Source organism: Triticum aestivum, chromosome 5B (assembly GCF_018294505.1).
Source record: "Triticum aestivum cultivar Chinese Spring chromosome 5B, IWGSC CS RefSeq v2.1, whole genome shotgun sequence".
Lineage (NCBI taxonomy): Eukaryota > Viridiplantae > Streptophyta > Magnoliopsida > Poales > Poaceae > Triticum > Triticum aestivum.
This window is the reverse complement of record NC_057807.1, coordinates 134,874,714-134,946,504: the sequence shown is the minus strand read 5'-3', so window position 1 is coordinate 134,946,504 and position 71,791 is coordinate 134,874,714. Positions and strand designations below refer to the sequence as shown.

Sequence of the window (71,791 nt, the reverse complement as noted above, 5' to 3'; positions counted from 1 at the left end):
ACATCACCGCCCTCATCGTCGTCGTCTCGCTCTTTCGCATACATTACCACATGGCCCGCACCGTCCTCGAAATCTCCCACTCATTGTCAAACCAACTAAGGATCTCCTTTAACCTGGCTAACTTTGCCTGGTCGCCGCCAGCGATCTGCCTGATTCGCTGCTGCATCCTCTCCATAGATGTCGTTCTGAGTGGTCCGGTGCTAGCTTTGGAAGATGGGAGGAGATACGGTGGTCTTGCAATAGAGAAGAGGGAGAGGAGAGGAGGTGGTTTTGGAATGGAGATGATGGAGAGGAGAGGAGGTGGTTTTGCAATGGAGAGAAGATCAGAAGAGGGAGAGGCGAGACGGTGGTTTTGGAATGGAGATGATGGAGAGGAGAGGAGGTGGTTTTGGAATGGAGATGATGGAGAGGAGAGGAGGTGGTTTTGCAATGGAGAAGATCAGAAGAGGGAGAGGCGAGACGGTGGTTTTGGAATGGAGATGATGGAGAGGAGAGGAGGTGGTTTTGCAATGGAGAAGAGGGAAAGGAGCGTGCGACAGCGATTTAGGATTGGGCGAGAGGGCCGGCACGCTGTGACTGGATCAAAATCAAAATCAATTTACCCTTCAATTAAGAAAGCAACCCCACATTAACTAGTCTCCCTTTTATTCTGGGTCATAATTGACCATGATTTTCGCACATAAAATATATGTTATACGTTGCAAAAATAATCTAATTTGAAAGTACATTCAGATACGAACCAAACGATACAATTTTTGGTGACATGCATTCACATTTTGCTTGTCACATACAGTACATGGTCAAACTTTGACCCAAAATACGCAAAACAACAAAAAAATACTTCCAAAACCAGTGCCGCTCTTCCGCTCTTCTCGTCTTAAACCACCGCCGCTCCTCTACTGTTCCAATCTAAATCCAGCGCCGCTTCTCTCCTCTTCCATTTCAAAACCACTGCCCCTCCTCTCCCGTTCCAGTCCAAAATCAGCGTCGCTCCTCTCCCGTTCTAATCCAAAACCAGTGCCGCTCCTCTCCTCTTCCATTCAAAAACCATCACCGGCGAGTGAAGGTGCTGTGGAGAAGTAGATCAATGGAGGAGTACAACCGATACATGAGGATCGCAGACGGTGACCCTGTGAAGCTAGCTAGGATGTTGGAGATACAGTCTTTGTTTATAAACAAGGACCAACTAGCGGCGACGGTGACATCCATGGCCAAATATCTGCAACAGAGCGAAAAGGCGGTGATACTCCCAGAGGGAGTCGCGCCGGAGTACATAGAGCTGCTCCTCTGGGCCATGGAGCAAATAGATTCATCGAATCGGATCGTGAGGGAGCGGTGGTGGGAGTACCGATCCCAGATGGAGCATCCACCAGAGATTGAAGGATCGAGCATCTACAGGGTGCCGTTTGTGAGGGTGTCCTACCAGAGCGAGCCGGTGGAGTCTTCGTCAACCGAACCCAACTGCAAGAGGATAAAAGCAGTTGGCCCGACGACGCTTCCCCGCCATCGTTTTCCTCGCCGTTCACATCGTCTCACGGAGCGGCTGTCTGCCGCCGAGGAATAGGAGGGGACTGCCCCCCAGCCCAATAGTCGGGCAGGTTGTGAATTGTCAGGAGGAGCTTAGGGTTGTCAGTATTTGCAGATTGTGAATTGTGTTTTGTGTTGTGTATTTTGAGAGTACTTTCAGATATGAATGTCTTTTGAATTTGAGCATATGAAGAATTTTATGAATTCTAGAGATCTATTTTTAGCACTTAAAAAAATGTAGTTTCATAAGAGTATAAAAGTGCAGACGAGAAGAAAATGCAAGTTTCAGTTTCAGATAAGAAACTGCAAGTTCAGTCTCAGATAAGAAACTGCAACTTTCAGAGGTAGAGTATTTATATTAACACAGCCTTTTCAAACAGGGTTAACATCATGTTGGAAGTTTTATTCGTGGTCGAAAATGGAACTACCAGCCAGTTAACATCATGCTGATCAACATTCATGCATAGCACATCTTCATATGATGCAGAGTCAAAATGCCCACACAATGTTGAGTGTGCGAAACACAGAGAAAATGAGGGACGAAGTTTTGGCAGGTGTTGGACGTGGTTTTGGGCTGCCCTATCTAGGCATTCATTTTTAACATGCGCAGCCCACGACCTTGGATGGGAGGGCCTGTTTGTATTTTCTTAGGGCCGTCATGTATCGACCGGCCTATGGACCTCCCATCCGAGGTTTTATTTTTGGCAGCCCAATTTATGTATTTTTTTGAAGAAAACGCAGAGGTCTGTTCTATTTTTTTATATAAGAATAGAAACGCCAGGTACAACTTATGTTTCCCTTCTAACTATATTATATATATTTAAATTATTTAATATGTTATTATATATTATTTTTATTGTCATCATATATTTAATAGATGCTTACATATGTAAGAAAACAATATCCCACATCTTATTAACTTATAAAAATAATTTCTTAACAAATAAAATCCTGAATTGTTTTGGCACGAAAATCCTAGTGATTGTGTACAAAAGCTTGGTAAGATTTAAGGACGGATGTAATAATATCACTTATTATTTAAATATATTTATAACAAAATGCTCAGCCCTTTTTTATTTTTTGATAACATTGCTGGTCCAACCCAACATTATAATTAGAATCAGCCCAGCAAAATCGTGTATCTAGATAAAGTGCAAATGGCCTGTAATTTTTTAGGAAATAAAATAAATGGGCCGCATGAAAGCTACATTAATTGTTCACCCAGCCCGGCTAATGGCTGTAATTCAAAAAAAAGATCAAATTGACTGTAAATTCTACCGGCAAAAAAAAGACTATAAATTTTGAAAAAATGGGTTGAATACGTGCCACATTTTTGGAGGCTGAAATGTGGGCCAATAGGTCGAAGCCAACGCAAGTCGTTGTCAATTTAGTTAATAAATGATTCTGACATGTTAGCCGTTGGATTTATATCCAACGGCCGGCATCCATCTTCAATCTCTCGTCTTCTTCCTCCAGCATCGCCGGGACCACCTCCCGCCTCCTGCTGCTAGCAGCTCTGCTTAGCACGCTTCGCTATGAAGCGCTACTCCACCGTTGGCCAGGCCATCCCTCCACCCCTCCACACCTCCTGTTCTTCTCCACCGACTACCGAACCACACCGCACTGGAACCAGTTAACCCTCGTACACCTCTCCGTGTGCGACTCTACTCCCGCGTCTTCCCATCTCCGGCTCGTTGCTGTCCGGGGCCTCGCCATCGTCCACCACCTTGGATGCGCTCGGCGCGCCGTGGTCAACATGATCAACGAACGACACCATCGAAAGTAGGTTGTGCGTGGAGAGGCTGACAGCTGGGTCCAAGGCCTCACACAAGGAAATGCCTCCTTATTACGTGAAAAATAATGATTCCTCCACCTGACATCTGGGACCCACCGGAAGGGCCTCTATATTTCACGAAAAAAATGTGCCCCCCGCTGACTTGTCGGACCCACCAGCTATCTTCGCACGCAAGGAAGTGCCTCCTTATTACGCACAAAAAAATGAATACTCCCCCTGCCAGCTGGAACCCAGCATACTGGGAGGCTGACTTGTGGGCATACCAAGTTGACGGGGACGGAGGGCTTTGTCAACTTAGTCAATATGAACGATTCTAGCTCCTGTTACCGTACGATGTTCATCCAACGGTTGTAGTGCTTCTTCAACCTCTGATCTTCTTGCTCCAGCCGCCCAAACCAACGCCGGTCGTGCCGTGTGCTCCTGCCTCCCGTGGCCGGCTATGATGCCGTGGAGGCCTCACCGCCCCCTACTACTCCCACCGCTGGCCAGGCCATCCCTCTACTCACCCACACCCCCTGTTAATCTACGGCGACAGCAGCTTCACACCGCAGCCGAACCAGTGAACCCTCGTACTCCTCTTCACGTGGGCATCCACTGCTGCGTCTTCCCCGGCTCCGAGTCGTCCCCTTCATAGGCCTCACCGTCGTCCACCGCCGTGGTGCTCTCGGCGCGGCGTGGTCAACATGGTCAAGGAACGACTTCCATCGCATGTGGACTGTACGTGGAGAGGCTGACAGCTGGGTCCATGGCCACAGCAAGGAAGTGCCTCCTTATTACGCAGAAAATAATGATTCCTCCACCTGACAGCGGGGACCCACCAGACGGGCCACCGTATTTTGCAAAAAAAAGTTTCCCCCTGACTGCTGGGACCCACCAACTACATCTTCGCATGCAAGGAAGTGCGTCCGAGCAAAAAAAAAACGATTCGCCCCTTGGCTGCTGGGACCCACCAGCTACATCTTTGCACGCAAGGAAGTGCATCCGGGCCAAAAAACGATTCGCCCCCTGACTGCTAGGACTCACCAGCTACATCTTCGCACGCAAAGGAAGTGCGTCCAGGCAAAAAGAACGATTCGCCCCTCTGACTGCTGGGACCCACCAGCTACATTTTCGCACACAAGGAACTGCTTGACAGTCGGGACCCACCTGGTCGAAGCGTACGTAGCGTTGTCATTCTGGTCGCGAATGTGTATGTACATATATACTGGTCGATTTAGAGGCACGCACATGTCGTAGTAGAGGTGCGTACGTGTCGTAGTAGAGGCACGCACGTAGCATGTACACGTACGTACAGCGGCCAGGGTGCAAGAAAGAAAATACGGCCACGTATGTGTACATAAGGGCAGGGTCTCAAACGCCTAGTCGCGCATACGTACGGCGAGGGCTCGTGTTCATGGGGAGGCAACAGAATGCGTCGTGTTCATGGGGAGGCAATGGAATGCGTCGTGTTCATGGGGAGGCAACGGAATGTGTCGTGTTCATGGGGAGGCAACGGAATGCGTCGTGTTCATCGGGAGGCAACGGAACGCGTGGGAGCCAACCGGCTTGGACGGAACAGGCGATGGAAACGAGGCCTGGCGTAGCGCAAAACGAAGGAAACGGACCTCCTAGGGTCGAAACGAGGGTCATGTTGATCGGGAGGGGTGTGGCGTACTGCAAAACGGAGGAAATGGACCTCCTACGGTCGAAACGGGGGTCCTGTTGATCGAGAGGGGTGTGGCGTACCGCAAAACGGACGAAACGGACCTCCTATGGTCGAAACGGGGGTCCTGTTGATCGGGAGGGGTGTGGCGTACCGCAAAACGGAGGAAACGGACCTCCTACGGTCGAAACAGGGGTCCTGTTCATCGGGAGGGGTGTGGTGTACCGCAAAACAGGACTCCACGGGATACTGTTTATCTCCACCTTCGACCTCCTCCAGCCTCCACGGGCTACCATCGACCTCCTCCAGCCTCCACGGGCTCCTGTTCATCCAGCCTCCACCACCGGAGACGTGGCCCTGGTTTCACTTTCCCGCCGGAGCTCACCCAGCTGATCCAGCAGCAGAATGCCTTGATGCAGATGCTCATCCAGAATCAAGGCAATAACAACAACAACAACAACAACAACAATAACAACAACAACAACAACAACAACAACAACAACAACAACAACAACAACAACAACAACAACAACAACAACAACAATCCACCGCCACCACCCCCTGTCAATAACCTGACCCGCTTCCTAAGGCTGAATCCACTAGTGTTCTCTAGTATCACCGAGCCGATTGTAGCTGATGATTGGGTCCGCAAGATTAGAAGGGAGCTAGCAATAGTCGGATGCACAGATGTTAAGAAGGTGAGTTTTGCTGCACATCAACTGGATGGACCCGTAGTATCGTGGTGGGAAAACTACACCACCACCTACCCTATGGCCACAGTTACATGGGGTCAGTTTCAGCAGGCCTTCCACACCTCTCATTTCTCAGCTGGAGCCATGAGTCTGTAGAAGTGTGAGTTTTGCAACTTATGCCAGGGGAATTGTATTGTGGGACAGTACGTGGACGAGTTTAGCAAGTTAGCTCGCTATGCCCCAGATGATGTGGCCACAGATGTCGCAAAGCAGGAGAAGTTTCTCGAGGGACTCAATGATGAACTGAGAATGCAGCTGATGGTGTCTACCTTTAACAACTATCGGGAGATGGTAGACAAGGCCACCATACTTGAAGGCAAGCAGCAGCAGATTGATAGCCGCAAGTGGAAGTATGGCTTGGGGAAGTACAACTCCGGAGGTCAGCAAAAGCCCCGCTATGCCCCATACTTGGGAGGTCACACCCATCACACCCATGGAGGACATAATCATGGAGGACTCAACCATGAAGGAAATGGGAATAATCGTCAGAACAACAACAACTTCAAGTCTGACAATGGCGGAATTGGCAACCAGCACCGTCCCGCTCCGGGTCAGAAGGATCTGAGTCATAACACCTGTTTCAAGTGCCAGAAGACGGGGCACTATGCCATCGGCTGCCAGGAGGCCAAGTAGGGAAATGGAAACGACAACGACAATGGAAGTTCAGCAAAGAAGCCCAACCCTTTTCCTAGTGCTGAGGTGAACCACATTGACATGGAGGACGTCTATGATCAGCCAAAGACTGTGGTTGGTAAGTTTTTATTAAATTCACTTCCAGTATTGGTACTCTTTGATTCTGGTGCAACGCATTCATTCATATCAAGGGTAGTTGTGGAAAAATATGGGTTGCCCACTAGAACCCTTAGAAGCCCTCTTCAGGTCACTTCCCCAGGAGGAGAGATGACGGCAGGCTTAGGCTGTCATTCGACCCTCAGCATTGGAAACCATGATTTTCCCGTAGAGCTCATAGTATTGGAATGCCAGGGATTGGAAGTGATCCTACGCATGGACTGGTTGATGAAGTTTGAAGGAAACATTGATTGTGCTCGCAAGATGATTTTGCTCACCACCCCGGAGCAAAAGAGGATCAAGTATGTATCCAGATGCACACCAATGAAGAATCAGGTGAATTCCCTCACGAGAGTTGTTCAGGAGGAAATGCTAGTAGTGCAAGAATTTCCTAATGTATTTCCGGAGGAATTACCAGGAATGCCACCGGACAGAGACATTGAATTTTTGATTGAGTTATTGCCTGACACAGCCCCAATATCCAAGAGACCTTATCGGATGCCCCCAAATGATTTGGAGGAGATCAAGGAGCAAATTAATGAGCTATTAGAGAAGGGATATATTCGGCCAAGCTCGTCACCTTGGGGATCCCTAGTTCTTTTGGTACAGAACAAGGATGGAACCGTGAGAATGGTTGTGGATTATCGTTTGTTGAATGATGTGACCATCAAGAACAAGTACCCTCTACCGATGATTAATGATTTATTTGATTAGCTAGTTGGAACCAAAGTATTCTCCAAGATCGATCTTCGATCAGGGTATCATCAGTTGAAGATTCGTGAACAGGATATACCCAAAACAGCCTTCACCACAATGTATGGTTTATATGAGTATACAGTCATGTCATTAGGATTGACAATGCCCCTGCATATTTTATGAGCATGATGAACAAGGTATTTATGGAATATCTGGACAAGTTTGTTGTGGTGTTCATCGATGACATATTGGTTTTCTCCAAGAGCGAGGAAGAGCACAAGGAACATTTGCGTCCTGTTCTGGAGATACTCCAAGAACATCAGTTATACGCCAAGTTCAGCAAATGTGAATTTTGGTTGAAGGAAGTTGGATTCCTCAGACATGTCATTTTGGGAGAAGGAATAGCAATCGACCCCACAAAGGTTGAATCAGTCACCAAATGGAAGTCACCCACCTCGGTCAAGGAGATCCGCAGTTTTCTTGGACTTGCAGGATATTATCGGAGATTTATTGAGAATTTCTCCAAGATTGCTAAGCCCATGACTGAGCTATAGAAGAAGGAATTCCACCTAACCGATGATTGTGAAGCCAGTTTTTAGGAGCTGAAGAAACGTTTGGTTACAGCCCCAGTGCTAATTCTGCCAGACATACACAAGGATTACCAGGTGTATTGTGATGCATATCGTCAAGGACTCGGAGGAGTACTCATGCAGGAAGGAAAGGTTGTAGCTTATACCTCCAGATAGCTATGACCTCATGAGATGAACTATGCTACACATGATTTGGAGTTAGCAGCCGTAGATGCACACACACAATACCTGGAGACATTTCCTTGTCGGAAACAGTTGTGATGTTTACACAGATCATATAAGAGCTTGAAATACATTTCCACGCAGAAGGAGTTGAACCTCAGGCAGAGGAGATGGCTAGAGTTGATCAAGTACTATGACATGAGATTGCATTATCACCCAGGGAAGGCAAACGTTGTAGCAGATGCCCACTACTAGGAAAAAGGCTACTAGTACGCGGGTAAAATCGCTCGCGCTATAGCTAAAAGGTAGTAGTAGCGCGGGTGGAACCCACGCTACTACTAACTTTGTTAGTAGTAGCGTGTGTGTTACCTGCGCTACTGCTATTACAGACCCATGCTACTACTAACAAAATAGTAGTAGCGTGTCTATAGTGCCAACGCTACTACTGTCCCAAATACTAGTAGCGTGCCATTTTTTCCCACGCAACTACTAGATTATTATGAATTAAAAAAATCAGCCAATTCCATTCTGTCACACATTTGCCGTATCTACTCACAGCTTCTCATTGTAGCGGCAACTCATGTATAATTCCTATCAAGCAGTGTTGTGCGTAGCAACTTGGTAAGCAGCTACCTACTTAAGTTGTTATGATCCGATCCGAAAATTGGATCGCTCGTCAACATGCAGCACCTACCCGGCCTGATCTCGCGGCCTACAGCTGCGGCGAAACACACGGGGTAGCCTCGATGAGCCACATCTGATCGACGGCAACCGCCGCCACGTCTCCAGCAGACCCCGGTCGATGTCGTCCTCGTGCCTCACCACCAGCGGATGGAGGAAGCCATCGTACAAGTGCCCCGCACCTTGAAACCCGAACATCATTAAGATTCAGATTCAGATTCAGATTTGGCCACACACCAAATCAAGTGTATCTGAATGTTGATCATCTCTCATGTTCGGGGTGTCTGGTCGACTCCTTACCCGTGTGCTGGGGTGCCAGAGGTAGAGGATGTGCAGCAGCTTTGCTTCTCCGTGCACCGGCTGCCACGACACCGTGGACGATACCGCGACACGGTTGAGTCCACAAACCTTTTGACAATCGTCTGCGTCACCAACAGAACCCTGCAATATTACCAGCAGAGGTTTAGAAACTTCATATTCTTCAGAAGAATGACACGAAAAAACAATGCGGTACATGTCGATGCCGTAATGCACAACTGAAGCTATAAGCTATTTCCTAGTAGGACAAAAGTGCAGAGAATAGTTATATAAGAATGCATATAGATTTGACAAGTGCATAGAAAAACATAAGGTCCAAAAGAAACACATAATCAGGCAACCACATAATCGGTTAACTTCTATTTACTCACCAATCAAATAACATCAAAATCAACACATTAGCGTTCGACCTCGACACAACACACAAGGGGTGCAAAAGAGGCTGACTGAGTTCATAAAGAAATATATAAGAAGGACCAAGACACTCATATTTCAGTCCAGACATATACGAGGGCATATCATAACACAGATACAAAGTAGTAAGAAACTGATAATATAGTTTCTAGAATCATCTGCATAGAGAACAACATTGGTACGATGAAGAATTTACAATCTTTAGTCTTAGCCAACACAACATACAACCTTTACAACTTTAAAATATAATAATTTAAGCTTTGAACAAAGTTTTATACAGAAGTAGGTAGTCCAAAAAGCTGCAGGCTATTTTCTGTAACACCATTAATTTCTGGCTGCAAATGCAAAGCTGGAGAAGAAGAACACTAAAACTTGAGCCAACGGATCTGCTGCTTCATTTCGAAATTCAGATAGCAGGTATGGTCTCATTTCTATTTATTTAATAGCATTTAAGCCTTGCCCAAAATTGCATGTTGATTATTAGTATATTTTGTACAATCTAGATTATAAGAGTTAGGCATAGACCTTTTAAAAATTCAGTGGGAACCACTGTTCAAATTATAAGAATTGGACCAGCGTTAGCTCATTAGTGCTGAGGCACACACAAGGAGGTCACCGTAGCCCCACAAACACAGGAGCATGGAACGCTGATGGCGAGGCTACCAGGACGACGGACAATCAATTCGTACTAAAGTCCGACTGTTTGACAACCAACATCAATTTTAAGTTTATATCATTCAGACTGCATATAAAATAGATAAGACATGCTGGATCGGTTTTCCTCAATTAAATATAGTAACTGTTATGGAAGCAGTCATAGTGTACATTGTACACTAAAGCAATCGTTTCTTTCAGCTTGAAATAGAGACACCAAAAAAAGGAAGGAGGAAGTATCAAGCACACATTTACCTTGTAAAAAAATCAGATATTCGGCATTGAAACGAGTGCAAGCAATCTAAACAATTTCCTTATCAATGCCAAGTTCCGGCCCACCAAACTGGTTGCAAGGGAAAGCAAAGATCTCAAAACCTGTAGTCAGATAAAATTGTTAGCATAACATATCATAACTCAAAATCAAGGGCTAATCATATGCAGATAGATCATACCCTGGTCCTCGTACTTCTTGTAAGTTCCGTGTAGTTGGAATTGGTCAAGCCACTTCAGTAGTTACATGCAACAATTATCTTTGTTATTATAACAAAATGTCCATCCTTTCAGTACTTGACTTACATCTCTCGACATGTGCAAAATTAGATGAAACTGGAACACTAACCAATGTCACGAAACTTATATGCACAACAATTCTGGTTGTCCAACTTGCCAACGGTGGCCTGATACGTCCATTTTGCATCATGCTTTTATATCAATATTTATTGCATTATGGGTTGTTATTACACATTATATCTCAATACTTATGGCTATTCTCTCTTATTTTACAAGGTTTACCATGAAGAGGGGGAATGCCGACAGCTGGAATTCTGGCTGGAGAAGGAGCAAACATTGGAAACCTATTCTGCACTGCTCCAAAAATCCTGAAACTCCACGAAACCTATTTTTGGAATTAATAAGAATTATTGAGCGGAACAAATACATAAGGGGGCCCACACCCTGTCCAGGAGGGTGGGGGCGCCCCCTACTAGGCGCGCCCCCTGTCTCCTGGGCCCCCTAGTGGCCCCCCGGTGTCCATCTTCTGCTATATGATGGCTTTTACCCTGGAAAAAATCGTGGGCAAGCTTACGGGACGAAACTCTGCCGCCACGAGGCGGAACCTTGGCGGAACCAATCTAGGGCTCTGGCGGAGCTGTTCTGCCGGGGACACTTCCCTCCGGGAGGGTGAAATCATCACCAACGTAATCACCAACGATCCTCTCGTCGGGAGGGGGTCAATCTCCATCAACATCTTCACCAGCACCATCTCCTCTCAAAACCCTAGTTCATCTCGTGTATCCAATCTTGTATCAAAACCACAAATTGGTACATGTGTGTTGCTAGTAGTGTTGATTACTCCTTGTAGTTGATGCTAATTGGTTTACTTGGTGGAAGATCATATGTTCAGATCCTTAATGCATATTATTACTCCTCTGATTTTGAACATGAATATGCTTTGTGAGTAGTTACGTTTGTTCCTCAGGACATGGGTGAAGTCTTGCTATTAGTAGTCATGTGAATTTGGTATTCGTTCGATATTTTGATGAGATGTATGTTGTCTTTTCCTCTAGTGGTGTTATGTGAACGTCGACTACATGACACTTCACCATTATTTGGGCCTAGAGGAAGGCATTGGGGAGTAATAAGTAGATGATGGGTTGCTAGAGTGACAGAAGCTTAAACCCTAGTTTATGCGTTGCTTCGTTAGGGGCTGATTTGGATCCATATGTTTAATGTTGTGGTTAGGTTTACCTTAATACTTCTTTTGTAGTTGCGGACGCTTGCAATAGGGGTTAATCATAAGTGGGATGCTTGTCCAAGTAAGGGCAGTACCCAAGCACCGGTCCACCCACATATCAAATTATCAAAGTACCGAACGCGAATCATATGAACGTGATGAAAACTAGCTTGACGATAATTCCCATGTGTCCTCGGGAGCTCCTTTCTCATTATTAGAAATTGTCCAGGCTTATCCTTTGCTACATAAAGGATTGGGCCACCTTGCTGCACTTTATTTACTTTATTTACTTGTTACTCGTTACAATTTATCTTATCACAAAACTATCTATTACCTACAATTTCAGTGCTTGCAGAGAAAACCTTACTGAAAACCGCTTATCATTTCCTTCTGCTCCTCGTTGGGTTCGACACTCTTACTTATCGAAAGGACTACGATAGATCCCCTACACTTGTGGGTCATCAAGACTCTTTTCTGGCGCCGTTGCCGGGGAGTGTAGCGCTTTTGGTGAGTGGAACTTGGTAAGGAAACATTTATATAGTGTGCTGAAATTTTCTGTTACTTGTCACTATGGAAACTAATCCTTTGAGGGGCTTGTTCGGGGTATCTTCACCCCGACCAGAAGAGCAAAGAGTTGCTCCTCAACCTACTGAACTTTATGAAAATATTTACTTTGAGATTCCTTCGGGTATGATAGAGAAACTGCTAGCTAATCCATTTGCAGGAGATGGAACATTGCATCCCGATTTACACCTTATCTTTGTGGATGAAGTTTGTGGATTATTTAAGCTTGCAGGTATTCCCGATGATGTTGTCAAAAGGAAGGTCTTCCCTTTATCTTTGAAGGGAGATGCATTGACATGGTATAGGCTATGTGATGATACGAGATCTTGGAATTATAAGCGATTGAAGTTGGAATTTCACCAGAAGTTCTATCCTATGCATCTTGTTCATCGTGATCGTAATTACATATATAATTTCTGGCCTCGCGAAGGAGAAAGCATCGCTCAAGCTTGGGGGAGGCTTAAGTCAATGTTATATTCATGCCCCAATCATGAGCTCTCCCGGGAAATGATTATTCAAAAATTTTATGCTCGGCTTTCTCTTAATGATCGCAACCTGCTCGATACTTCCTGTGCTGGTTCTTATATGCTGAAGACTATTGATTTCAAATGGGACTTATTGGAAAGAATTAAACGCAACTCTGAAGATTGGGGTTCCGACGATGGTAAGGAGTCAGGTATGACACCTAAGTTCGATTGTGTTAAATCTTTTATGGATACCGATGCTTTTCGTGGATTTAGCGCTAAGTATGGACTTGACTCTGAGATAGTAGCTTCTTTCTGTGAATCTTTTGCTACTCACGTTGATCTCCCTAAAGAGAAGTGGTTTAAATATAATCCTCCTGTTGAAGTGAAAGTAGTTGCACCTATTACAGTTGAAGAAAAGACTATCACCTATAGTGATCCTATTGTTCTTACTACTTATGTTGAGAAACCCCCATTTCCTATTAGGATAAAGGATCATGCTAAAACTTCGATTGTTGTTCGTAAGAGTAATACTAGGACTTATACACCTCCTGAGCAAATCAATGTTGAACCTAGTATTGCTATGGTTAAAGATCTCTTGGATGATGATTTAGATGGGCATGTTATTTATTTCTGTGATGAAACTGCTAATATTGCTAGACCAGATACTAAGATACATAGACTTGTCGTAGGCATGTCTGTTATTTCTGTTAAAATAGGAGATCATTGTTATCATGGTTTATGTGATATGGGTGCTAGTGCTAGCGCAATACCGTATGACTTATATAAAGAAATTATGCATGACATTGCACCCGTTGAATTAGAAGACATTGATGTTACTATTAAGCTTGCTAATAGGGATACCATTAAACCAGTTGGGATTGTTAGAGATGTTGAAGTTTTGTGTGGGAAGGTTAAATACCCTGCTGATTTTCTTGTTCTTGGCTTCCCCACAAGATGATTTTTGTCCCATTATTTTTGGTAGACCCTTCTTAAATACAGCTAGTGCTAGAATTGATTGTGAAAAAGACACTGTCACCATTGGCTTAGATGGTATGTCTCATGAGTTTAATTTTGCTAAGTTTCATAGACAACCTCGTGATAGGGAACCACCTAGTAAGGATGAGATTATTGGTCTTGCTTCCATTGTTGTGCCTCCTACTGATCCGTTAGAACAATATTTGCTAGACCATGAAAATGATATGTTTATGAAGGAAAGAAGGGAAATAGATGAAGTGTTCCTTAAACAGGAACCTGTGCTGAAACATAATCTTCCCGTTGAAATTCTTGGGGATCCCCCTCCACCCAAGGGTGATCCCGTGTTTGAACTCAAACCATTACCTAATAATCTTAAGTATGCTTATCTTGATGGAAAGAATATATCCTGTTATTATTAGTGCTAACCTTTCAGAGCAAGAAGAAGAAAGATTATTGAAAACTCTGAAGAAGCACCGAGCTGCTATTGGATATACTCTGGATGATCTTAAGGGCATTAGTCCCACGTTATGCCAACACAAAATTAATTGGAGAAGATGCCAAACCAGTTAGAGATCCTCAACGACGACTAAATCCCAAGATGAAAGAAGTGGTAAGAAAGGAGATACTAAAGCTCCTTGAGGCAGGTATAATTTATCCCGTTGCTGATAGTGATTGGGTAAGCCCTGTCCATTGTGTTCCTAAAAAGGGAGGTATTACCGTTGTTCCTAATGATAAAGATGAATTGATCCCACAAAGAATTATTACAGGTTATAGGATGGTAATTGATTTCCGTAAATTAAATAAGGCTACTAAGAAAGATCATTACCCTTTACCTTTTATTGATCAAATGCTAGAACGACTATCCAAACACACACATTTTTGCTTTCTATATGGTTATTCTGGTTTCTCTCAAATACCTGTGTCAGCGGGGGATCAATCAAAAACTACTTTTACTTGCCCTTTTGGTACTTTTGCTTATAGACGTATGCCTTTTGGTTTATGTAATGCACCTGCTACCTTTCAAAGATGCATGATGGCTATATTCTCTGATTTTTGTGAAAAGATTTGTGAGGTATTCATGGATGATTTCTCCGTTTATGGATCCTCTTTTGATGATTGTTTGAGCAACCTTGATCGAGTTTTGCAGAGATGCGAAGACACTAGTCTTGTCCTGAATTGGGAAAAGTGCCACTTTATGGTTAATGAAGGCATTGTCCTGGGGCATAAGATTTCCGAGAGAGGTATTGAAGTTGACAAAGCCAAAGTTGATGCTATTGAAAAGATGCCATGTCCTAAGGACATAAAAGGTATAAGAAGTTTCCTTGGTCATGCCGGTTTTTATAGGAGGTTCATTAAGGACTTTTCTAAAATCTCTAGGCCTCTGACTAATTTATTGCAAAAAGATACTCCTTTTGTCTTTGATGATGATTGTGTAGAAGCATTTGAAATACTTAAGAAAGCTTTGATCACTGCACCTATTGTTCAGCCACCTGATTGGAATTTACCTTTTGAAATTATGTGTGATGCTAGTGATTATGCTGTAGGTGTTGTTCTAGGGCAAAGAGTTGATAAGAAATTGAATGTTATCCAGTATGCTAGTAAGACTCTTGATACTGCCCAGAGAAATTATGCTACTACTGAAAAAGAATTCTTAGCAGTTGTGTTTGCATGTGATAAGTTTAGACCTTATATTGTTGATTCCAAAGTTACTATTCACACTGATCATGCTGCTATTAAATATCTTATGGAAAAGAAAGATGCTAAGCCTAGGCTCATTAGATGGGTTCTCCTGCTCCAAGAATTTGATTTACATATTATTGATAGAAAGGGAGCTGAGAACCCCGTTGCAGACAACTTGTCTAGGTTAGAGAATGTTCTTGATGACCCACTGCCTATTGATGATAGCTTTCCTGATGAACAATTAGCGGTCATTAATGCTTCTCGTACTGCTCCTTGGTATGCTGATTATGCTAATTACATTGTTGCTAAATTTATACCTCCTAGTTTCACATACCAGCAAAAGAAAAAGTTCTTTTATGATTTAAGACATTACTTTTGGGATGACCCACACCTTTATAAAGAAGGAGTAGATGGTGTTATTAGACGTTGTGTGCCTGAGCATGAACAGGAACAGATCCTACGCAAGTGTCACTCTGAATCCTATGGAGGACACCACGCTGGAGATAGAACTGCACACAAGGTACTACAATCTGGTTTTTATTGGCCTACTCTCTTCAAAGATGCTCGTAAGTTTGTCTTATCTTGTGATGAATGTCAAAGAATAGGTAACATTAGTAGACGTCAAGAAATGCCTATGAATTACTCTCTTGTTATTGAACCGTTTGATGTTTGGGGCTTTGATTATATGGGACCTTTTCCTGCCTCTAATGGTTACACACATATTTTAGTTGCTGTTGATTACGTTACTAAGTGGGTAGAAGCTATTCCAACTAGTAGTGCTGATCATAACACTTCTATTAAAATGCTTAAAGAAGTTATTTTTCCGAGGTTTGGAGTCCCTAGATATCTTATGACTGATGGTGGTTCACATTTTATTCATGGTGCTTTCCGTAAGATGCTTGCTAAGTATGATGTTAATCATAGAATCGCATCTCCTTATCATCCGCAGTCTAGTGGTCAAGTAGAGTTGAGCAATAGAGAGCTCAAATTAATTTTGCAAAAGACTGTGAATAGATCTAGAAAGAATTGGTCCAAAAAACTTGATGATGCATTATGGGCCTATAGAACTGCATACAAAAATCCTATGGGTATGTCTCCATATAAGATGGTTTATGGAAAAGCATGTCATTTACCTCTTGAACTTGAACATAAAGCATATTGGGCTATTAAAGAGCTCAACTATGACTTCAAACTTGCTGGTGAGAAGAGGTTGTTTGATATTAGCTCACTTGATGAATGGAGAACCCAAGCCTATGAGAATGCCATGCTATTCAAAGAAAAAGTCAAACGCTGGCATGACAAAAGGATACAAAAGCGTGAGTTTAACGTAGGAGATTATGTGTTATTATTCAACTCTCGTTTAAGATTTTTTGCAGGAAAACTTCTCTCTAAATGGGAAGGTCCTTACGTTATTGAGGAGGTCTATCGTTCTGGTGCCATAAAAATCAACAACTTCGAAGGCACAAGTCCGAGGGAGGTAAACGGTCAAAGAATTAAGCATTATATTTCAGGTAATCCTATCAATGTTGAAACTAATATTATTGAAACCGTAACCCCGGAGGAATACATAAGGGACACTTTCCAGAACGTTCCAGACTCCGAAAAGGAATAGGTATGTGGTACGGTAAGTCAACCGACTCCAAAACAACTCCAATGGCATTTTTTATTAGTTTTGGAATATTTAAGAATTTTAGGAAGAAAGAAGTAGTCCGAAAGGGACACGAGGCCCCCACGAGAGTGGAGGGCATGCCCACCCTTACTGGGCGCGCCCCCTGTCTCGTGGGCACCTCGTGTGCCTCCTGGACTCCATTTTCTTGCACGTTACGTATTTTGGTCGGTAAAAATTCATTATATATACTCCCGAAGGTTTTGACCACCGTATCACGCAAATATCCTTTGTTTTCCTTTCGAGCTGTTTTGTTACAGATTTAGAGCTATATGTCGTCTCGGGATTCGGAAGGGGAAAGTTATGTGGCTGATAACCTCGCAGAACCTAAGGTCTACGGGGACTTGGAGCATGATGGCTGGACCTCTGAGGAAGAGGAACACTATGAGCCTAAAGTAAAGGAGGAGACGAGTTCAGACGAAGATGAAGCCCCATTACCTCAGCCTGGGGATATGCATGTGGAGTTTAAAAAGTTAAGCCTCCCTGATAGAGCAAAGAAGCCAAAGATCAAGTTTATCCCTTTTCATCTCTTGCAGGAAAATAAACAGGAATTATGCAAAAGAGTATTAAGCCTTGAGCAGGAGATCGAGGACCTAAAGGAGCAAAATATTATACTCAAGCGTAAATTGAGGAACAACCCACATCATCAACAACTCCTACTTCACCACCTCCGAGGACATAATTACATGGGTATGGGCACTCCCCTTGGCAACTGCCAAGCTTGGGGGAGGTGCCCCGGTATCGTATCACCATCACACTCCTATCTTTACCATTTTATTTAGTTCGATCCTTTTAGTAGTATCTTGATCTAGTAGATTGAAGTTTTGATATCAAGTAGTTTTGAGTTTTGCTTTGTGATCTCTTTTTGTAATCGAGTCCGTGAGCTATCTATAATAAAGATTAGTGTTGAGTCAAGGGCTTTGCTATGTTGCTATGATCTTGAGAAAGTAGAAAGAATAAAAGAGTTCATATTGATCTTATGGTTAGTGATGACTTCACACATAGAAAGTATGAGGCATAAAAATTGTTGAGAGTTGATAAACGTAGTTTTGGTCATCGTTGCAATTAATAGGAAGTGATAAGGAAAGAGAGGTTCACATATAAATATATTATCTTGGACACCTTTTATGATTGGGAGCACTCATTAAGTATGACATGCTAAAAGAGTTGACGTTGGACAAGGAAGACAACGTAATGGTTTATGTTTTCTCACATCTTAGTAATATATTGTCATTGACCTTCCAAACATGTTGAGCTTGCCTTTCCCCCTCATGCTAGCCAATTTCCTTGCACCAAGTAGAGATACTACTTGTGCTTCCAAATATCCTTAAACACAGTTTTGCCATGAGAGTCCACCATACCTACCTATGGATTGAGTAAGATCCTTCAAGTAAGTTGTCATGTTGCAGGCAATAAAAATTGCTATCTAAATAAGTATGACTTATTAGTGCAGAGAAAATAAGCTTTGTACGATCTTGTTGTGGAAGTAATAAAAGCGACGGACTGCATAATAAAGGTCCACATACAAGGGGCAATATAAAGTGACGTTCTTTTGCATTAAGATTTTGTGCATCCGACCCTAAACGCACATGACAACCTCTGCTTCCTTCTGCGAAGGGCCTATCTTTTACTTTATGTTTTTACTTTATGCTTGAGTCAAGGTGATCCTCGCCTTTCCCTTTTTCATTTTATCTTTTGGCAAGCTCCTCGTGTTTGAAAGATCATGATATATATATCCAATTGGATGTAAGTTAGCATGGGCTATTATTGTTGACATCACCTAAAGGTGAATACGTTGGGAGGCAACACAATAAGCCCCTATCTTTCTCAGTGTCCGGCTGAAACTCCATAACCACAAGTATTGCGTGAGTGTTAGCAACTATAGAAGACTACAAGATAGTTGAGTATGTGAATTTGCTGAAAAGCTCTATTGTTGACTCTTTCTGATGTTATGATAAATTGCAATTGCTTCAATGACTGAGATTATAGTTTGTTAGTTCTCAATGAAGTTTTTGAACCATACTTGACATTGTGAATTGATTGTTACTTGAGCATAAGAAATCATATGATAAAATCTATATATGTTGCTGTTATAAGAATGATCATGATGCCCTCATGTCCGTATTTTATTTTTATCGACACCTCTATCTCTAAACATGTGGACATATTTTTCGTTATCGGCTTCCGCTTGAGGACAAGGGAGGTCTAAGCTTGGGGGAGTTGATACGTCCATTTTGCATCATGCTTTTATATCAATATTTATTGCATTATGGTCTATTATTACACATTATATCTCAATACTTATGGCTATTCTCTCTTACTTTACAAAGTTTACCATGAAGAGGGGGAATGCCGGCAGCTGGAATTCTGGCTGGAAAAGGAGCAAACATTGGAAACCTATTCTGCACTCCTCCAAAAATCCTGAAACTCCACGAAACCTATTTTTGGAATTAATAAAAAATATTGAGCGGAATAAATACATCAGGGGGCCCACACCCTGTCCAGGAGGGTGGGGGCGCCCCCTATCTCCTGGGCCCCCAGGTGGGCCCCGGGTGTCCATCTTCTGCTATATGAGGGCTTCTACCCTGGAAAAAATCATGGGCAAGCTTACGGGACGAAACTCCGCCGCCACAAGGCGGAACCTTGGCAGAACCAATCTAGGCCTCTGGCGGAGCTGTTCTGCCGGGGACACTTCCCTCCGGGAGGGGGAAATCATCACCAACGTCATCACCAACGATCCTCTCATCGGGAGGGGGTCAATCTCCATCAACATCTTCACCAGCACCATCTCCTCTCAAAACCTTAGTTCATCTCTTGTATCCAATCTTGTATCAAAACCACAAATTGGTACCTGTGGGTTGCTAGTAGTGTTGATTACTCCTTGTAGTTGATGCTAATTGGTTTACTTGGTGGAAGATCATATGTTCAGATCCTTAATGCATATTATTACTCCTCTGATTATGAACATGAATATGCTTTGTGAGTAGTTACGTTTGTTCCTGAGGACATGGGTGAAGTCTTGCTATTAGTAGTCATGTGAATTTGGTATTCGTTCGATATTTTGATGAGATGTATGTTGTCTTTTCCTCTAGTGGTGTTATGTGAACGTCGACTACATGACACTTCACCATTATTTGGGCCTAGAGGAAGGCATTGGGAAGTAATAAGTAGATGATGGGTTGCTAGAGTGACAGAAGCTTAAACCCTAGTTTATGCGTTGCTTCGTTAGGGGCTGATTTGGATCCATATGTTTAATGTTGTGGTTAGGTTTACCTTAATACTTCTTTTGTAGTTGCGAACGCTTGCAATAGGGGTTAAACATAAGTGGGATGCGTGTCCAAGTAAGGGCAGTACCCAAGCACCGGTCCACCCACATATCAAATTATGAAAGTACCGAATGCGAATCATATGAACGTGATGAAAACTAGCTTGACGATAATTCCCATGTGTCCTCGGGAGCTCCTTTCTTGTTATTAGAAATTGTCCAGGCTTATCCTTTGCTACATAAAGGATTGGGCCACCTTGCTGCACTTTATTTACTTTATCTACTTGTTACTCATTACAATTTATCTTATCACAAAACTATCTATTACCTATAATTTCAGTGCTTACAGAGAAAACCTTACTGAAAACTGCTTATCATTTCCTTCTGCTCCTCGTTGGGTTCGACACTCTTACTTATCGAAAGGACTACGATAGATACCCTACACTTGTGGGTCATCACGGCCTGGCCGAATCTGTCCGTGCCCTGCACGTGGACAACCTGGTGCTCCTCGAGGTTGGTGAAGTCATCACTGAGGTCTGGAATGCAGTCGTGCCACTCCTCACGGTCGGCAGGGGAGACGAGGAGCGCCACGCCAGTGTCCACCGCGAAGTCGGACCCTATCACCATCACGAAGAAGTCGTTCCCGCCGCCGTTGCTGGAGACTGATGCGAGCGCCATGGCCGCCCCTCCTACTCCAAAGTCCCTAATAGAGGGGAGGCGCAGAAGCATGAGAAGGTATTGGATGGCGACGGAGGCTACCGGGATTGATTAGAAATCGGACGCCTGAGATCCCTGCCTGAGTCAGGCTGCTTTTTGTGGAAGAAAACTAAGCCTGCCCTACTCACAATGTACAATTTTGGTAGCCATAACCGAGGTTTTTATGAAGTGTTGCATAAAACGAAAACATCACACGAACTACCAAGTATCTGCTATCATCCTATTGATTATTTCTTCTTAGGTACCTAGGCAAAAATCTATGTTATATCTTGCAGAATAACTTCAGTGAAACTAAAACATAATCCACAAAGATGGAGGTATCTAGGGAGCATGTGTCTATATGAGTACTTTAATGTTAATGGTAGCTAAAATTTGAACGGCAGTGGACCACCTTTTCACCCCCAACTGCTAGCTCCCAAACCACTACTATTGTCAATCACCCCATAATTAGCTTGATCTATTAATATGTCGATGTTCCCATGCCACACCTTCTGAACTACAGCTGACAACCGCCGCCAAGACTGTTAACATGAGGCAAAATTGGATATATCAAAATTTTAGAGATACTCAAGTAGTCTGCATAATCACAAGCTCTACTCATTCCTAGTCCTTGTAGTTTACTAGCAATTGGCATAAATCAGTCAATTTGTTAGGCATAAATGGCCCAAAGCAAAGCAGCAGGAGGTCCAACTTACATATGTTGGCGGACGAAGCTCAAGAAGTTGTTGTCCTTGAAGTACCTTGACAGCAACATGGTGCCGAAGAGGTGGGGGTCCAGACGAGCTTTTGTCGGTGGCATTCCAGGAGACGACAGTGTCCATGGCCGTGTCGTTGACCATGTTGTAGGTCTTGGCGAGGAACGGCATGGGCCCGACATCGCCTAGCCGTCCATCGGCCTCGGCGCCCCGCCGCTGCCGGCCGCCGGGGACGGGCAGGGGAGGCCCTCCACCTTCACCGGACTCATCATCCGGTGGCTCATGGCAGCGAAGTCCACCTACAGCAGACGGCATGGTGGTGGACTATCTTGCTAGTGCTCTCCGGTGGCGAGTGGATTGGTACAGGAGAGGAGGTGGAAGGGAGGCCAGCGGCGAGTGGGTTGGGACTTGGGAGAGGAGAGGAGGTGGGAGTGGAGACGAGATTGGGGATCTGGATCGGGCGTTGAGTGTTTTTTTAGACATGGCGTGGGATGGTTGGTGGGTTGGGAGCAGATGCGGGGTAGGAGAGGATGCGGGGGTGCACAGTAGTAGCGCGGGTGTTTCACCAGCGCTACGGCTATCCGCACAGTAGTAGCACAAATTTTACAATATGCGCTGCTACTACGGCTGTTCACGGAGGCATAGTTGAACATATTTACTAGAAGCGTGTGTTTTTTGTCACGCGCTACCAGTAATATTTACTAGTAGCGCTGGTTAATGTAGCATGCTACTAGTAAGTAGTAGTAGCGCAGGGCAATATAACGCGCTGCTAGTAAGCGATTGTCTATAAGCGTTTTCCTAGTAGTGGCCTTGAGCCATAACTGCTATGTGAACACCGTCATAGCTGGAGGATTACCTCAAGAGTTAGCCACGATCTCAGAGATCTTCGACTGGACATAGTACCAAGATGATTTGTCGCCACCCTAGATATTCAGTCTACTTTGACCGAAAGAATTGGTGAAGCCTAGAAGACGGACAAGGAAATTGCAGAGATAAAGGAAAGGATGAGTAATGGAAAGGCTAAAGGTTTTTATGAGGATGAACACGAAACTTTATGGTTTGAGGATTGTATCTATGTGCCCAATGACCCAGAGGTCGGGAAGTTAATTCTTCAGGAGGCCCGTGACCCACTGTACTCGATTCATCTAGGCAACACCAAGATGTATCCGGACTTGAAGGAAAGTTTCTGGTGGACAGGTATGAAGAAGGATATTGCCGAATATGTAGCAGTATGCGATGTTTGTCAGCGAGTAACAGCGGAACATCAGAAGCCGGCAGGGTTACTTGAGTGGAAATGGGAAAAACTTGGAATGGGTTTTATCACAGGATTACCCAGGACTCGATTAGGTTATGATTCCATCTAGGTAGTGGTTGATCGTTTGACCAAGGTAGCTCATTTCATTCCCGTGAAGACCACATATACCAGTGCTAAGTTAGCCAAGATATACATGACCTGGATCGTATGACTACATGGAGTTCCCAGGAGTATCATGTCAGATAGAGGAACACGGTTTACCTCAAAGTTTTGGAATCAGTTACACGAAACTTTGGGTACAAAGCTAGAGTTCAGTACAACTTTTCATCCGTAGATAGATGGACAGGCCGAGTGAGTCAACTAGATTCTGGAGGACATGTTGAGAGCCTGTGCACTAGACTATGGATCTAGCTGGGATGATAATTTGCCATACTCAGAGTGTCGTGGTTTTGTCACGGCAGATGCCCTTGCAAAAGGACTTAGGTGTGGATCCATCGCAATGTAGGTTGGCTCGAAGGGGTTGAATGGGAGAAGAGACACGGGTTTACCCAGATTCGGCCCCTCGCTAATGAGGTAAAAGCCTACTTCCTGCCTTGAGTTTTATTGCTTGTATATCGATTACAAGGGAGTGGAAGCGCTTGACCTAGCTATCAATCAATTGTTTCTTGAGTTAACCCACCACAGGTCTCGCCTTCATACACAGGTCAATGCCTTGGGCTTATAAGAGTCCAAGTCGGATCACAAAACATGACCAACTCGGGTTCTAAGTCGCCTTGCCTTACCAGGCAAGTCACCATCGGGCGGCCCACATCTCCGGGTCACAGCGCCTTCCTCTGGGTCTTGGGCCTTCAACCGGCTCGTCTTGTAAACCGCCTCCAGTCTTCATATCATATCTTCTTAGGCCTATCTGGGCTTTTATTTATGATTCGCCAACAGTATAACCCAGCCCCTCTTGGGCGGGTCACACCGAGCGGTTATATCCCCAACATTAGGCCCCAGATTGATTTGAACCTGTTCATGTCAATCTTCACTACGTCCGGTTGGCGAGTCTTCTTTTGATTCATCACAACATTTAATCTTACACAAATCACTATAACCCGCCATGACGTCATAAAAATAAATCTAGAAAAAAAATCATGACATCACAACAAATCTTTTTGCATTAATCAGCCATCCGAGACTCGAGGCGCCTCCACTGTTGAGATAATCATGACGCCTCCTCGATTTTCGTGCCTACCATTTTACAGTTTCACTTTTCCCTTATAAATAGGGACGGGGGGATTCCTTTTTCACGTTTACCCCCGTCTCCCTCTCTTCTTCTTCTTCTTCCTCGTGACGCCCATTACCACTGGAGCTCCACTGTTACTGCTGAGCTGTGTCAACCGCTCCGTCGAGGCCACTGCATCACCCTGTTCAGACCAGAGAATCACACCGGTCCTCCGCTCTTCACTCAAATCTTCAGGTAAGGCTCCTTCCTTGGTTCAGATCCACATTAGGATGCCCTAGTTTACTAAGTTCATCGTAGTTTGTCGTAGTTCATCCAAGTTCATCCACCTATCGTTTAGAAAACATGGCTCAATCCGCAAATGAGAAGAAAAGATGCGGTAACTGCTTTAGCCCTTATTTTGCATCTGGATAGATCCCCTTCTCCTTCAGAATCAGTACATAACTTGCTAGTTCTTCCACTACCGGCTGCTAGATTTAATATTTTTTTCCTGAACTATCATAGATCCAAAATTATGGGCATAAATGCGAGACTTGTTTGTTCGATACTTAACATAATTTCGGCAATCTCGAATACGTGGACCACTAACCCGCCATTCTTCATTCTAGTGGCTTAAATAATAATTTTGTAACCCGCCAACACCTGACTGGTTTAACCATAAATTTGTAACATGTCGGTATCCTGCTGGCTTAGACTGTTACCACTTAATCTGCTATAGTTTACCCAATCTGAAACTCACCTTATCCTCTGGAATAGGGCAGCTTATAATATCTCCAAGCTTCCTCATAATATCATTAGAATCTTTTATGTGGCTTAACATTGCACTATTGACCCACCATATTATTGTTCCTTGGTCACAGCTCATTGCTTCCGGCTCATCATGACTAAAGCACCAACCACTTGTGACTGGATTGCCTCTAGACTCACGGAAAACATACTCACTGATTATGTGACCATGGGGTTTTACCCGCCAAAGAGGTCATCTACTGGCGGGTTCCAGGTTCTGAATGTCCTCCTCAACGCCAAGAGGGCGAAGTTGTAGTTTTCAAAGACCACCTACTATGTGACTTTTCACCACCCGACTCAAAATTCTTCCGGGACATTCTGCCTTTCTATAATATTCATCCAGAAGACATCGACCTCAATTCTATGTCCAATATTTGCAACTTTCAAGTGTTCTATGAAGTGTACCTTGGGGAAGAACCATATATTGATCTGTTCAGGGATTATTATTATATCAATCACCAGACTGAGATGACAGATGGCTTAGTCTCGAGGAGGTGTTTCTATTCAGAGGCAGAGAAATGCAACTTTCCCGTCAACCGCCCTGCCAAGCCACCCCAAAGACTGGAACTATACTTGGTTCTACTACAAGGACACTTCCCCAGCTGGAGAGAACCCCCTGCCGAGTTACCGCCCCAACCGGCTCACCACTAGTGGGTCGCTTCCATGTCGATTGGCCGCTGTAGAACATGGTCTATACGCTTCCACCTTTTCAAAGGTCTGGGATTTGATCTCCAACGGTTTAACCAGAATCAATCTAGTCCATTGATGGGTTGCCTGAAGGATCTTGCCATTGAGCCAGTGCAGTGGCTTAATGTGTCAATATGGGGGTGATACAAAAGACCCACAATGCTTCAGTCCAACACAATTGACTGACAAAGAGATCAATGATACCATCAAATCACTCCTTGGAGAGTCATTGGAAAACTGCAACAAGACGAGTGTAAACCCTTTTTGCGCCCTTAATCCGGCTTCGGCTGTAAGTATCGTGATTAAGATTCATCTTGCTTGTCAATCCTTTGAATATCAAGCTTTTTAACCTTATTGTTTATATATAACTAGGCCGACTCTCCTTTTTGGAGGAAGAAAATGCCAATCGCCGCCGCTCTAGCTAAAAGGGCAAGGAGTTCAAAATCTCATGGCGAAGGTCACCATAAGAAGCCATCAGCCGAAGAATAGCTCACACTCAATGATGGGTCAGAGGTAGAACTTGCTTCCCTTGGTCTTTTCTTTATGCGACTTATTAACACCGCTTCCTCTCAGGAAGAGGCAAAAACCAGTCATGCCGACGCAGCATAGGTAACTATAATTTCCTCCGACTTAGAATCCTTGCCATGATAGAAAATTCGGTGGGTCATCCGGAAAGTAAAATTTTCACATCCTCCTGCTCATTTGGATCCCCACTTTCTTTTGAAGAAACAGCAACACAAATCAAGGCGTAAGACCTAGAGTGATGGTACTGAAGATCTCATGTCTGGCTTACCCAACACTCCAGCTCCCCGAAAGCGTCACAATGAGGTGCAACACAGCCCAACTCTAACTCTTCCACAAGCCGGTCTCATACGTCAACCTCTTAATTCTTCTGACTCAAAATATTAGGGAATGTCGCCGTCATCTCGCGACTCTAGCGGAACTCAAATGCCTGCTTTCAAGGTTTCCCATGGGTAACTATCTTCATTTGTTCATAAATGACTTATAATGATATATTCATGAATTCTTGTATTCTTGTCACAGAGGCGTAGCAAAAGCGGTCAAGAAAAAGAAGGTGGTCGGGCCTTCAAAGGACCCTAAAGCTGCTAAGCCATAGAGACAGGTGCCAGAGACCTTTGGGCTTCAATTCAAAATCCTGAAGGGCCTGTCAATGACCCGCCACCAGAAACTGATGCCGCCATCTTTAAGTCCATGGACACTAAGATCAACCCGGCTGCTCCTGAAGACCCACCAAGCCCAAGGCGCCTAGTCCTGCCAAGTCCATTGATAAGAACCCTGCCATTGCTGATGTTGGCGACATTACTGTTACCGGGTCAGGTTTTAAGCCGCCTGAGGTCTGTAGAGTTCTAGCTAAGCATTCAGCCAAGGAAGAAACACCTTCACTGGAGAAAGGCAAAGCTAAGTTGGACCTAGACAGTTATTCCTCCTTCAGTGCAGGTGACGTGTACGCGGGCTACCTGAGCCGCCTTAACACAAGTCGGGATACGAAAGCCGGGCTATTTGTGTTGATGAAACAAAAATATGAGGTGAAATATCCAACTTATCTTTGGTCTTATGCATATACATATATCCATACTAGCCCCCAAGTCTGATGTGTAGAAAAAATGTTGATTGTGCTTTAGACTTGTAAATTTTTCCAAAGTGTAGCCCCCAAGGGCCGGCTTGTTTTAAAAAGACGAGTCGGGTCTCAATGACCTTAATAGAATCGAACATGTAGCCCCCAAGGGCCAGCTTAAATTGACAAGTTGAGTCAGGCCTCAATGACCTTAATAAAATCAAACATGTAGCCCCCAAGGGCCGGCTTAAGCTGACAAGTTGAGCCGGGTCTCAATGACCTTAATAGAATCAAACATGTAGCCCCCAAGGGCTGGCTTAAGCTATCAAGATGAGTCGGGTCATAATGAAGATTGAACTGGCCTACATTAGCCCCCAAGTGCCAAGTATATTGCTTGCAATGTGTTTGGGACTTTAATGTAATTGTATCATTAAAAGTTGCTCCTTGTATAATAACCATTGCTTCAATATTATATTGCAGGACTAGTTGAACGTGAAAGAGTTGCAATTGCAGGACATAAGAAAGAGTATTGAGATACAACAAACTGAGAGAACCGCCTGAAATCTTCATTGGAAGAAATTGAGAAGATCAAGGAAAGCTTTGATACCGAGAGAACCGCATGGGAGTCTGATAAGGCTACCCTGCAGAAGAGGACCGAAGAAGACGAGCTTGCTAGCTTAAAGCAACACATAACCCATATGACAACCGCCATCTTGGTAACTTAAAACATCTGTACTTCATCAACTGTTTTAATACTTCTTTAACCCGCATGGAAATTCATAATAAATAATCTTTAACCCGCCTGGCGACTCTTGTACAAAAATTGAACAGGCTCCAGAAGCACCAGTCTTGGTTAGAATAGGCTTCTGGAATTGAAAGCAGTTTATTCATTGTCTGAACAATTGTATACTGGAACACTGCGCAGCCTTGTTGCTTTGTCAGGTGGCAAGAAACCTGCAGAGCATATCAAGAATGTGCTAGAACATCTCTCAATGGTGTCGGCTCAAATTGAAGAGTTTAAATTGTCAGTCGCCCGCGCAGGAGCCATTTTTGCTCTCGGTCGGGCCAAGGCATGGCAATCGGAACTTGACCCGGAGAAAATAGCCATCGGGTGCCCAGAGTCAAAGGATGACGTGTCTACCTTTGAAGAGCAAGACTTCAATAATTGTGTCAGAGAGATGCGACCCGGAGCCTACAAACTTATAGAAGAGCTGAACAGGAACCATTGCATGCTTTCAGATTTTGGGTTCCGCAAACCCTTGAGAGGTTCGAACTCTGGGGTGCGTGCGAAGAACTCAACCTCCCTAGTCTACCTACCGCCAATTTCATTGCCTAGTGCGATGAACTCGAAGGAAATGGGACATAGTAGTTACCCAGGTTCGGGCCACTTTGCTGGTGTAAAACCCTACTCCTACTTTGTGGTGGATTTGCCTCGAGGGGCTGAGGATGAACTAGTACAGTGGAGAACAACCTCAGGAGGTGTGTTCCTGAGCTCAAGTGAGCTGGTCAGGGTGGAATGGATTCGGTCGACTTGATCCATCCCCGTCCAAGGTGGTGGCTAGGTCCTCTTTATACTGGCCTTGGTCCTCTTCCCAAATGAAGGCAGGAAGGGATCCCACAACAGCCAAATTTGAAGGGAGACAGCTAGTACATCTTATCTTGACGAAAGTGGTCTTCTCCTGCAAAAGCTTCTAGTCGTGACGTCGTGGTGGGCTCAGTGATGACCTCCGTCTGGCCGTCCTGGCGGTCTTGGTCTCGTTGCACAGGAATGGAAACCTTTGGCTGATTCCTCGGGACTCCATGCCTGCGCTTTCCCCCTTGGCACCAAAGAGGAAACTGGTACACTGCGCCCGCTGGCGCCCGCCTGGCCTTGGTCATCACGTCTCACGTCATCCGAACCTCATGAGGTGAGCCTTGCGCGGAAATCTTCACTCCTGGGGAGCTAGCCTGAGGAGGCTGCTCCCCTTGGAGGTCTTGGTGTCGTCCGCATCGCGAGGGTCTTGAGTTGTTGATGTCGAAGCTAGGCCGTACTGGGCCATCGATGGAGCCATGCTGTGGGTCGCAGGCAGGCAAGTCTGGGTACCCCCATTCCTAGAACACCGACACTAGCCCCTGGGCCCAAGGCACGCTCGGACTTGGCTTTGAGGCGAAGCCAAAGGGCAAGTGCGGTGCGTCGCGAGCCCTAACCGCCTGCGTCCTTGGGTGATGCGTGGCGATTAATGGGATGTGGGCGTCTTCGCTTCCCCACGCTGCCTCGACAACTGTTCCTCATTGACAAAAAGGCTAGAGCCTGCCGCTAAGCCTTCATTGCCTTCCTTTCATCTTGCTCCAGATCCCCTTCTCCCTCTATGATGAAAAACCTTCAGATCTGCGAAACCTCTCCACCAAGCTCGCGCCCGATGGCCACCGATAAGGCGAAATCTCCGGCCCTGACCAAGCGTTCGGCTCCTTGGTTCGAGCCAGCCCTGAGCGCATCCACCATCACCGAGGAGAAGCACCTCGCCACCGCGCTCCAGCTGACAGCACGCAGCAGTAACGAGGGGGAGATGATGCTCTAGGTCGGCTCCGCCGAGCCGGAATCCTTGGGTGGCACCTTCTATCCCTTTTTCCTGCACAGCATCCTTGCCAGGTTGGTGCCTCCCTTCTCCAGCTTCTTCTACACCATCCTTCGCCATTACGGGCTCCAAGCCCTCCATCTTCACCCCAACTCCATCCTCCTCATCTCGATCTCCGCCTTCTACTGGGAGGTGTTCGTGGGGGTGATGCCCTCCGTCACGCTGTTCCGCCACTTCTTATACCTCCGGATGGGCAGCGGCCAGTGCTCTGGGTGCGCCTGCTTCGTCGCGGCCAACGGTAGCGATGCGTTCTCTCGGGCCGGGAAAAAGGTGGAGGATTTCTGAAACAAGTGGATCTTCATGGACGCCAACCGCTGCCATGCTCTGCTAGAGCTGCCGACTGGGTTCCCGATGCCCCGGGAGGGATGGTCTCATGAGAAGCTCATCGATCCCCGGGCGAAGCAACTGCTGGAGAAGATGGCGGCCGACCTGAAGGCGGAGAAGCTGACGGGGGCCATGATCATCAAGGAGTTCCTGACGCAGTGCCTGGCGCTGCTCCAGGCGCACCCGCGCCCCCTGTGAAAATTCGCGGGCGCGGAAGACGACCTTCGGCTATGCCTAGACGACTTGTCCGACGAGGAACTGAGCAAGGTCATGCGCACCCTGCTCTGGAAGGACCAGGGTGGCCCCCCGGACACTGATCTTCCGATGTACCATCGTGCTAACGGGGAGGAGATAGCCGCCGCCATGCCCGTCTTCAACGAGCGAGGGCTCGTGCCGCCAGAACCTTCTCCGCCTGTGATCTCTCCGGTGCAAGTGTTCTCCGGCGACCTCTCCTCAAAGGCCACCTTGGAGGGGTGATACGACGCCAACGTATCTATAATTTTTGATTGTTCCATGCTATTATATTACCCCTTTTGGATGTTTATGGGCTTTATTTTACACATTTATATCATTTTTGGGACTAACCTACTAATCGGAGGCCCAACCCGTATTGCTGTTTTTTTTGCCTATTTCAGTATTTCGAAGAATATCAAACGGAGTCCAAACAGAATGAAACCTTCAGGGGCGTGATTTTTGGAACGAACATGATCCAGAGGACTTGGAGTGCAAGTCAAGAAGCAATCAAGGCGGCCAGGAGATAGGAGGGCGCGCCCCCTGTCTCCTGGGCCCCTCGAGCAGCCACCGACGTACTTCTTCCTCCTATATATACCTACGTACCCTGAAAACATCCAGGGAGCCAACGAAAAGCAATTTCCACCGCCGTAACCTTCTGTATCCGCAAGATCCCATCTTGGAGCCTTCGTCGGCGCTCCGCCGGAGGGGGAGTCGACCATGGAGGGCTTCTACATCAACACCATAGCCCCTCGGATGAGTTGTGAGTAGTTTACCACAGACCTTCGGGTCCATAGTTATTAGCTAGATGGCTTCTTCTCTCTTTTTGGATCTCAATACAATGTTCTCCCCCTCTCTTGTGGAGATCTATTCGATGTAAACTCTTTTTGCGGTGTGTTTGTCGAGATCCGATGAATTGTGGGTTTATGATCAAGTTTATCTATGAGAAATATTTGAATCTTCTCTGAATTCTTTTATGTATGATTGAGTTATCTTTGCAAGTCTCTTCGAATTATCAGTTTGGTTTGGCCTACTAGATTGATCTTTCTTGTCATGGGAGAAGTGCTTAGCTTTGGGTTCAGTCTTGCGGTGTCCTTACCCAGTGACAGAAAGGGTTGCAAGGCACGTATTGTATTGTTTCCATCGAGGATAAAAAGATGGGGTTTATATCATATTGCATGAGTTTATCCATCTACTTCATGTCATCTTTCTTAATGCGTTACTCTGTTCTTATGAACTTAATAATCTAGATGCATGCTGGATGGCGGTCGATGTGTGGAGTAATAGTAGTAGATGCAGGCAGGAGTCGGTCTACTTGTCATGGACGTGATGCCTATATACATGATCATGCCTAGATAATCTCATAATTATTCACTTTTCTATCAATTGCTCGACAGTAATTTGTTCACGCACCGTAATACTTATGCTATCTTGAGAGAAGCCACTAGTGAAACCTATGGCCCCCGGGTCTATCTTTTATCATATAAGCTTTCAATCTACTTTTATTTGCATCTTTACTTTTTGCATCTATATTATAAAATACCAAAAATATATTTATCTTATCATACTATCTCTATCAGATCTCACTTTCGCAAGTGGCCGTGAAGGGATTGACAACCCCTTTATTGTGTTGGTTGCGAGTTCTTTGTTTGTTTGTGTAGGTGCGTGGGACTTTTGAGGAGCCTCCTACTGGATTGATACCTTGGTTCTCAAAAACTGAGGGAAATACTTACGCTACTATTGCTGCATCACCCTTTCCTCTTCAAGGAAAACCAACGCAAGCTCAAGACGTAGCAAGGGGACGGGGGATACTTCTCCCTTGTGATAGAGCGAGCTCCGTCATGCCTTCTCTAACGATGATGGCGCCGGCGTGCACCCAATCAGGGAGTCGTCGCACTCTGTTGGAGTCACCACGAGATTCAGGGGGGGGCGCTCTAAAGAGGCAGAAGTGGGGGATCCCGAAGAGGGACAGGTCCGCGCTGATTCCACGAAGTGACGCTCCCGCTTCACCGCCGGCATCCAGGGCAGAGCCGGCCGCGCACTCGTTCCCCCCACCCCCAAAAGCGCGGCGCCGCTCGCGGTGTATGGGAAGCTCGTGCTCCTGGGCAGGAGGAAATACGTCACTGAGGACCAGTAAGTGTATCTCCTTGCCTTTGCTCTTCGATTTTGATGCAGTACTCAATGTCTTCATCCTGATGCCAGGCTGATGTCGGTGGCGAAGAGGAGGAAGGAGGACGCTGGAGCCGCCGAGACCAAGCGCCCTGCTGTGGTCGCAGCAGCTCTGGCCCAGAAGGATGGGGTTGCCCTGATGCTCCTACGGTGGTGTTGTCCTCCGGAGGCTCTGGGGCCCAGCCTCAGGAGGAGACAGCTCCTATGGCCGAGCTGACTCCGGAAGCGCTCGCCCTCAGCTCTCCTGCCAAGGGCCCGAGGGCTTCGGAGCCCCCGACCCTCTCTGCTGCTGCTGCTCCGCCAGTCTTGGCGCCGGCGCCGTCTTCTCTCCCGTCCACCATGTTGTTGGTCGTAGTTCTTCCGCTGCACCTGGTGCTCTGGAGAAGGCCCTCTCCACGCTGAACCAACTCCAGGACGATCTTCGGGGCCTGGACCAGTGCAGGGCTTCGGGGCGCCTAGAGCTGGTCTCGGGGTGGCTCCAGTACAATGCATCTATCAGGGTGGCCTAGGACCAAGCCGTGGTATCCACATAGGAGGGCCGGAAGGTGGCCATCTTAGCCGCAGCCGCCCGCGACATGGCGCTGAAGGAAGCCAAGGACGCCGGAGAGCACTACCGGGCGGCGGAGGCCGAGCTGAAGACCCTCCGCGATCAGCAGGCCACCCAGGCCCGTCAGCTTGAGGTGCGGGAGGAGAAGCTAAAGGCCCGGGAAGCTGCGGTTGCCGATCGTGACGCTGAGCTGGCACAGGCGACGCGAGAGCAGGCCACTAAGCGTGGCCGCCTGGAGAAGTTGAAGGAGGATGTGGAGGCGGCCCAGGCCTCCCACACCAAGCTCGTTTCTGATGAGAAGGCTCAGCTGGAGGCCAGGGAGAAGCTTCTTGCCAAGGCCTAGGAGGCGGTCGCCGCAGGGCGCGACACCTTCGTCTCCCTTGAGGTGAGGTCCCGCAAGGCATTGCAGGATCTCTACGGGGCGAGCATAAGGTGTCAATGGCGACTCCGGAGCAGGGTCCTGCTGTGCTGCTCCCTAAGCTCGTCGCGGCACTCGAGGGTGAGTAGGCCCCATGGTGGAGGGAGAGGCCCGCATGTTTTATTCCTCGGCCATGACGCGTGTCTTTAGCCACCTCTATCTCTGAGACCCTAGCTTCGACTTCAGTGCCTTTCTCGAGCCTGTGGACCCGGAGTCCTACACTGCTGATGCTGAGGCCGTAAAGAATCAGGTGGAGGCCCTGCTGAAGAAGTTCCTCGCCGTCGAGCCTATGGTTAGGGTTGATGACAAGGACAACGATGATGTCATCAACGACGGGGCTCCCCTGGCGAGCGACGACAGCACCCAATGTTGAATAAGAGGCTTGATGACGGTGCTTCCCCCTGTTTCTGGAGCATGTATCGTGCCTCGTGGAGGCATAAGAACTTTATGCTTGGTAGTTTTTTAAGAGACATTATGCTTGTAATAATTTTCTTAGTCTTCGCGACCTCCTTTCCGTTTGCTTTAGTGTTCTACGTCGGTAGGGCCCGACCCCGCGCATACCTCAGCCACCATTGTATCATCCGCATCACCAGGACGAGTCCAAGGGGCGAGGGGCTATGTGACCAGTTAGGCTCATGAGTCATGACGCTCAAGAGTCTCCCTTGACGTACGAACAGCCCTCAGAAAGGAGGTGCTGGAGCAGGTCTTGTCGTTCTGCGTCGGCAGGGCCCGGCCCCGCGCATACCTCAGCCGCCATTGGGTCGTCCGGATAACCAGGATGAGAGCAATGGGTGAGGGGCTACGTGACCAGTTAGGCTCCTAAGTCACGATGCTCAGGAGTCCCCCTTGACGTACGAACAGCCCTAGGGAGGGGGAAACATGGATAGGTCTTGGCGTTCTACATCGGCAGGGCCCGACCCCGCACATACCTCAGCTGCCGTTGGGTCGTCTGGATAACCAAGATGAGACCAAGGGGTGAGGGGCTATGTGACCAGTTAGGCTCCTGAGTCGTGATGCTCAGGAGTCCCCCTTGACGTACGAACAGGCCATCATACCTTTCCTCACTGGGCTTTCGCTCGGGAGGGATGCGTGAAGACCAGGTCCGTGGGACCTGGCGAGGTGGCGTATGCCAGGCGTGACCTGAGCGTAGCCCCCATGCCCAGCCCCCTCACGCTACTTTTCCGAGGGAAAGCAACACGGTGAGGCTAAGCATTGAGCCTGGTGGCTTACCTGAGGTTGCAGCAGTCGTGAGGCTACCCTCAGTTGTTTATGACCAACATAGAGCATGGCGCTTCTGCTCTTGCATAGGCATATCTGCTCCTCGATTGTGTCGACTGCCAGCACGGAGCAGGTGCTTCCACTGGTATGTGGGTGGGGGATCCCTCTGAGGAGGGCCCCCGAGGCATGTACAGCCCCGCCCTGACACGTGGCTTGCACGGCAGGGCTAAAGGAGGTGTGTCTGGGCACGGTGAGCCAGCGCGGGACTCACGAGGCCCTACCTCAAGGCAGGTTGCGCCTGAACTTGATCGGGAACACTTGTGATAGTCCTGCGAGATGGTTAGGCAACCTGCACCAAGTGAATCTCCTGAGGTTATCGCATGAGAAGGTAGAACACCAACGACCCTAGGAGGTGACGTGAATGGGACCGGCCCGCCAGACAGAGCTCAACCATTGGGTTTATCGACGCTGCAGGGATGGACACGAGCACAAACACTATGCCCAGTCTTCTCATGCGAAGGTCCTGAAGAAAGACAACTAGCGTGCGGCCCCCATGGTGACGAGGCACCGCGTCGCGCTCCCTCGCTCATCCACCCGTGATTATCCCATGCGAGAACAAGGCACCAAGGTCCATGGGAGGTGACTTGCACAGGAGCTGGCCCGCGAGCTAGAGCTCGGCCACTTGGGTTTAGCGACGCTACACGGACGGACCCGAGCACAGACGATGTGCCAGTCCTTAATCATGAGGCGGTCGTGGGTGAGCTTGCAAGGGCGTGCAACGTTCACAGCAACGAAGCACTGGACAGACAGATGATAATCATAAAGCAACTCACAGAAGAAGGTAAAGCCGGTTCTGATGGATGCAAAAGGATACATGCCGCAGGGATGAACCCACACGGCTTGGGGATAATGCAGCCCGAGGGGCGCCCCTAACTGAACGGACTAAAAGATGTCACATGTTACCTTTGCTGAAGAGATGTTAGAGTAGCTGAAGACGCGCGCTACAAAAGTCGCTCCTCATGAGCCACCCTGGTCCTGAGCCTCGGGAGGCTCTGGAGGTCCGGGGGGTTCATGAGGATCCATCATCATCTCCGCCTGGATCGCCTGGTGCCTAGCCTCCTGAGCTGCCAGGACGCCCCACATGTGGCGCTGGGATGCGGCAGCCGCGTTCAGCAAACCGAAGGGCGCGTGAACTATAGCTATGAGGTGGGCCCTTGCATCGGCCAACACGGGACGGCCGGAAGATCTCCTGAGATGTGGCCCTGTTGAGCCCAGGAATGTCGATGTAGATGCGCAGCTCCCTGTCCTCGCCTGGGCAGGGAGCCGCGCCTGGTGGTGGGTGGCGATCGCCCCGCATAGCTCTTGCCTCCTGGACCTCCTTGATTGCCTCGGTGGTAAACTCCTGAGCGCCTGATGCCTCGCGCCCCGCACTTTCTTCGTGGAAGCGCGCGTTGAAGCACGCCTCCACATGGTGCCTGAGCACCTCCCTCTTGACGTTGGCCAGGTCAGAGACCCTCTAGAGGAGAGCCCCTGAGCCCAGCCTGAGAGGGGCGCCAGGCGCGCCTTCCTATGCAAGAGGGGAAGGCACCCCCCTCTGCGGACGCCAGACTTGAGGCGGCGCCGTCGGACACCCTCCTTCCTGAGGTCCTTGGTGGAGCAGCTGCTTCTTCTTCTTGGGAATGGCCTCTGGAGGGTAGACGGCACCCTCGTCGTCCGGGTTCTCGGTAACTGTAGCCTGGTAGGCACGCTCGAGAGAGCACACCGTGTCCTTTTCTTAGCAGGCGACCGTGATGATGCCGTAGCTTCCTGGCATCTTGAGGATGTTGTAGCCATGGTGGGTGACCACCATGAACTTGGCCAGGGCCGGGTACCCGAGGATGGCATTGTACGGGAGACGGATGTTGGCGACATTGAAGTCGATGAACTCTGTGTGGTAGTTGTTATGCTTGCCGAAGGTGACAGTGAGGTGGACCTGCCCTAACGGGGTGTTGGAGCCGTCAGTCACTCCTAAGAAGGGCTTCGTAGGCTGAAGCTAATGGTATGGCACTTGGAGTCTGTTGAACGTTTGGACGGAAAGAACATTAAGTCCTGCACCGCCATTGATGAGTGTCTTGGTGATACGTCTCCAACGTATCTATAATTTTTGATTGTTCCATGCTATTATATTACCCGTTTTGGATGTTTATGGGCTTTACTCTACACTTTTATATCATTTTTGGGACTAACCTACTAACCGGAGGCCCACCCCAAATTGCTATTTTTTTGCCTATTTCAGTGTTTCGAAGGAAAGGAATATCAAACGGAGTCCAAACGGAATGAAACCTTTGGGAGCGATCTTTTTGGAACAAATGTGATCCAGGGGACTTGGAGTGGACGTCAAGCAACAGAGGAGGCGGCCACGAGGGTGCCCGGCGCGCCCCCTGGGGGTGGGCGCACCCCCCACCCTCGTGGGCCCCTCGAGCATCCACCGACCTACTTATTCCTCCTATATATATCCACGGACCCCGAAAACATCCAGGAGCACCACAAAAAACTATTTCCACTGCCGCAACCTTCTCTATCCGCGAGATCCCATCTTGGAGCCTTCGTCGGTGCTCTGCATGAGGGGGAATCTACCACGGAGGGCCTCTACATCATCTCCAAGGCCTCTCCGATGAGTTGTGAGTAGTTTACCACAGACCTTCGAGTCCATAGTTATTAGCTAGATGGCCTCTTCTCTCTCTTTGAATCTCAGTACAAAGTTCTCCTCGATCTTCTTGGAGATCTATTCGATGTAACTCTTTTTGCAGTGTGTTTGTCGAGATCCAATGAATTGTGGGTTTATGATCAAGTTTATCTATGAGAAATATTTGAATCTCCTCTGAATTCTTTTATGTGTGATTAAGTTATCTTTGCAAGTCTCTTTGAATTATCAGTTTGGTTTGGCCTACTAGATTGATCTTTCTTGCAATGGGAGAAGTGCTTAGCTTTGGGTTCAATCTTGCGGTGTCCTTTCCCAGTGATAGCAAGGGCAGCAAGGCACGTATTGTATTGTTGCCATCGAGGATAAAAAGATGGGGTTTATATCATATTGCATGAGTTTATCCCTCTACATCATGTCATCTTTCTTAATGCGTTACTCTGTTCTTCATGAACTTAAAACTCTAGATGCATGGTGGATAGCGGTCGATGTGTGGAGTAATAGTAGTAGATGCAGAATCGTTTCGATCTACTTGTCACGGACGTGATGCCTATATGCATGATCATGCCTAGATAATCTCATAACTATGCGCTTTTCTATCAATTGCTCGACAGTAATTTGTTCACCCACCGTAATACTTATGCTATCTTGAGAGAAGCCACTAGTGAAACCTATGGCCCCCGGGTCTATCTTTTATCATATAAGTTTTCCATCTACTTTTATTTGCATCTTTTATTTTCCAATCTATATCATAAAAATACCAAAAATATTTATCTTATCATATTATCTCTATCAGATCTCACTTTTGCAAGTGGCCGTGAAGGGATTGACAACCCCTTATTGCGTTGGTTGCGAGGTTCTCGTTTGTTTATGTAGGTGTGTGGGACTTTTGAGGAGCCTCCTACTGGATTGATACCTTGGTTCTCAAAAACTGAGGGAAATACTTACGCTACTTTGTTGCATCACCCTTTCCTCTTCAAGGAGAACCAACGCAAGCTCAAGACGTAGCAAGAAGGATTTCTGGCGCCGTTGCCGGGGAGGTCTTCGATCAAGTCAAGACATACCAAGTACCCATCACAAACTCATCTCCCTCGCATTACATTATTTGCCATCTGCCTCTCGTTTTCCTCTCCCCCACTTCAACCTTGCCATTTTATTCGCCCTCTCTTTCGCTTGCCCTTTTTGTTTGCTTGTGTCTTGGATTGCTAGCCGCGATGGCGCAGGATAATACCAAATTGTGTGACTTTTCCAATACCAATAATAATGATTTCCTTAGTACTCCGATTGCTCCTCTTAATGATGTTGAGTCTTGTGAAATCAATGCTGCTTTGCTGAATCTTGTTATGAAAGATCAATTCTCCGACCTTCCTAGTGAAGATGCCGCTACTCATCTAAACAATTTTGTTGATTTGTGTGATATGCAAAAGAAGAAAGATACAGATAATGATATTGTTAAATTGAAGTTATTTCTGTTTTCACTTAGAGATCGTGCTAAAACTTGGTTCTCGTCTTCCAGCTTGTGGTTATTGGTGAACTCCACGATCATCATCTAGTTGGTGTTGAGTCCGCGTTCCACCATCCCTTGGCACTTGAAAACTTGTTGTTCCATTGTTTCGAGCTTTGCCTCCACGCTTCCGGTACTCCTTGGTCCCTCCACATCGCGGATGTGCAGCACCCCCTCACACATCTCAATGGTTTGAGGGTGATGCATCACCTCCGCGAGGTAGGGGTTGATGACCCTCTCGAAAAACTTGTCCTTGGGGGCACTTGAAGACGTTATGGTGCTCTAAATCTGTCAGAAAAACAGCTTGAAACAAAGACAGAGGATATTTGCGTGATACGGTGTTCAAAACCTTCGGGAGATTATATAATGAATTTTTACCGACCAAAAGAAGTACCGTGCAAGAAAAAAAAGTCCAGAGAGCACACGAGGTGCCCACGAGGCAGGGGGCGTGCCCAGGGGGTAGGGCGCGCCCTCCACCCTCGTGGATGCCTCGTGTCCTTCCCGGACTACTTCTTATTTTCCTATTTTCTTAAATATTCCAAAACGGAGAAAAATTGCTATTAGAACTGTTTTAGAGTCGGCTTACTTACCGTACCACATACCTATTCCTTTTCGGAGTCTGAAACGTTCTGGAAAGTGTCCCTTATGTATTCCTCCGGGGTTACGGTTTCAATAACATTAGTTTCAACATTTATAGGATTACCTGAGATATAATGTTTGATTCTTTGGCCATTCACCACCTTCGGATTTGTGCCTTCGAAGTTGTTGATTTTTATGGCACCGGAACGATAGACCTCCTCGATAACGTAAGGGCCTTCCCATTTAGAGAGGAGTTTTCCTGCAAAAAATCTTAAACGAGAGTTGAATAACAACACATAATCACCTACATTAAACTCACGCTTTTGTATCCGTTTGTCATGCCATCTTTTAACTTTTTCTTTAAATATTTTGGCATTCTCATAGGCCTGGGTTCTCCATTCATCAAGTGAGCTAATGTCAAATAACCTCTTCTCACCGGCAAGTTTGAAATCATAATTGAGCTCCTTAATGGCCCAATATGCCTTATGTTCTAGTTCGAGAGGTAAGTGACATGCTTTTCCATAAACCATTTTATACGGAGACATACCCATAGGATTCTTATATGCAGTTCTATAAGCCCATAATGCATCATCAAGTTTCTTTGACCAATTCTTTCTAGATCTATTAACAGTCTTTTGCAAAATTAATTTGAGCTCTCTATTACTCAATTCTACCTGACCACTAGACTATGGGTGATATGGGGATGCAATTCTATGATTAACATCATACTTAGCAAGAATTTTATGGAAAGCACCATGAATAAAATGTGAACCACCATCAGTCATTAAGTATCCAGGGACTCCAAACCTCGTAAAAATAACTTCTTTAAGCATCTTAATAGAGGTGTTATGATCAGCACTACTAGTTGGAATAGCTTCTACCCACTTAGTAATGTAATCAACAGCAACTAAAATATGTGTATACCCATTAGAGGCAGGAAACGGTCCCATATAATCAAAGCCCCAAACATCAAATGGTTCAATAACAATAGAATAATTCATAGGAATTTCTTGACTTCTACTAATATTACCAATTCTTTGACATTCATCACAAGACAAGACAAACTTACGGGCATCTTTGAAGAGAGTGGGCCAATAAAAACCGGATTGCAATATCTTATGTGCAGTTCTATCTCCAGCGTGGTGTCCTCCATATGCCTCGGAGTGACACTTGCGTAGGATCTGTTCCTATTCATGCTCAGGTACACAACGTCTAATAACACCATCTACTACTTCTTTATAAAGGTGTGGGTCATCCCAGAAGTAATGTCTTAAATCATAGAAGAACTTTTTCTTTTGTTGGTATGTGAAACTAGGTGGTATGAATTTAGCAACAATGTAATTAGCATAATCAGCATACCATGGAGCAGTATGAGAAGCATTTATGACAGCTAATTGTTCATCAGGAAAGCTAACATCAATAGGTAGTGGGTCATCAAGAACATTTTCTAACCTAGACAAGTTGTCTGCAACGGGGTTCTCAGCTCCCTTTCTATCAATAATATGCAAATCAAATTCTTGTAGCAAGAGAACCCATCTAATAAGTCTAGGTTTAGCATCTTTCTTTTCCATAAGATATTTAATAGCAGCATGATCAGTGTGAATAGTTACTTTAGAATCAACAATATAAGGTCTGAACTTATCACAAGCAAATACAACTGCTAAGAATTCTTTTTCAGTAGTAGCATAATTTCTCTGGGCAGTGTCTAGAGTTTTACTAGCATATTGAATAACATTTAGTTTCTTATCAACTCTTTGTCCTAGAACAGCACCTACAGCATAATCACTAGCATCACACATAATTTCAAAGGGTAAATTCCAATCAGGTGGCTGAACAATAGGTGCAGAAATCAAAGCTTTCTTAAGTATTTCAAACGCTTCTACACAATCATCATCAAAGACAAAAGGAATATCTTTTTGCAATAGATTAGTCAGAGGCCTAGAAATTTTAGAAAAGTCCTTAATGAACCTCCTATAAAAATCGGCATGACCAAGGAAACTTCTTATACCTTTGATGCCCTTGGGACATGGCATCTTTTCAATAGCATCAACCTTAGCTTTATCAACTTCAATACCTCTTTCAGAAATTTTATGCCCCAAGACAATGCCTTCATTAACCATAAAGTGGCACTTTTCCCAATTCAAGACGAGACTAGTATCTTCGCATCTCTGCAAAACTCGTTCAAGGTTGCTCAAGCAATCATCAAAAGAGGATCCATAAACAAAGAAATCATCCATGAATACCTCACAAATCTTTTCACAAAAGTTAGAGAATATAGCCATCATGCATCTTTGAAAGGTAGCACGTGCATTACATAAACCAAAAGGCATATGTCTATAAGCAAAAGTACCGAAAGGGCAAGTAAATGTGGTCTTTTCTTGATCCTCAGCTGACACAGGTATTTGAGAGAAACCAGAGTAACCATCTAGAAAGCAAAAATGTGTATGCTTGGATAGTCTTTCTAGCATTTGATCAATAAAAGGTAAAGGCTAATGATCCTTTTTAGTAGCTTTATTTAATTTGCGGAAATCAGTTACCATCCTATAACCTATAATAGTTCTTTGTGGGATCAATTCATCTTTATCATTAGGAATGACAGTAATACCTCCCTTCTTAGGGACACAATGGACAGGACTTACCCACTGACTATCAACAATGGGGTAAATTATACCTGCCTCCAGGAGCTTTAGTATTTCTTTTCTTACCACTTCTTTCATCTTAGGATTTAATCATCGTTGGTGATCAATAACTGGTTTGGCGTCTTCTTACAATTTTATTTTGTGTTGGCATAGAGTGGGACTAATGCCCTTAAGATCATCAAGAGTATATCCAATAGTAGCACGGTGCTTCTTCAGAGTTTTCAATAATCTTTCCTCTTCCTACTCTCAAAGGTTAGCACTAATAATAACAGGATATATCTTCTTTTCATCAAGATAAGCACATTTAAGAGTATTAGGTAATGATTTAAGCTCAGACACGGGATCACCCTTGGGTGGAGGGGGATCCCCTAGGATTTCAACAGGCAAGTTGTGTTTCAAAATAGGTCCCTGTTTAAAGAATACTTCATCTATTTCCCTTCTTTCATTCATATACATATCATTTTCATGGTCTAGCAAATATTGTTCGAAAGGATCATTAGGAGGTACGGCAATAGAAGCAACACCAATAATTTCATCCTTACTAGTCAATTCTCTATCATGGGGTTGTCTACGAAATTTAGCAAAATTAAACTCATGAGACATATCTCCTAAGCCAATCGTAACAACATCCTTTTTGCAATCTATTCTAGCATTGACAGTGTTCAAGAAGGGTCTACCAAATATGATGGGACAAAATTCATCTTGTGGGGAACCAAGAACAAGAAAATCAGCAGGATATTTAACTTTCCCAAACAAGACTTCAACATCTCTAACAATCCCAATTGGTGAAATAGTATCTCTATTGGCAAGCTTAATTGTAACATCAATATCTTCTATCTCAGCAGGTGCAATGTCATGCATAATTTCTTCATATAAAGAATGAGGTATTGCACTAGCACTAGCACCCACATCACATAATCCATGATAACAATGATCTCCTATTTTAACAGAAATAACAGGCATGCCTACAACGGGTCTATGTTTCTTACCATCTGATCTAGCAATTCTAGCAGCTGCATCACAGAAATAAATAACATGCCCATCAATATTATCAGCCAAGAGATCTTTAACCATAGCAATACTGGGTTCAACTTTAATTTGCTCAGGAGGTGTATATGTTCTATATTACTCTTACGAACCACAGTTGAAGCTTTAGCATGATCCTTTATCCTAACATGGAAAGGTGGTTTCTCAATATAAGTAGTAGGAACAATAGGATCATTATAAGTGATAGTCTTTTCTTCAACTGTAATAGGTGCAACTACTTTTACTTCAGTGGGAGGATTATATTTAAACCACTTCTCCTTAGGGAGGTCAACATGAGTAGCAAATGATTCACAAAAAGAAGCTACTATATCAGAGTCAAGTCCGTATTTAGTGCTAAATCCACGAAAAGCATCGGTATCCATAAAAGATTTAACACAATAAAACTTAGGTGTCATACCTGACTCCTTACCATCGTCGGAATCCCAATCTTCAGAGTTGTGTTTAATTCTTTCCAATAAATCCCATTTGAATTCAATAGTCTTCATCATAAAAGACCCAGCACAAGAAGTATCGAGCATGGAGCGATTGTTGAGAGAAAGCCGAGCATAAAATTTTTGAATAATCATTTCTCTTGAGAGCTCATGATTGGGGCATGAATGTAACATTGACTTAAGCCTCCCCCAAGCTTGAGCGATGCTTTCTCCTTCGCGAGGCCCAAAATTATATATATAATTACGATCACGATGAACAAGATGCATAGGATAAAACTTCTAGTGAAATTCCTATTTCAATTGTTTATAGTCCCAGGATCCCATATCATCACATAGCTATACCATGTCAATGCATCTCCCTTCAAAGATAAAGGGAAAACCTTCTTCTTAATAACATCATCGGGCATACCAGCAAGCTTAAATAATCCACAAACTTCATCCACATAGATTAGGTGTAAATTGGGATGCAATGTTCCATCTCCTGCAGAGGGATTAGCTAGCAGTTTCTCTACCATACCCGAAGGAATTTCAAAATAAACATTTTTAGTAGGTTCATTAGGTTGAGGAGCAACTCTTTGCTCTACTGGTCGGGGTAAAGATACCCCGAACAAGCCCCTCAAAGGATTATGTTCCATGGTAACAAGTGAGAATAAATTTCAGCACACTATATAAATGTTCCCTTACCAAGTTCCACTCACCAAAGGCGCTTCACTCCCAGGCAACGACGCCAGAAAAGAGTCTTGATGACCCACAAGTGTAGGGGATCTATCGTAGTCCTTTCGGTAAGTAAGAGTGTCGAACCCAACGAGGAGCAGAAGGAAGTGACAAGCGGTTTTCAGTAAGGTATTCTTTGCAAGCACTGAAATTGTAGATAACAGATAGTTTTGTGATAAGATAATTTGTAACGGGTAACAAGCAATGAAAGTAAATAAAGTGCAGCAAGGTGGCCCAATCCTTTTTGTAGTAAAGGACAAGTCTGGACAAGTTCTTATAATGAGAAAAGCGCTCCCGAGGACACATGGGAATTATCGTCAAGCTAGTTTTCATCACGCTCATATGATTCGCGTTCGTTACTTTGATAATTTGATATGTGGGTGGACCGGTGCTTGGGTACTGCCCTTTCTTGGACAAGCATCCCACTTATGATTATCCCCTATTGCAAGCATCCGCAACTACAAAAGAAGTATTAAGGTAAACCTAACCATAGCATGAAACATATGGATCCAAATCAGCCCCTTATGAAGTAACTTATAAACTAGGGTTTAAGCTTTTGTCACTCTAGCAACCCATCATCTACTTATTACTTCCCAATACCTTCCTCTAGGCCCAAACAATGGTGAAATGTCATGTAGTCGACGTTCACATAACACCACTAGAGGAGAGACAACATACATCTCATCAAAATATCGAACGAATACCAAATTCACATGACTACTAATAGCAAGACTTCACCCATGTCCTCAGGAACAAACGTAACTACTCACAAAGCATATTCATGTTCATAATCAAAGGGGTATTAATATGCATTAAGGATCTGAACAAATGATCCTCCACCGAATAAACCAACTAGCATCGACTACAAGGAGTAATCAACACTACTAGCAACCCACAGGTACCAATCTGAGGTTTTGGTACAAAGATTGGATACAAGAGATGAACTAGGGTTTGAGAGGAGATGGTGCTGGTGAAGATGTTGATGGAGATTGACCTCCTCCCGATGAGAGGATTGTTGGTGATGACGATGGTGATGATTTCCCCCTCCCGGAGGGAAGTTTCCCCGGCAGAACAGCTCCGCCGGAGCCCTAGATTGGTTCCGCCAAGGTTCCGCCTCGTGGCGGCGGAGTCTCGTCCCGAAAGCTTGCTTATGATTTTTTTTCCAGGGTAAAAGACTTCATATAGAAGAAGATGGGCACCGGAGGGCTGCCAAGGGGCCCACGAGGCAGGGGGCACGCCCAGGGGGTAGGGCGCGCCTCCCACCCTCGTGGATGGTGGTTGGCCCCCTCTGGTATTTCTTACACTCAATATTTATTATTAATTTCAAAAATGACTTTTGTGGAGTTTCAAGACTTTTGAAGCTGTGCAGAATAGGTCTCTAATATTTGCTCCTTTTCCAGCTCAGAATCCCAGCTGCCGGCATTCTCCCTCTTCATGTAAACCTTGTAAAATAAGAGAGAATAGCCATAAGTAATGTGACATAACGTGTAATAATAGTCCATAATGCAATAAATATCAATATAAAAGCATGATGCAAAATGGACGTATCACTGACCTACACGGCTACAACATCTCATGTTGCAGAGGAGTGTTCCGACCAGGAGTGAGGCTACGATCTACGCTCGGTGATTGCACTATGGAGTCGGATGGACTCGCTTATCGTCTACGCTTCCGCAGCATCTAGTTTTTTCTCATGAGTTGGCCTTCGGCCGAATTTATTCTATTGTAATAAAGACTCTATATGAGAATCGTGTAATAAATCAGGTGCGATTGAACTTTGAAATTTTCATCAATGTACTATGTGTGCCAGCATGAACTTGGGATGGTACAGATACACATAGACTTGACCGATATTGGGTCGGGTCGCTACATTGGGCTATCTCGATGTCGAGGTCTTTCAAAGAAGCTTGTGGTTAATTTTATAATTGGACGAGTTGGAGCACCCCTGCACGGTTAAATCTTTAGGAAAGCACGTGGTTACGTGGTGACTTGGAAATTTATAATATCCAATTTTAGAGAGCTTCCGAACTAAATCTAATTAAAATACACCAATCTTGTGAGTAACCGTGATCGTCTCTTTTTGAGGAGGAAGAGAACATGATGGGGTTATGAATGACTCATAAGTAGGTGTTCAGGTTCACCTCTTGATCGTTACTAGTTCACGCCTGTTATGCATAGTTTACTCTTCTTATTCTTGTACTCGTAATTTAGCCAGATACAAATGCTTAGTGCTTTCTGCAACCTCACCACTTAATCATTCCATACCCATTTAAGTATTGTTAGTTTTGCTACCCATGGTAATGAGATTGCTGAGTCCCCAAAGGCTCACATATTTCTAAAACAACAGGTACAGGTACAGGTAAAGCGATGCTTTTACGTGAGAGCGATTGCTTATTCTATTTGGATTTCTCCTTCTTCTTCCTCGATGATCACAGGATGGGTTCCCGGTTGGCAGCCTGGGATTAGCAGGGTGGACGTCGTTCCTCTTTCATTTGGTTTCATCCGTAGTCGGATCCTGCTTTTTTGTATGATGATTTCTATGTATTGACATATTCATGTTGTAGCTTGTGGCGAGTATAAGCCAACTATATCTTGTTTTCTCTTCCATTCAGTTGATGGTATTTTGTAATAATGTCCACCTTGCTATGAGACTCGATATGTGTTTCTATCCTCTTCAAGATTTCACCTCTTGATCAGGCTATAGCTGTATGTTGGGCGTTACAGATTCCCCCCATTGCCAGCCATGGAGGGTTGACCTTTCTCGACCCATAAGGATGGGTTTCCATGGGCAGACATCGTCGTATCGTCCCATCGACACGCTTGGGTATGTCATGGGCGGTTGACGTCAGCTACCCTGCTGGGCCCCCTCCCTTGTCCTTGATCATGCCGCCCCTTCTTTAGATCCCAATGAAGAGTCCTTCCTCCCACGTCTCATTAATTAGATCCATAGCAGGTCAGACGGGGATGGGTAGAATAGCCTTGTTGCACCAGTCACGAGCGAACCCTTCCCATGACGGTGGTTGCATCCGTGCAACTCTCATAGAGTAGACCACCTACTCCAGAGGCCTGGAGGAGGGGTCCCTCGTTCTCTGAGGGAAATGACTCATCTCCCTCATTCCCTGAGATGATTCATTGGGTCTTGGTTGTTCAGGGTTGGCTTGCCCGCAAAGCCCCCGAGCCAGCCAGCCCCACCGACCGTTGCTGAGATGGACCTTCGACATGCCAATCCCGCATGGAGTGTAAACCCCCACCCCTATGATGCTAACAAACGCTCGTATGCCAACTTAGGTGCATGAGCGTACCCGACTTATGTAAACGAAATAGCATGGCGGAAAATGGGCGACGTTGACATGTTGCATGACGATTCAAAGGCGGGCGTCCACTGAATCCAAACCACCCTATGAATGGAAAAAGGACTCCACCAATCAGTTATTCCCTGTACAACAATCGGGTTGACCAACAGGCTCCGCTTTGCTAAACAGACAGTCGTAGCATCTGAATAGCTTAACTGGCATGATAAACAAACTGGCAACCACAAAGAGGACTGACGAGGGCAACCCAACAATCGGGTTATTAGAAAGCATGGGCGAGCGAGCGACAATTCCCCTAGGAGGCGGGACTCCGGCATCCTTTATATGAGTAATAGGAAGAGTATCTGGTGCTACCAAGGCTCAGGTGCTACCGTGATACGGGGTTCTGAGCCATCGGATTCTTTGATCGTCCATCTGGTAGCTATTGGATCTGTTGGATCTATGCGTAATTTTTAGACTCCTAGGGGGCATTTTTGCAAATGTTGCAGAGTTACTGGGAACCGCTCGATCTGAGAATCCGACGGTCCAAGAGCCCGCATCACGGTAGTACCTGAGCATCAATAGCACTAGATATTTTTTCATGAGTAATATTCTCCAAATGTATAATGCTCATATATTCTATAGTAGGCCATGTCAATCATGAGAAATTTAATAGAGTATTAATGAAATCTATCTAACAAGCACATGAGCAATTATGGGGTCTCCGGGTCCACACATAAGGACCCAGGATTAATTAACTTGCAAGTACATACTACTACGTGTACTAGATTTTGTCGACAAATGTACATTTGGCTAGCTTGTAGTACTAGTAAGTTCTATGTTTTCTATTTCCACGTAGTAATATTTTTGTTGACACTTCTTTTAAGCTAGTCTATCGAAAATCCTCAAAAAAAAAACATCGTACTTCATATAATCACAAGTGTTGCACAGAACCAGTACAGCGAGTTTACTCAAACTAGCAGCGGAAATGGTTGCACGAGCAGCTTACCAGAGATCAATCGTAGGTTTCTTGGCAGCTTTTGTGTTCCGCCAAGTCAAAAAATATCGTTGTGTATGAGTCGAAAACATGTAGTACTAGTACATAGTCCAGAAGTTAACGTGGTATTCCCTTCATCCAGAAATATTTGTCGGAGAAATAGATAAAAGAATAAATGTATTTAGAACTAAAATACATCCATTTATGTGACAAGTATTTTCGGACGAAGGGGTATATTCTATAACTATTTAGACAGAGCAAACATGCAATTATGCTCTAAAGCATACATATCTTTCTGCTAACAGCGATCAAAAACAGAGCACGTGTGGACTATCAGAAAACATGAATTTGTTTCTGCTAACATGACATGGGCACAGAAGATCCCCATCACACACTGTTGGTACAGCTCTACATGACCGGATGCCTGGTCAGCTATGATTTATTGCGGTGTCGACTACGTGCATCTTGTGCTACGCTCCAAGAGATGGTCACGGAAAAACGCCGTGCATCCTCGCCAAGAAAAAATATGGCCCCGTTTGTAACAAATACTCTACTCCCTTCGTTTTTAAATACAAGTTTTTATAAAGATTTCATTATGGACTATATACGAAGCAAAATAAGTGAACCTATACTATAAAATGCATCTATATATATCCGTATGTGGTTCATAGTGGAATACCTACAACGACTTATATTTAAGAACGGATAAAATATAATATAAAAACATTTTTAACACAACATGTTCTTATATTATGAGACAGAAAGAGTATCTTTTATGGGAACTTGCACAGGAATAGAATGCTATGAGATGATTTCCTATATATAGTGCCTCGTAGGAATTCCCCTTTTTCATCATATTTTGGAGGATTCTCAATATTTGCTCAAACTCTACGTTTTCACTTTCTTTAACAAGTCCAATGCAATACTTATATTTATCTCTCTTCTTCGCTCTTTTGAAGGGATAATTTCTTGCAAAGTTCCTTTGGAGTATCTAAAATGTTATGACGAATTCCTGCATTTCAAATTCTTGTAGAAATGTATAAGACATGGCATCTAATTACGGTGTCTTCCTATCTTGTGTTCCAAATAGGGCGCACGCACATCAAGATTTGTAGTTTCATACACGGTTTAATGAATATGGGATAAAAAATAATTGCACGCTGACTTCGGACTTGTGTATGCTGCCAGTGGGCAACAGTATTTGTCGACCAAAATGCTTTATACAAATTAATGTTATGAACAACTATCTACCTTTCTCTCTTGAAAATAGATTCTTTTTAGGCCAGTATAACCAAAAAGTATATCCAAGACCTCTAAAGTCATCATTTCTAGTTTTCCTTTTTCTTGGACATACATCCAAATATGTGTCATTATGTAATAGAAGAAGTCATCAAGACGATGCAAAGTACAAGGCAAACGAAACAGAAAGCAAACAGGCTAGCAGGAAACAAAGAGCAACAACACAACAAGAGCCTAACTCGGCATATCCTCTCTTTAGTATCTACCTCTTGTGAAAAATTATAGAAGAGCAAATTTGCAACAGTTTGAATTAATTCTAAAGTTTTTCCATCGCCAAAGAAAAACATCAAGCTTCCAATAACCACAAGAAGTGTTCCTATAAAAGTTGATAATTTATAAGCCGACAAACACATCACGTTGAGGGAATCATTGTGCGTATGGTGTTTTCGTGTCTGACTTTCGTACGATGATTGCATGGGTGGTCGCAAGCCCACACAATGATTTGATGGATGCTCTGATTATTTGTCATATGGAAATCATATTTATTGAAATATATTGTCTACCTATCTTCACAAATTCGTACTTTGAAAGAATTGGTTGGAACATAAATTTAATATGGTATCAGAATCAAGAGATTTTCGATTCAAGACTCTATCAATGCAGTATTAGAAAAAGGTTGCGGCCTACATTTATCACATGCGCAAGGACTAAAAAGACAGACGTGAGGAGGAGTGTTAAAATATATTACCCTCATCTCTCAATCAGTTTGGACTTATAGAAGAATTTCCTGGAGCATGAATTTGATATATAGTATCCAAAATGATGCACAAGTGTAGTGATGCTCTTGCGTCAATAAACGCATCCCTAACGCACATACGCTCAGAAAGCATCAACAAACAAGGGGTTGTGGCAGCTAGAATCTCCACGTGGTTCCAGTCTTTGTAGAAAACTACATTCTCAATATATTTTCTACGTTCCAAAAACAAATCATGAGTTACAAACTGGTAGATTATCAAGATGGGCATGTTATGCCTTTTGTCTAAAAGTCAATACACTGAGAGAGAGAGAGAGAGAGAGAGAGAGAGAGAGAGAGAGAGAGAGAGAGAGAGAGAGAGGGAGAGAGAGGGAGAGGGGGAGAGAGGGGGAGAGAGGGGGAGAGAGAGAGAGAGAATGCATATCTTAGTGAAATGATAAATTTATTTTGATTTATCATGAAATATTTGTAATAAATATGGTAGAAGCTAGGATCCTACCTGGTCTAGGGCGTAGGTTGTACGGGAAGGGGGAGGGTTGACGGAGATGCGATCGCGGCTGCCGGTGTCGGGGCACCGTGGCGCGATGAAGAAGAGAAGACGGCGGCGCAAGAGACGGCTAGGGTTAGGTCTCCCGGTTCCCTTCGGGAAGCCGAGCAAATAATGATTGCTTCTTGCTTCATTAGACTGATACATCTCCTCTTCTTATATAGAGAGGTTTACTTGATCCCTAAGCAAATGATCCTAATAACGATAAGATAATTGGGCTAAGCCCCTAATAACGATAAGATAACTTGGGCCACAACCCACTGGGCTAAGCCCCTAATATGCCGGTCATAACACTTCTCCCCGCCTGCACAAACAGCTCCTCCTCGAGCTGTAAGGTGGGAAGCGCTTGTTGAACTCCTCGAGGTGATCAACCAGCGTCAAACACCTTCGCGACAGCTAGGGCAGCCAGGTCGGTGGCGACGGCGTCCTCCTCAATGTAGTCTGCAACCTCCAGGTAGAAGAGTCACGGGCAGACGTGGCCGGGCGTGTAGGTCTCGTCGCAGTTGAAGCACAACCCTTGGCGGCGACGCTCGAGTAGCTCGGCCGAGGTAAGCCGGCGGAACGGGCGCGTCGCGGCCGCGGCGAGGGGTGCCGCGGAAGCTGGAGTAGGACGACCCTGCGCTGGAACCTCCGGCCAGGGTAGCGGCCCAGCGGCCCGGGACGGTGATGCCTGCTGGATGGCCCCTGCGCGGAGCTCGAATGTGCGGGCGTAGTACATGGCCGTCTCATGGGGTCCCCGAAGCTTCATGTCCACGCGGATGTGATCCGGAAGTCCACCGACGAAGAGGTCAGCCCGCTGCTGCGCCGTCACGCCCGACGCGTGGCATGCCAGGGCCTGGAAACGGTCGGCGATGTTCTGAACCGTGGAGGTGAAGGGAAGGCGGCCTAGCTCTGCCAGGCGGCTCCCGCGGATCGGTGGCCCAAAACTAAGGAGGCAGAGCTCGTGGAAGCGCTCCCAAGGGGGCATGCTGCCCTCGTCCTGCTCGAGGGCGTAGTACTAGGTCTGTGCCGCGCCGCGGAGGTGGTAGGAGGCGAGCCAGGTACGCTCCGAGGCGAGGGTGCACTGCCCGCGAAAGAATTGCTCGCACTGTTTTCCAGTTGAGTGGGTCTTCCGTGCCGTCATAAGTGGCGAAGTCCAGTTTGGCAAACCGCGGCGGTGTCTGAGTCGGAGCGTCGTGGCCGACTGGCTCGGAGGTGCGAAGCAGCGAGGAGTGGGGCGCCCGGTCAGCATGACCGTGGCCCGAGAAGTGCCCCGCCAAGCCGGAGGGGTCGCCGAGCTGAAGAGTGGGCGCGGGCGGTTCTCCCGCCGACGTGTAGACGGGTGGCGGCGATGATCCGGTCAGCCAGGCCGGTATTTGGGACGGGTTGGAAGCGCACTTGCTGGATCGGGACGCTGGTCTGCGTGGGTGACCCGGGCCCCATGCTGGGCGGTGGCGGGGCCGGCAGCTGCAGCTGCGGCGGCACGGACCCGGGTGGTGTGGTCGGTGCAGCGAGGGTCGGGGCCGGCCACTGTGGCCAGGAAGGCGCGGCAGCGGCCGTTGATGGGCCCGGCAGCTGGAGTTGCGGCTGCCCGGACCCGGGAGGCGTCGGGGGCGCGGCGATTGCTGGGGCCGGCCACTGTGGCCAGTGGGGGGCGACGGCGAGCGGCGGCTGACTGGGCCAGTGATGGTGTAGAGGCTCGGTCGGCACCGTGGTGGCCGCGTACCAGGGCAGGGCGGCTGGCCCGGTCGCGGCGGCCAGCGGCAAGGCGAGCGACGGCTAACCGGGCCAGTGGTGGTGTAGGGGCCTGGTCGGCGCTGTGGTGGCCGCGTACCAGGGCAGGGCGGCTGGCCCGATCGCGGCGGCCGGCGGCAAGGGCGGCGGCTGACCGTAAGGCCCGGCCAGGTAGAGGTGGATGCCCTGGATGGCGATGACGAGGTCATTAAGGACTCTGGTGATCTCCGTTGGGGAGTAGACGGCGGCATGCGGCGCGGGAAGGGGCGGCGACTGGCCGGTGGAGGCCGCCGCGGTGGAGTCAATCGGTGCGGTGGAAAGTGCTAGCGGCGCGGTGGAGAGCGGCGTGGTGGAGAGGGCGGTGGTGGTAGACAGCGGCGCGGTGGGCAGCGGCGGGGTGGGTGGTGGAGCAGACATGATCGGACCCAAACTACCTGATACCAAATTGGTAGGAGCTAGGATCCTACCTGGTCTAGGGCGTAGGTTGTACGGGAAGGGGGAGGGTTGACGAAGATGCGATCGCGGCTGCCGGCAGCGGGGCGCCGTGGCGCGATGAAGAAGAGACGGCGGCGGTGTAAGAGACGGCTAGGGTTAGGTCTCCTGGCTCCCTTCGGGAAGCCGAGCAAATAATGATTACTTCTTGCTTCATTAGATTGATACATCTTCTCTCCTTATATAGAGAGGTTTACTTGACCCTTAAGCAAACGATTCTAATGACGATAAGATAATTGGGCTAAGCCCCCAATAACGATAAGATAACTTAGGCCACAACCCACTGAACTAAGCCCCTAATATGCCGGTCATAACAAAATATGACCGTGAAAATCTACATCTTGAATATTAATGTATGCTATTTGATCCGCACTATCCTATTTATCTCCAACCAGTGCATGATAAAGAGCCCACCTCATTGACCTCAGAGAAAATATTGAGCCATCTTCCTTTTCCTATGCGAAATATATTCAGTAAATGTTTTGCGGCTATACTTGTCATTTTGCTATGCCAAATATATTCGCTAAGATATGCATTTTCCATCTTCATTATACAATAAATTGCATGCACTTTTAGTTTCAGTTCTGATATATTAATAAAGATGTCCATGTTTCAACAAATCTGATTCATATACTCCTATATTGGAACCGATTTCGGCCGGATATCATCCCTATAGTACATTTAAACTTTTGGAAATAGTAATAACTGGCAGCATTTATCCTCAAAATGGTACTCCATCCATCCATCTCGCAGACATCATGAAAACGGAAGGAAGATCCTCAAAAGAAAAGAAAAAACGGAAGGACGTGTGTTTGGAGCGTGTAGACAGCCAGCGCAATGGTACGTATTTATTTAGCAGCATTTAGGACGGGACAGGTTCCGGATCCCACGAGATTTCCACGGAGATCCTTCCTGCAGGCGAGGCGGTCCAAAAGGGCATGGTGAAATCAGTGAGCTGAAAAGCTCTGCTGCCACTGCCGGCCGCTACGGATCAACCTTTCCAGTTCTCACTGTCACGGTCCGCGGCCGTAGTCCCGAGCGCGCAGGACCAGCTTCGGCTGCTTCCCCCGACCCGTTTCCTCTCTCCCCTTCCCTTCCACCACGCCAGCGCCAGCGCCAGCGCCATCGCCAGTGCCAGTGGATCCTCTCGCTCCGCTGCAGATTTTTGCTTCCTGCTCCTCCTGCAGAGGTAGCTCGTGCAGCACTTCTCCTGTTCTTCCTTCTCCCTCGGTGAGCCAAGCGTGCGTTCGGTTGAGCAAATTCCTTCTTCTTTTCTGATGAATCCCTCTCCATCTCTCTTTGATCTGGTATATGCAACAGCAATGCATCTTCTTCTTCGGAGGAGGTAAAGTAAAAAAGGGAAGGAATGTGGCTGTTCTTGGCCATTCCCCCAAAAACAAGAGCTGGTGTCCCTTGATTCTTCTTCTCTTCCTGCCCAATCTTTTTTCACTGTTGCGTGGATGATTTTCACCCCCATTCCTTCGGTGATTTGTTTTTCTTGCTCGAAATCCCAGGACGAGGCAAATTTACCCCCAAGGGAAATAATTGCCCGGTTATTTCTTTATTTTTCCTTCTTGGTCTCGTGTGCCGCCTCGTTCCCCTGATTTCCGCCACGATTTGGTGTGCGCAAGCCCACCCACTCCACCAAATCCCCATTTACCACTACTTTTTTTAACTGGTTTCTCGCATTGACTTGTCTGCAGGTGACAGGGGATATAATGTGCGGCCCGGCTGTCTGCTTCTAGGACGAATTTGGGAGAAATAGGAAGCCAAACATGTTCGCTTTCTCGCGCCGCCGAATGAAGCTTGGAAGGTACACCTCTCATTTTGGCAATTATTAAGCTCCTGGACCTTATTCGATTCGGTACCAATTGCCCATTTTGGTTGATTTAATAAACACTGGGTTTGCATATGGTACTGGAGTGCTGGTTTCCGGCGAGAAGCTGCTTCTTTCTTTTAATGGACCGTACCATGTTCAGACAAGTAGTGCTGATATAATTTTGTGAAATGTAAATCCAATGGTAATTTTATTGTGAAATTGATGAGGAAACGGTGAAAATCTAATGATTAAATTTGGCGAAATGTACCTTTTTATCCAAAAACTCCGGATACCGGATACCGAGAAGTTTTGAAGATGGTGCTTACTTCGAATGAAATCCTCACTTGACTAAGCATAAGCGAAAACGTGGCTGAGGGGAGTGAGCAATTCCCTTTCATGGTGGCCGAGTCATGATCAGAAATATTGTGAAAGAAAGTGAAATATCATATCGTTGTACTTAATGATAAAATTTGGTGACATGTGATCTAATGACAAATTTTGGTGAAATGGAATTCATGATAAAACTTGGAGAATTGCAAATTTAAATTTAAGGAGCCACATATATTTGTAATGTGCGGTTAGCCTATGCACCCTGTCTAGTAGTTCCTGAACTTACTAAAATCAAATTTCACATTTGAGGTCTGAATATTCTTGCTATAATTAATCGTATATAGCTTCTTGTTATTCTTTTGCTCTTTTATCTTTCATGGCTGTACCTTCTTCAAGAATAACTAGATATGATTCTCTCGCAAAGGAAAGCCAAGAGTGATGATCCCAAGACTTATGCAGGTCCAAGGGCCACAAGAGTGATCCTTTGCACGGCTCTAGGAGCCCTGGGGGGCACCTCAGCCTGTCAAATGTGAGTGCGTCTGTGCCTAAAGTACTTATATCTATTGTTAGTTTTGTTATATTTGTGGCACATTTGGATGATAAGCACATTGGTTTGTTTCAGGGCGGTGACCCGATCACAGCATCGGTAAGTGGCCGTGCAGATGACCTTGCTTACCGCTGCTCTTCTGATTCATTTGATCTCGATGCCCGTGCATTGGATAGCTCGGAGAATTGGGCTGTGTTGCCCACAGAGGGCGACAAACCTGCTCCTCGTTTCTCTGTAAGCAACAACCTAAACTATGAATTCTTAACTGTGATCAAGTTCACAGCCCTCATCAGAATGTCGATATGTATGTGCAACAGCACGCGGCAGCCATTGTAGGCAGCAAGATGGTAGTTTTTGGTGGTGATTCTGGTCACCACTTGTTGGATGATACAAAGGTAATTGTAGTTTTATGTGTTGTTATGGACTCCCTGCTAGGGAATACTCCCTTTGTTCACAAATATAAGATGTTTTAGATATTTCAATGTGGACTACATACGGACTGAAATGAGTGAACAAACACACTAAAAGGTATCTATATACATCTGATTCACACAAAAAATTAGAACATCTTATATTTGTAAACGGAGGGAGTATCATGTTATTCGGCGATTGTCATTATGATTATACCTTTATATTCATCAGATATTGAATCTGGAGAAGCTTACATGGGATTCTACCACCCCAAAAGTTCTTCCATCGCCAATTCGATCTACTTCCAAGTTGCCAGCCTGCAAAGGTCATTGTATGGTATACCTCTTGTAGCTCACTATTGTTGCAATTCTCACTATCTAATTCTTAATACAAATTAGCTTTATCAGGTTAATTGGCTACTAGTCATCTTATAATTATTTCTCCTTTGGGCCGCTTTTTGCAATGGACCTCACAACTGAACAAATACATGAATGTGGCTTTATAGAGAAATAGCTAAGCTCGATCCTTTTGATGTACAGGTTTCGTGGGGGAATAGCGTTATTCTTGTTGGAGGCAGAAGTGAGCCTGCTACTGATCGTTTATCAGGTTCTCACACTTCCGAAGCCCTTGGATTTATATGATGTTAACCTCCTCTGCCCGATAGATTACACAACCTGTGTTTGCTGCAGTTTGGGCTTTCAATACCGAAACGGAGATTTGGTCACTGATGGAAGCCAAGGGTGATATCCCTGTAAGTTATTATTAAGTATTGAGTGCTATGCTGCGGTTAAATTTTCATTTGACCTGACAGAGTTTCTTTGTGGTTCGGATTTTAGGCAGCTCGAAGTGGCCACACAGTGACCAGGGCAGGCGCTATGCTGATAGTTTTTGGTGGTGAGGACACGAAAGGGAAGAAGCGTCATGATCTTCACATGTTCGATCTCAAGTCATCAACATGGCTTCCTTTGAACTATAAGTAAGTCATCCTTCTGAATTCCGAAGAATCCTGTGGAGTGGAATTTCTTATTCAAATTTACTTCATGGTTACATTCTAGGATGTAAATTAGTTATAATCACTGGTAATCTTTCACTGCCTAATACTCTTCATCAAGAAGCATTCTAGTTTTAGAATTTTTATTTGAATTTAACATGCATTCTTGTATGCTGCTTGTTGCAGAGGCTCCGGACCTTCTCCTAGATCCAATCATATTGCTGCATTGTATGATGATAGGGTCCTTTTAATATTTGGAGGCCACTCAAAATCCAAGACCTTGAATGATCTATTTTCTTTAGATTTTGAGACAGTAAGTTTCGTGGCGTTACTTGATTACATCACCAATTATGTCACTGGGTATGATGCATGTTAATGGTTACTCAAGTATCTATCTTCTTGTCAGATGGTATGGTCAAGGGTGAAGACAAATGGTCCTCACCCATCGCCTCGAGCAGGGTGTAGTGGAGCTCTATGTGGAACTAAATGGTACATCACTGGTGGTGGAAGCAAGAAGAAACGTATGTTTCAAGCTCTCACTTTATGCCTAACATTTGAAAGATGAGTAGATAGATTCTGGTTCATATGTGCACAGCGTGCATTTTTAGAAGAATGCCTTGTCCAGGTCATGTGGGAACTTCTAACAAGAAATCAAATTCTCAGGACAAGCGGAAACCTGGGTTTTTGATGTTCTAGAATCGAAGTGGACTGTTCGTGCAGTACCGCCTAGTTCCTCGATTACTACAAAGAAAGTAAGCCACCAGATATATGTTTGCCTCTCTTATGATGGTACTAAAATGCAACTCCGATTGTGTTCTAAGGAAGCAATACTAAAGTACAGAAATGATATTCATGTTTATGTTCTGGACTTCTCGCTCACAATAGTTGAAATATTTATGTCAAGAGCAAACTTCTTGCAGAAACAAACCATGTACAAAGTGCGGTTCTAGTGTATAATACTTCCACAGGCCAACTAGTTATCATATTATCTCATTTTATCTGGTTATTAACCAAGCAAGAAACGATTCATGCAGGGTTTCAGCATGGTTCCTTTGTACCATAGGGACAAGATCGTTCTTGTTGCTTTTGGAGGAAACAAAAAAGATCCATCCGACAAGGTGAAACTTTTACCATCAAGCATTTTCTTGTGTCACTTTGACGAGTTGCATTCTCATTTTGAACAAATATTATGGCAGTGTGTACTTCTCCTCGTGTTCTAAAGACTTTCAACAAACAACTTTATCCGCGTTGTAGTGCTGACATTTTCTTCATAACATATTTTTTCTCTCTCCCGAATCCCCTGAGTATATTTGGCACTTTACTTTCTAATTTCTGAATTATGCGTAATTGTCTCGTCAATATATCAATTGCCTGCACCTGAATATACTGAAACATTTAAATGTAAGAGTTTTGATGTCAAATTGAGATGCATCACTGAACACGTCTGGTTATCTGTAGGTTGAAGTATTAGTGGTTCTGCAAAACGACCATTCTTTTAGCTGGCGGTCTGCCCCAGATGTAGACCCATTGTTGTATGAATATTCTCCAAGCACCAAAGAGCTCGCCGGGCATCTCAACAAATGTGCTCCCTTGTACTCTAATAGTTCTGTTGCAAGGCACAGTCTAGCCTCTACAGTAGAGCGTGCGTCTAGAGAGGAGGATGGAGCTCTGGGCACTTCGCTCCACAGGAAGTATGGTCAAGTAGAAGACTGCAGCTTAGCCCAAAAGCTTGAGAAACCGATCGATGATGACAAATACGACGATGCCGATGATTGTTCTTCGTGTCCGGCAAGCACCGTAAGTGACGCACATCCAAGTCAATAGACAAGCGCATACTCCTACTTTGTTGCCATGCATATAGCTGATTGTTTGTTGCAGCCGAAAGATCACCGGAGCAAGAGGACAGGGGCCGATACTCAGACTGACATGGCCAGAACTGTAGCCGTCAAGGAAGAAAATGCTGACAACCAAGGACCAAGTGGAAGAAGGATAGCCAGGAGCTCTTCAGACATCAGCCATCTGTACAACACCAAAATAACAGACTTGATCAGAAGGAACGCGGCGCTTGAGGACCAGCTTGTGGCCGCACTGGCAAGCAAAGAGCAGGCAGAGAAGAACCTGTCCTTGGTCATGAGTAGTAGGGAGCAGCTGGAGAAGAGGCTGGCCAGCAGGGGAAAGGAGGCTGAGCTGCTCAAGGAGAAGATAGCAGGCTTGGAGTTGGCACAAGAGGAGTCTAACAGCCTGTCTAACGCCGTGCACGCCGACAATGTGCGCCTCGAGCGGGAAGTGGCGTTCCTCAAGGCCGTCGCGGATGAGACCCGAAAGGTAAGGACGATCCCCTGGCGCATGATGATGTTGGCTGCCTTTGTTTTTTCTGTTGTGAGTTTATTTTGCTGCTCCTGTAGGAGATGCATTCCACCCGCAGAGTTTTGGCGGGAGAGCAGTCACGGACGTTCCAACTACAGGTATTTGAGACATTGGTTCACACTAGTGTACTGTCAAAAAACGTCTTATATTATGGGACGGCAGGAGTACTTAGAATAGAATTCCGGTGCTTCTCAGGCCAGCATAGGTTTTCAGGGTGCATCAGACCCTTATTCGTCATAATAATGCGTAAAGTCTCCCAAAATCATCCGACACTTCATACACTTTGACATAGTGTAGCAAGCTGTAACACAAATGAACTCTGTTCCTGAACACTCATGATCTTTCTGTTTTTGATCAGGTTGAGGTGTTCCATCTGAAGCAGCGGCTGCAAACGGCGAAAGGAAGATCTGGAACGCCAAGGAAGCCTCATAATCCTTAGTAGCCAAAAGAAGCGGGGTGAGTTCATGATCATGTACTTGTGCTAAATATATGGGCTGTGGTTTGTAAATTGGCTTGTACATCCATTTTATAGTTGAGCCTATATGTAACAATAGGTTCTGTGTGTGAATCATTGTGCTTCATAGATTGATATTTGAAAGATTTACTGTAGATAGTCGACTGAGAGCAACTGCTTATGATTGTCAACTTAATAACTGAAGTAATTTACAAATACTGTTGCATTTCTTGCTTTCTCAGTGAGCTGATTTTCTTCCCTTGTATGTCTAGATGACTTATTATTAATTCGATTAAATCAAGTCGGCCCATCACTTGAAAAGGCTACATTATTAGGTGCAGACCATGGAAACACAAGATGGGCCAAGTTACTTGAAATGATACATAATTTACATCAATCAAATAACCAAATTGAACTAGAAGGTGGGTCAGCAGTTTAGTCTTGGCATCCATAAATAACTTTGAAATGAAATGGCCACCTTTGTCTACACGTCACCAACATTCCACTGTACAATTGTTATCACAAGCCCACATCACCATGATTGGATAAATGATGCTAGGATACACCATAGATGAAAGTGAAGCAAAAACACGTTACTTCTCATCGTCGTCGTCGTCATCATCATCATCGTCGTCTGGTGGCAAGGCAGCATCATCGCCGATACCTTGCAGCAGGGTGTCCACGTCCTCACCGAGCTCTGCCAGCCGTGCACTCAGCTTCTCAACCTTGCTTTGCTCCTGTCCCAAGCAGACGAGTAGATCGTTCAGTTCCACCTCACTTTCCTTCTCTGCCTCTTCCTTGGCTTGCGCTTTTATTGCTTCTACGTCTGGGTAGGGAGCACTGCCTCCCTGCCTCAAGGTTTTCACCTCTGCATCAAGGCGGTAGTTGGACTGCTCAAGACTGTTGTAAGCATCTGCCAAGCTCTTAAGATCAGATTCAAGTTTTACTGCAAGATTTCGTTGGTTGCTAGCTTCGGCTTCGATCTGAGCTTTTTCAGTTTTGAGCACTTCTATTCGCCGTGCTGCGCCCTCCAGTTCTTGTCTGAGGGCTTCAATCTGGACCCTTTCTCGGCCACTGCTTGGTTTCTCGGAAGAATCTGAAGTGCTGCCACCACCAGTTCTCACTAGATCTTCTGCTAAGATTGCATTTCGGCCTAGCAAGTCCTGAAAAATGAAATCAAATAATATATTGTTACGTATTTCTGTACCAGGTAGGTCCTTGAAACTACTAGCAACCACAACCTGCCAGTAACCATTACTTGATTCAACCAGTTGCTTCAAAACTGATCAACTTACAAACTAGGATTTATGACCTTTCGTACCAAGATAAAAATTACTAACTGGGTTACTTGCATGTTCTTGAATATAAGCATGTTACATGAAATATTTTATGCTTGTGAAAGAGGGGAAGCATTCATAATTCTCAGCAATACTGAGTTTTGCAGGAAACCAGCTTTTTCTTCAGTCATTTCTCAGCAATACTGAGTCAGGCAGCTGATTGATCACCATACTGGCCTATTTTGTTATTGAGAACTGAACAAGCTATCATTACAGAGCTAGACCAATATTCATTAAGCACAGTTTGCCACAGCTTGCCTAAGAAAACTAGGCCATGTTTCGTTCACCGCCCAATCTATGGTTTGCCACACTTTCTTAGCCACATGGCCCATTCGTCATAGTCATCTTTTTTTTTTTGCGAATAATAGACTAACTTCTTTCAGCTAAGCTTGAGCGTGTGGCTCCATTTTCTTGGCTACAAGTTAGCCAAAAAAGTTCGCCATGCTTAGGTATTCTTAGGTTTCAACCAATCAGGCCTCTATGGTTTAAATTCTGTTCACCACATCAAAATATAGAAGCAACAAACTAATTCAAGAACAATTACTTGTTGATAAGATCATGCCAACAGAACCTCAGAATTTACACGTGGAAGAATATTTCTTTTTCATACACAACTTGACGCTCACGTAAACTATTATCAGAAATTGTGCAAAAACCTTTTTTTTGTGAGAATGGCAGGATTAGTTTGGGTAGAAGAATTCTTGCTTGGAATTAATGTAATGAATAGGATACTAACCTGCATCTCGTTGCACTGTCTCTCTACAAATGACTTCAACCGCTTGATATACTCTCCATCAACCTCCCCGTTCTTCTGCTCCAACTCAGCAGGTAGAACTGCAGTTGCGGTCTTTGTTCGACTAAAGAGATCCATTATACATTCTCTAATATCAGTCTCAAGCTTACTGAGTAAACTAACTAATTGTGAATCAAAAATTTCAGAAAGGACTGGATGTTGATCGCCTTTATTTGTTTCCTCCTCTTCAATCTCTTGGAAATCAGACATACTGTTTGCACTTGACCGTGAAAGCTGCTTGTGGTTCTGCTGCCCTGATGGTAGGTGAAGAAAGCTTTTCCGCAGCTCATCGAACCTCAAAAAGTATGTAGTAAGGCCAATCTTTTGGCTTATAGCATCTGCAACAGCAAAGGCATCTCGGCCCTTCTCACGGCTTGCATTATTGAGGACACAAGCACCTAAAACAACGGCAGCTAATCCACGGACGCAACCGGTGAAACGTTTATTTGCGGCAAGCTCGATTATGTAGTTTAGGTGTACCGCTGATTCCAAAAGGCAATTTACAGCATTTGCACAATCCGCAAGCCATGTGATGAGTAGCCGGAGAATAACAGGCTGAATATATGATCCTTCTGATTGACTGCTTTGGTCATTTTCTCCTTCTGCTAAAGCTGCAAAGGATAAACACGTAACAATCCGATGCAAGAGAGGCTCGGTGCGTCCCAAGGATGGCGTAGGTGTTTCAAGCTGAATTTGCAATACCTGAAAAGTTAAGTTGTTAGAAAGCCACCCACTGAAGCTGCATTGGATTATGTTATTTGTTAACTTGTAATTCAACAGTTAATCAATGCAAGAATAATCATATCAATAATAGAGTCAACCATTTGTTAGATAATTTCATCAATATGTTCAATTCAGACAAGTGGAATTACACAAAAATTAATTCTCAGCCAGTGGGTAGTTGCTTCTCCAGCCTACGTTGTACACGTAAAATTCAGACAATGAAAAGTTGCAAGGGAACCATACGCGATCTTTGCATTGCAAGTTGTCCTTGATTATGTGAGTAAGAACACTAGATGCTCTGCAACATGCCTGCAAATTTTAGGATCAATCGTCAGTTTTTTAAATCAGATAAGAGAGAGGAAAACTGCAGGTATTGATTACATGACATCTTGAACAATCATATTTCTCATTCTAAACTAGACAATAAGACTTCCTTAGAACACTACTAAATGAGGACTTCAATTCAGATTACATCGTATATATGTATACAATAGAAAAACAACTCGAACAATGATCACAGAGGCCAGCCTCTTGGTCATAAAATAAACTGAAGAGGCATATATCAAATTTGAAGAGGAGAATGGTGGCAGAATGACAGCAAGGTCAAACAGCAAAGAAAGAATGTATGGCACTGTTTATATGTCCAAACGAACTAGCAGCAGAGGGCATTGATTTATAATCATTTGGACCAAATTTAAAGAGATTTATTACCCGTTGTGTTGAATAGTGCATTTGTATTAGAAGACATTACCTCCATATCTCCATTAACATCACTTGACACCAGAGCTTGCAGAAGTGCACTGCCATTACAATGGTAACATAAGTGAAGGTGCAATTTTATGAGTGATAGAATTCAGACTACAGAAAGCATCAGGCTGGTTGTAATGGGGAGTATCATATACTAGTATCATGCATATGATGATACTAGTGTATGATACTACCTCCCTAATGCATAGTATCATATATTAGTATCATGTAGTACTCTATTTATTGCCATGCATGACACAAAGTAGCATAGCATTTATTATGATACGGTATCATGATATGATACTCCACCCTCTCTTTCTTCATTTAATGCTATGGCACCTCATCAAAATTGCCTAGTTGGCATGCATGATACTAGCTATGATACTACCATTACATATACTAGTATCATGCATATGATGATACTAGTGTATGATACTACCTCCCTAATGCATAGTATCATATATTAGTACTCCCTCCGGTCCTTTTTACTCTGCATATTAGGTTTGTCCGAAGTCAATCTCATCCAACTTTGACCAAATTTATATAAAAAATTATAGACATTCACATAACAACAACAATATCATTAGATTCATCTTGAAATATATTTTCATATTATATTTATTAGATATTATAGATACGAATAATTTTTAATATAAATTTGGTCAAACTTAGCAAAGTTTGACTTTCGGCAAAACCAATGTGCAGAGTAAAAAGGACCGGAGGGAGTATCATGTAGTACTCTATTTATTGCCATGCATGACACAAAGTAGCATAGCATTTATTATGATGCGGTATCATGATATGATACTCCACCCTCTCTTTCTTCATTTAATGCTATGGCACCTCATCAAAATTGCCTAGTTGGCATGCATGATACTAGCTATGATACTACCATTACGACCAGCCTCATGAAGTGTGGCAGAAACAGCAGCAACCATAGTGACATGTTATGGAGATGACAGAAACGGCCATCTCTACTACAGTAGGTATAGGTGATCTCAGCAGTAAATTACGACATAATTAGAGCCAAAAGATAATGCTCCTATTGTACTAAATGCAACAGAAGGACCATGACTAACCTTCCAAATGGCATGTCACTAGAAGCACCATGGGTAGCAGTTCCTTGGTTTGGATGTGGAGCAATAGTTGATGCTAATAATGCCTGACCATTGGGATTTGTCTGTTCCAAAAAGAGAAAACTACTACTTATTATGTGCTTACACATACCGATATACCAAAGGAGACCAAAAATTTAGCAGAAAGAATAGCCAATAATCTATTTAAGACGTTATAACTGAAACTCTGATCAAAATGATAAAAAATACTAATTGCCTCATTTAATGTCTCCTTATCTCCTTACTAACATGTTCATGATTATTTTAACCAGCAAAAATATCAGGAAAAAGATCACCTCGCAGAAACACTTGAAGACATAATCAGCAGCAACAAATTCCTGTGCTACGGAGGTTCGCAGGATTATAGCTAAGATCGCATTCAGTGCAGGCTGAACATGAGGTTCTTCCCCAACTTGCTTGCTTGCAAGAGAATCGAGATTTTGAGGATTTCTTAGTACCAAGCTGCCAATACACCGCAATGCCTGGAAAAAATGAACAGTGCACAAACATCCAACAACACAAGTTAGTAAAACTATCATACATACAGTTGCATGGTACCTCAACTGTTATAAGGGACTCACCGTACAGCGAAGAGCTACAGGGGCCCACTGACTTTCAACGCCCAATAATAGAAGATGGTCAAGAATGTTTCTCTGTCATTTTTTAGTAAAGCCCGTATGATGAAACTTACTTCCATGTTATAAGGTAGTCGATTAGAAAAGATATAAAGGGAGAAAAGAGTACCTGAGCTAGTGCAGTTTGATTGGTGATCTTGCTGGTATCTTTACCTGTTTCACCCGGTGGGCCCCCCATCAAAAGCAGTTCGACGGTATGTAAGGCACCGAGAAGATTTACTGTCTAAAGAGACAAGAATTTTAACTTCAGTGAAGTATTGTTAATACAGGCTTTTTGGGCCAAACAGAACTAGTTGTCAGTTTGAGTAATCTATTTGTGAGGCTATATATGTGATTTTATAATGGTGTACCTTCTGTTGGGTAAAATTGAATGCACTGCCTCTCCTAATCTTTAGTATTGATATCAATGGGTCAAAGCCCATTGTCTCTTTCAAAAGCATCTGATATTAGCACAAAGTAATGTCAATGAAAAATATGACCATCTAACACTTCAAAACAATTGTTTGATAAAAACATACCTGATTGGACGCATTGTTCCGTATTAAATTATTTAAAAGTTCAAGGCAATCCTGCTCCAACAAAAAAGAACAGATTAGCACCAACAAAGTTTTATACAAATTGAAAAACAGCTTTCAAATGGAAACTGAACAGCCAGAACTTTTAGACAATTCAGGTACACAATGGATCAGATCAGATCATATAACATGGTTTTTGGATAATCACCTGAACAACGACGCCTCCATCAGAAAATCCCTCCTCCCCAATAATGCTAAACAACTTCTCAAATGCACCCTCAAATACAACAATTTTTTGAATTTCCTGAAAGGGTGAATTACCAGTCATTTAGTATGTAAAGATAGGTTCAAGTTGATATCTGGAACATAATAAATCAACAAAGAATATGAGAGAGTAACCTCTGCGTCTCTGGTCAGATAAGTAAGAAGTAACAGTGCTTCATTCCTTATGACCTTCAACATGCATCAAAGATACCCATATGAGCTATATAACCAGGCAAGTAAAGAAACAAAGCAATAAAAAAATGTTATAAATTGATGATGCTGGATTGCTGGGAACTCAACAATAACTTAGCATGACTTCTGGATTGCACCCCACAGAAAGTAATTTCAGCATTTGCAAAAGAACTGCATTTTTTAGCTTTTTCAAGTAATTAACCCATACTGCAGCCTAAGATAGAGGCGCTACTGGAGTAAATAACATCTAATAATATAATTTATTTGTGACAGCACGTATATCAAAGCCTTCAAAAGAACAGACAAGGGTCCAAATCAACATGGTTGTACATCTCTACTTCATGCTGTAAATCAAAGTCATGGTGCTGACTGATTTCATATATTGTAACCATATAAACCGTTTCCACATGCATTAGACTACTACTGCATGGACAACTTAGGATAAGCAAAATTGATATTAACACAATAGATATGTCTGGATAGCATGTGTGCTTCTTTAGAGGAAGGGGAGAAAAGAGGTTGGTGTTAAACCTCGCGGTCCATAAGCATGTCCATTAAAACTGTAATGCCACGAGGAATTAATAGAATTGCCTCCTGTAATCTGAAACACCAAAAGGGTAAAAAGGAGTTAAAAAGGTTTAAAGTGTGGTGGATGCATCCCAACAGAAAAAGACTTACTGGGCACCTTTTCAACGAGTTTGTAAGTAACGCTGTTAAAAGCTGGATTGTGTAATATCGCACATAGAAATCCTCCTCTGTCTTTGAACCAAACAGGAGGGAGAAATAAATCATGACAGATGAAGCAGGTAAAGCGAGTTACATGCAGTAAAAGCAAAGAATGTAAACTCACCAGTAAGCTCAAGAGAAGAGAAATATTCTCTGTTTCTCGAGAAAGCAAATCAGAGTTCATTGATGCTGGTTGGACCTCAGTTTTCAGTCCCTGTGATGTCTCAATAGGAGTCAGCGCGCTCACAAGGGTTTCTAGGGCACCTCTGACGAGCTCAACATCCTCACGGTCTTCTTTCAAAACATTGAGAAGGACAGGGAAGCCTATTTTGCAAATTAGCAAGAATGTATCACACATCAGTTGCTCATAGAGATGAATGCACAAATACCAAGCACCCAAGTGAAATGAGATACCCATAGCTCCAAAAGACATCTGAGCCGAACGGCTCTCCGCCACGAGAGACTGTAGCTCAGTCATGGCAGATCTCCTATCATCAGGCATCGTGCCGTTGCTTATGCGGTCAAGGAATCTCTCAACGTAGCTGTATAACATAATGCAGTTAGAGGGTCACTCGCTAAAAGTGGCATATGTCAATCAGGTGCTATGTTTTTCAGGCAACAATAGGCCTAAAAGTATGATTACACGACTGAACAAAAATTTCATGCCAAATTACCTACCTATCTTCCTTGGACTCGGACGCCTCATTGCCGAAAACGAATCCCCCAATCCCCTGTGAGACAACACCAACAGAACATGGAGTTAATAAACATCAAACTTGCTGCACGAACTTGTGATGAAATCATGGCATCACATCGGCCCAACTGGTACTAGAGCACGAGCTCCAACGGAATGAAGCATTCCATGCTAAAAAAAATACATAACACCCTATGAGACTAGAACTCGTTCATACGACCGGCAAAACGCCTCGTCGGGCTCCGACCTAGGGTGCGTCGGTGACAGGGAGAAGCAGGAGCGGTCGGGGACGGGTTCGATTAAGGTCGTAGGGGGAGGGGGTGTGCACCTGCATGATATTTTTTCCTGCGCTTCCGGCGAAGCCCCGAAGGTTGATCGACCGGGAGTCCATGGATCGCAAGCGCCTGTGTGGAGTAGCGAGGAACAGTTAGCCGGATCGTATAGGTTGAAGAAGACTTAGCAGACGCAGTGCGTATTCTTGGGAGGGAAGGCGGCTCTGACCTGCGAACCGAGAAAGATCGCCGCGGCGGCGGCGGCGGCGGCGACGGCGGTGAGTTGGGGACTGGAGATCGGGGGGTTGGACGGGGAAGCAACCGGGGAGGGGGGAGAGGGGTGGGGAGGCAGGCTGGATGGAGTTGGGGTCACGGGGGATTTTGGTTTGCTTGCTGAGGTGACGTGGCATACCTCCTCCACTGTTTGCACCGAAGCAAGCTCAACATTCTCACGGGCTTCAGTGACCTCGATTTTTTGGTGTTTTGAATTAATTTTTTATGGGCAGTGATCTGCGCCGGCGCACCGGCCCAATCGTTGGGCCGGTCAAGGCCCAGCCGTCTGATCCGCGAGCTCGAGCCGTCAGATCTATTCCTCGAGCCCCCTTCCCCCCGCGTTGACTTCTTCCTCTTCTTCTTCACCGCGTCCTCCCGCTCCTGTCGCCGGCGACTAGCCCCCTCACCTGGACCTCCTCCCCCCTCCCCCCCCTAGTCCCACGCTGCTGGATGCGCTCTCCGTCCCTGTCGCCGCCGGCCGCCGTCCCCGTCCCCGTCGCAGCATCTGTACTCGCCCCCCGATCCAGCAAAAAGCCCATCGCCCCCTCGTAGCAAAAAATGGCGCCGTCTTGAAGCACACCGGCATCCCTTGTCGTCGCAGCACCTAGCAGCCATCGTCGTCGCTGGACTGTCGTGTCGCCGACGCAGCTCTCAACGTCGCTGCTCGCTGCCATTGGCGAGTCAGGTTGAAGCTTTTTATCTCATCGGTTGAAGCTTTTCTCTATGCCTGTTGAAACTTTTCTCGCGGATTGAAGCTTTCCACCGTGCCAATTGAAGCTTTTTTCACCTGAGCTTGAAGCTTTTTTCACAAAGGGTTGCAGCTTTTTACTCTGCGGTTGCAACAAAAACACATAGAGACGCCATGGTCGTCGTCGAGGAGGATTTTCTCAATCTCTGTTTGAAGCTTTTTCATCTGTGGGTTGAAGCTTTTTGTCAAAACGGTTGTAACTTTTCCTGTATTTCATTGTCTGGTTGAAGCTTTTTTATCTACTGGATGTAGCAAAAACCTCCAACGGTAGTAGCAAAAGCCTGCTACGGTTGTAGCAAAAAAATCATTATCGCTCCTCGCGAGGGTCGTAGCTCTGCCTGATGGATGTAGCAAAAAGCTTTGCCGGTAGTAGCAAAATCCAACAACGGTTGCAGCTTTCCCTTGTTGTGCAATGCCATTGAAGCTTCCTATGTCTATGGTTGAAGCTTTTTTCAACGGCTGTTCTTTTCTAGGTGACGGTTGCAACACTTGTATACGCGGGAGGATCCGCGCATGGCTGCAGGCAGCCATGGCGGCCGGCGAGGGAGCGCCTGGCCACCGGCGATGGAGGTCATGGTTGCCCAGTCGCAGCCCGGGGGGAGGGGGAAGGAGGAAGGGGATGCGCCCGCGTGAAGGCTTGAGGTAGGGGATGGATCTGGCCATGGCGGCAGGCAGCCATGGCAGTCGGCGAGGGGAGCCTGGCCGCCGGCGAAGTAGCCCGTGGTGGCCTAGTCGTAGCTCGGGAAGAGGGGAAGGGACGGGGAAGGGGTGAGGAGGAGGGGGCAGAAGAAGAGGGCTTTCGCGCGCCCCATGAAGGAGACGCGAGGAAAAGGGAGACCGGCCCAATGTTTCCGCCGGTGCCCCGGTCCCAAATGTTTCCCATTTTTTATTCGAAGAAATTGGATCTGAGGTCTTTCGCACCGAGGTATATATACCTTATGAGACAAGTAAGCCCTTCCAAGGACCAATCATGGGTCCCCGTTGATAGTTTCTTCGGACACACCGCTTCTCGGGTCCTATTGTCCATATGTCTAATCAAAAGACAAAAGAGACGTGGTGGCCCCGAATTCTTCGCGGGCACCATCAACGCCCGTCTTTAATCTGTGTGCGCATGTAAGACACGACACCTAAGAAACACGCGGATTTACCGCTGTGACACTCAAGCGTCCTATTACCCCCACGACCAACTGTTTGGTTCTAGGCCTAACATTGTCACACTTTGCCACACATTTTTGCCAAGCTTACCTAAGGTTAGTTCATCAAAATGAGAGCCACAAGTTGGCAAGTCTAAGGAAATCTTGCCACACGTTTTGTGTGTATGTCATGTGGGGCCCAAGTATGGCTTGCCTAAGGTGTGACTTGAACTAAACACTCATCTAAGTTGGTCAAACTTGCCTAACCTTAGGTGTGGCAATATTTGACAAAGTTAGTTACAAACCAAACAATCAAAGTAAAGAAAATACGTCAAAGATTTTATATCCTTTCCACTCCCTCCATTGCCTTCACGCAGATCTCATCTCCTTCCTCACCTCCATTGCTGCTTCGAAAGCTCAACATAATGGAGAACATGTCTAGCTCGTCTATTCGCCCCACTAGTCCCCTTGAAGGAGAGTAGAAGAGTTGTTCGGTTGCTCAAGGGCAACTGAATCGTCTTGCTATCCAGGGATACCTCCCGACCCAGAATTTGCGTGGATTCGACCTGGGTTGGTTGCTTTGGACGACGACATGCGCAATGATAATTTCCCGACCCCATAGGGTGATGAGCGGGTAAGCTTCGTCCCCTTCCTTCTCTGGGAGCTAGGCTTTCCAATCCACCCCTTCATCTGGGGTCTCCTGAAGTTTTATGGGATCCAACTCCATCACCTTACGCCCCACTCAATCCTTCACATAGTCGGCTACGTCGCTTTATGTGAAGCTTTCCTCGCTGTGAAGCCCACTTTGACATGTGGTGCGAGTACTTCTGCTTGGTCCTGCGTATTCGGGACGACATCATCTTTGAGGTAGGGGTGCCGAGGTGTGCTTGCTGGGGCCGGGTATCTTCCAAGCACCCCTAAGGAGGATAGCGAGGCCTGGCAACGCAAGTGGTTCTATATCTCTGACGTGCCACTCAAGGATCCTCTTCGGCAAGGGCTTCCTCCCTTTACTCCCGGTCCTCCAAAAAAGTGATACAACTGGCATCCGAGGACTCAAGCCCGAGATGGGGGCTCTTTGGTGGCCAGGCTTGCTGCTCAAGTCACCTGCCTCGGCCATCACAAGATCGCCTTATGGAAAAGAAAGATGCTAAATCTAGACTCATTAGGTGGGTGCTATTGCTACAAGAATTTGACTTGTGTATTACTGATAGGAAGGGAGCTAAGAATCCCGTAGCTGATAACTTGTC

The 71,791-nt window shown here is 45.3% G+C and overlaps 2 protein-coding genes and 1 pseudogene across 7 annotated transcripts; 1 reads left to right on the top strand and 2 right to left on the bottom strand.

The window, feature by feature from the left end:
* Window positions 1-21,481: 21,481 nt before the first annotated feature.
* LOC123117922 (uncharacterized) lies at window positions 21,482-22,065 on the bottom strand (annotated as a pseudogene).
* Window positions 22,066-54,339: 32,274 nt separating this feature from the next.
* LOC123110815 (acyl-CoA-binding domain-containing protein 6) lies at window positions 54,340-60,606 on the top strand. Of its 5 annotated transcripts, none has more exons than XM_044531430.1 (17): window positions 54,340-54,647; window positions 55,162-55,271; window positions 56,067-56,136; window positions 56,230-56,388; window positions 56,472-56,549; window positions 56,797-56,901; window positions 57,105-57,171; window positions 57,255-57,316; window positions 57,402-57,541; window positions 57,743-57,869; window positions 57,963-58,077; window positions 58,220-58,308; window positions 58,591-58,674; window positions 59,015-59,353; window positions 59,435-59,881; window positions 59,962-60,021; window positions 60,282-60,606. In XM_044531430.1, exons 2-17 carry the CDS (start codon window positions 55,234-55,236, stop codon window positions 60,360-60,362), a joined length of 2,061 nt encoding a protein of 686 aa, XP_044387365.1. In that variant the 5' UTR covers window positions 54,340-54,647; window positions 55,162-55,233; the 3' UTR covers window positions 60,363-60,606. The 5 variants fall into 5 exon arrangements, with proteins under 5 accessions (XP_044387365.1, XP_044387364.1, XP_044387367.1 ...); XM_044531429.1 differs by having other exon boundaries at window positions 54,340-54,688; XM_044531432.1 differs by having other exon boundaries at window positions 54,340-54,699.
* Window positions 60,607-60,770: 164 nt separating this feature from the next.
* Window positions 60,771-68,766, bottom strand: LOC123110814 (golgin candidate 6). 2 transcript variants are annotated; one of them, XM_044531428.1, is made up of 19 exons: window positions 68,620-68,766; window positions 68,447-68,522; window positions 68,103-68,155; window positions 67,839-67,966; window positions 67,549-67,748; window positions 67,384-67,457; window positions 67,230-67,299; window positions 66,642-66,695; window positions 66,451-66,546; window positions 66,246-66,296; window positions 66,078-66,167; window positions 65,837-65,950; window positions 65,674-65,745; window positions 65,389-65,574; window positions 65,057-65,157; window positions 63,982-64,030; window positions 63,474-63,539; window positions 62,451-63,209; window positions 60,771-61,540 (listed from the first exon to the last, which is right to left on the bottom strand). In XM_044531428.1, the coding sequence occupies exons 2-19, from the start codon at window positions 68,507-68,509 to the stop codon at window positions 60,971-60,973; spliced, it is 2,796 nt and encodes a 931-aa protein (XP_044387363.1). In that variant the 5' UTR covers window positions 68,510-68,522; window positions 68,620-68,766; the 3' UTR covers window positions 60,771-60,970. The 2 variants fall into 2 exon arrangements, with proteins under 2 accessions (XP_044387363.1, XP_044387362.1); XM_044531427.1 differs by having other exon boundaries at window positions 67,230-67,457.
* Window positions 68,767-71,791: the final 3,025 nt, after the last annotated feature.

Excerpts from the sequence above, each read along its gene's own strand:
- LOC123110815 (XM_044531430.1), top strand. The coding sequence starts at position 55,234 with ATGTTCGCTTTCTCGCGCCGCCGAATGAAGCTTGGAAG. Across the intron at positions 55,272-56,066 it reads CGCCGAATGAAGCTTGGAAG|GTCCAAGGGCCACAAGAGTG; the intron begins GTACACCTCTCA and ends AGACTTATGCAG. Across the intron at positions 58,309-58,590 it reads CCTCGATTACTACAAAGAAA|GGTTTCAGCATGGTTCCTTT; the intron begins GTAAGCCACCAG and ends CGATTCATGCAG.
- LOC123110814 (XM_044531427.1), bottom strand. The coding sequence starts at position 68,509 with ATGGACTCCCGGTCGATCAACCTTCGGGGCTTCGCCGGAAGCGCAGGA. Across the intron at positions 67,749-67,838 it reads GATGTCTTTTGGAGCTATGG|GCTTCCCTGTCCTTCTCAAT; the intron begins GTATCTCATTTC and ends TTTGCAAAATAG. Across the intron at positions 65,951-66,077 it reads TCAATTTTACCCAACAGAAG|ACAGTAAATCTTCTCGGTGC; the intron begins GTACACCATTAT and ends TTGTCTCTTTAG.